The 72,089-nt window shown below is 44.5% G+C and overlaps 3 protein-coding genes across 3 annotated transcripts; 2 read left to right on the top strand and 1 right to left on the bottom strand.

Moving 5' to 3' along the window:
- The first annotated feature begins 6,303 nt into the window (after window positions 1–6,303).
- Window positions 6,304–16,196, top strand: LOC136642105 (granzyme A-like). Its single transcript, XM_066618335.1, has 5 exons — window positions 6,304–6,384; window positions 7,768–7,912; window positions 8,899–9,040; window positions 12,255–12,530; window positions 16,038–16,196. The coding sequence occupies exons 1-5, from the start codon at window positions 6,324–6,326 to the stop codon at window positions 16,194–16,196; spliced, it is 783 nt and encodes a 260-aa protein (XP_066474432.1). The 5' UTR covers window positions 6,304–6,323.
- Window positions 16,197–22,540: 6,344 nt separating this feature from the next.
- Window positions 22,541–43,763, bottom strand: CDC20B (cell division cycle 20B). Its single transcript, XM_066618337.1, is given in 11 exon segments — window positions 22,541–22,557; window positions 26,899–27,005; window positions 27,007–27,103; window positions 29,500–29,617; window positions 31,555–31,680; window positions 32,638–32,866; window positions 34,724–34,818; window positions 36,461–36,657; window positions 38,664–38,783; window positions 42,982–43,066; window positions 43,701–43,763. Coding segments are annotated over 11 exon segments (1,254 nt in total).
- A 4,355-nt stretch (window positions 43,764–48,118) lies between these two features.
- GPX8 (glutathione peroxidase 8 (putative)) lies at window positions 48,119–53,292 on the top strand. Its single transcript, XM_066614836.1, has 3 exons — window positions 48,119–48,359; window positions 49,988–50,249; window positions 52,739–53,292. The coding sequence occupies exons 1-3, from the start codon at window positions 48,153–48,155 to the stop codon at window positions 52,900–52,902; spliced, it is 633 nt and encodes a 210-aa protein (XP_066470933.1). The 5' UTR covers window positions 48,119–48,152; the 3' UTR covers window positions 52,903–53,292.
- The last annotated feature ends 18,797 nt before the right edge of the window (window positions 53,293–72,089 follow it).

Here is a 72,089-nt window from a genome sequence, read left to right on the forward strand (position 1 = left end):
TGAGGTTGCCTTCCTATCCGCCCTTACCTGGGAGTAAGCCCCATTGACTATAATGGGACTTACTTCTGAGTAAAGGTGCCTAGGGTTGTCTCTGAGTGAAGCGTCGCTCGCAGAGGCTGCGGGAAGGAGGACTTGGAGCGGACAGGCGGGAGGAAGTCGTGCCTGACTGAGGCTGCAATCCACTCCACACTTTCCTGGGAGTGGATTTCCTCTCCCACTTTCCTCATAGGACACAATGGGGCTTACATCTGAGTAGACAAGCCTAGGCTTGGGCTCTGAGGCAGCAATGCAGTGGCGTCACTAGGATTCGCGTCACCCGATGCAGGAGGCCTGCGCATCACCCCATGCAGTGGGCAGGGCAACACCCCAGGTGGTGGGCATGGTGATGTTCCATCGCCCCACCCCCACTGGTTTTTACCTTTTGTTAGAACACAGATATTTCAATGTGGTTTGTTTCATTACATTCTGCAATGAAGCCTATGCATGTCTACTCAGAAGTAAGTCCCATAGTGTTCAATGGGGCTTACGCTGTAGTCTGCCTGCAATAACAACCCCCCAAAAAGAATCAGTGAGATTTCCAGCCCTCCCCAGTGCCCAATTCCACTTCAAGCATATCAGGATAAAGACCCACCTGGCTTTGCAAGTGCAAAATAGAAAACATTCCCCTTACCAGTTCAAGCCTCTCTTTTTTGGTCCATTTTAGTGAGTGGGGAGGCTGCCTTCTGGAGCATTTGTTGCACTCCAGCTCCATCGGATTGGGACCATTCTGGTGTCCTCAAATTCCCCTTTGCCTGGCCTGACCACCAGCCAAGGCACACCTACCTACTCGCGAGTAAATGCACCGTGAGGCTGCTTTGCTTTCCATAGGGCTCAATAGACTCGCAGCTGGAAGGGAGGGACCTCCTTCTCAGGTGTTTTTGTGGGCTGCATTCATTGGGTCAGGACCATTCTGGTGACGTTGGATTCCTCTCAGCCTGCCTTTTCCAACGGACTATGGCAAGTATGCCTACTCATGAGTAAACGCGTGATACGGCTCACTTTCTCTTTCCATAGGGATCCATTCATTTTTTTCTTTCTGGTTTTGTGGCCATACCTATTGAAGGAAAGGAGCTATTTCAATTTGGTTTGTTGCATTGCATTCCACTGGACATTCTGCATCCAACGGTGTATGGCATGATGGGGTAGCTCCTAATGCCGCGATGTTAGCACGTCATCCCCCCAGTATGCGTCACCCCCCGACGCGTCACCCAGTGTGGCCCGCACCCCTCGCATCCCCCTAGCAATGCCACTGGGTAGCAATGCTCTCCACACTTTCCTGGGAGTAAGCCCCATTGACTATAATGGGGCTTACTTCTGAGTAGATGTGCCTAGGATTGGCTGTGAGTGAAAAGAAAGTTTGCTCGCTCGAAGCGGCTGGGGCAGGACTTGGAGGATGTCGTGCCTGACTGAGGCTGCAATCCACTCCACCCTTTCCTGGGAGTAAGCCCCATTGACTACCATAGGGCTCACTTCTGAGTAGACAGGCATAGGTTTGGCTCTGAGTGAGTGAAAGAAAGGCTTGCTTGCTCAGAGAGGCTGGGGGAAGGAAGACTTGGAGCGGACAGGCGGGAGGAAGTCATGCCTGACTGAAGCTCCCATCCTCTCCACACTTTTCTGGGAGTAAGCCCCATTGGACACAATGGGACTTACTTCTGAGTAGACATCCATAGGATTGTGCTCTGAGGCTGCGTGGGATGTGGCGGTGGCGACGCATCTCCTCTTCCTTCCCTCCAGCTGCTACCTCTGATGGGAAGCGGAGGTGCTTGGTAATCCCACCGGGGAAGCTCCCTTGCCCCAGCGCCCACAGGTGGCCATTAGTTCTCAGCAGGGGGGCTTCCCCGCACCAAAGCGCCCCCCCAAGAAAGTCTCCCACAGTCTCCCCCAGGTCTCAGGCGCAATGGAGCAGAGCTGCGTCTGCTGTCCCCGCCTCAACCCCCTTCCGGGCTTCGCCAAGGACAGGCTGCACATCCCCTCCTCTCCTTCTCATGTGCTCACAAGGCAACGGGCTGCACTGCAGTCGGGAGGGAGCAGGAAAGCCCTGCCTGAGCCGCCTTTGCTCGCAAGCACGCGACTGACATTCGGCTGCTGGCCATTGTGCCTGGTGGGGCTGCAGCAGCCCAAGGTAATTCGCCTGTGCCCTGATGTTGACCCTCAGCCCCTGATGTTGCCCTTCCAGCAGCCGTAAGCGAGTGCATTTGCTACCCCCTGCACCCCCTTGGCTACACCACTGCAGAAGCTCTTTATCTGGTCCCCATGATAGTCGGGTTCTCCAAGCGGTGCTTTAGTCTGATAATTGTGTCTGACTGTACATTTACAAGAGCAATGGTGTCAAAACTAAAGACTGTGGGGTGGAAGCTCTTTATCTGGCCACGTGATGTGGACTCTCCTAGCACTAACTTTTCAACAGCGCTGCTTCTGCCAATGCACATGATTTGCACATTTTCTCTTCTGTCATTTGCAGCTAATGAGTTTCTACAGTGCTTAATACTGGTGAATGGCATCTCTTTCTGCTTATTGACATCGCTTCCAGGCCTCAGCAAGTGCCATATTGACATCCATGCTTGAGACTTTTGAACCCTTTTGAACCAACACCTCAGGGGCACAGCACTTTGAAGGGTATCTCAATGCACCATGCAAGCTGCTCTTCCCCCTTTGGCATTGGAACAATTCCCAGTGGTGAAAGAAAATCAGAGACACCTCCTCAAACCCCCTCTTTCCTAGCCCCTGATCCAGGCCATTTTCAGCCACGGTGCTGTGGCACACTGGTATGTCGCGAGTAGTCCACATGTGTGCCACAGGAATTTGGGGGAAAGTCATTTATTAATAGGGCCAATGGGAGATGTGAGCCCCCACTGGCAGCATGGTGTGCCTTGTCAATTGTCAAAAACCTGGTGGTGTGCCTTGACCATTTTAGTGCCTTGTCAGTGTGCCGTGAGATGATAAAGGTTGAAAATCACTGCAATCTCTCTGGGAATCCCGCCTAATCTCCCTCTGACAGTGTCAGGTCCATGACTGTCAGAAAGCATGAACGCCATATAGTGTGACCTGGGTTCTGTCTTGAGCAGCAAGCAGCCAAGTCCATGTGTCAGTGGATGACAAGGATGGGAACTTGAGTCAGGTGACTCTAGTGCTAATTTTGACTTTTAAAGCCCTATACAGCTTGGGTCCAGGGTATCTGATGGACTGCCTCTTTCCATACAGTCCAACCCATCCTCTCAGGTCATCAGAGGGGGCCCTTCTCACTGTGCTGCCACCAGTGGAGGTTAGGGGATGGCAGCAAGAAAGAGGGCCTTCTCAGTGGTGGCTCCCTGTTGGTAGAATTCACTCTCCTGGAATTGAGAACAGCTCCCTCTTTAGCATCCTTTCACCAGGGTCTTAAGACCTTTTTATTCAGGGAAACCTTTTATACAGACAACAGAGGGCATGACACTTTCTAATGAACGTATTTTAATTGGGATCCTAGTTTTATATATATACAAAATAAGACATTTAAAAACAATAAAACACAATAAAACTAGAATCCTGATATATGTTTAGTATTGATATTTATGTTTTTAGTATTGTTTTATTTGTAAGCTGCCTTGAATGCCCTTTGTAGGATAGAAAGGCAGGATATAAATTCTATAAATAAATAAATAGCTGAGTCGAAAAAACGTGTTTTTTGCTGACTCATGCACACTCGAGTCACCTGCATCGATGACTCTGGCACTGCCTTGAGTCTGAGGCCACTGACTCAGCACTCGGTCCCTACACATGCAGACTCAAGTCTGTCTGGGTGTGCTTGCTTACTTTTTTCACAGCATGAAAGACCTCGTGAGCCCATCATTCAGACTGGATAAGCAGCAGGGAAGTTCCAGCCAGGAGGCAGGGAAGTGTTAATGTTTTGCTTTTGCATCAAGCATGGAGAGGCAAGAGTGGGCTTTCTTGTCCATCTCTGAAGGAAAAGATGATCACTGGACAAAGGATGGGCGGTCTTTGGATGAGGGAGGGCAGAAGGAGGAGCCCAAGGGGCTTCTTGCTAGAGAAGCCTAGGAAGGGGTAGAAAGGAAGTGGGGAAGTGGTTTGTAGTGATCATGTTTTCCAACCACATGGCTCCTTTGGGACCCACTGTTACTTGGGAGGAGAAACCATGACAGGCACAAATGGGAATACTTCTGGGTAGAGCTGCAAAAGATTGGGTCATCCTGGTGAACCTTCCAGCTGCTGTGCATGACTCTCCTCCCTCTTGCTGCTTCATTCCCCACTGTCTGGCAGTTTGTTCCACCCACTTCTCCCTTGTTTATAGATGGGATGGGACATGAGGGGAGTATTAAAGGAGAACTCTGAAACATGCACACACCCCTGAAGCAGGTTTTTTTTTTCCTGTGGAGCTGCGGCTGGTTGTTTAAAGGGAAAGTTTCATGATTCAAGTCTTTTTGAGTCACGAAAAAGCTTTGGGTGACTCAGAAAATCACCCATTTGGACTCATTTATGAGTCAAGTCATGGGGGTGGAGACTCTTGACATGAGTCAAGCCACACTGGACTCGCCCATCCCTTTGGACAGAGAAAGAGTCCTGGATCAACATGGGGGCAAATCGGGGAATGACCTGCCCCCAGTGGTTTGGGACGGAGGGAGTGATTTGATGATGCAAGGAGCAGGTATTCCCCATTGTGGTGTCATTGCCCATAACATGAAGACTGGCTGTTCACCCGGGCACTAGAAGAGGTACTAGCACATGCACAGCCTTGAGTCAGAAATGTCGTGACAAAAATGTGTGTAGAGATATATAGCCAGAGAATGTTCAGTCATATGGGTGACTTGGGCAATAGAGGAATTCTGACCACGGTTTAGGAATGCATTTGCTAGGTAGAACGTGGGAGTAGAAATCTAGAGATTTGATCAGGCAAATTCATTCAGCAATTCATTCTACTTAAGGCACACACTGCAAGTTGTTCCCCTCAAGGTTCCCATCATTTCCCCCTGAGCTGCATTCCATGCCACAGGTTCAAGTCCCTCACCCTCAGCAGCAGCTTTTCTGGGACCCAGGAACTTTGGTCAGGAGGAGAGAAAATAGCTTGCACTGGCGCGTAGAGAAAAGCATAACAGTATGTTACCCATGAATCAGTAAATAAATGTTATCTTAACTAGATGTGTGTGAAAGCACAAATTTTAGGATGTATGCTTCCAACCTCAAGTACCTCTTCTTTACAAAAACAAAAAACCTCATTCATACTTTATCTAGCTGCCAATACCACATGGTCAGGTGGACCAGGGCTCTGCATCAAGAAGCCTAGTAGACCTGAGCTCCAAAGAGTATTGTGGCCTCACCCTCCCTATTTTGACCACCTTGTTCTGCCTGCGCCCTTTGTCCCCCTTCCCCTTTGGGAAGGGGCCCAGAAGAAACTTTGTACCCCCTGACAGAAATCGTCTCATAGGCCCTGCTTGTGTTCCAGTAAAAATTGCACCCAGAAGCTGCATTCTGCCCCCCAAAGTGCTGTTTGCTGCAACAGCTTCAAAACAACTCTTATCTATTGGGTGTATGACTGATGATGGGCGATACTGATGGATGGCAGAACCTTTGAGTTCTCTGATGCTACACAAACACAGGAAACATTGACTGAACATGGCCCTTACTTGCTACAAGTGCAGGCACTAAATCAACCAAAACTGGAACAACCTGCTAAGTAAAATTCATACTTCAGGGTTTTCTTACTTTTCTTCCACTGGGGGCTGGTTCACACAAGCATATCTACTAACTAAATTCTCATAGACTAATAACTGTCCACAATGATGCACAACAGGCAGTGGTCAGAACTGTGGCTATTTTTCTTTCTCATTTCTCTGTCTGGTAGTAACTTCCTTTCCAGGGATCGATCTGTCTCTAACCCAAACCTTCTTCTGACAAAGCAGGAAATTATCACCCACCCAAAATGTTCCAGAGGTGTCAGTAGCTGCTCTAGTCATGCCTGGTTTTCAGAGCAACCTCAAACATACCAATACTAGAGGAAATGCCTGATGTAGACCACAGTAAATCTTCAATAAAGCCGTGTTGAGTCTAAGAATGAAAGGACAAAAGTTTTTCTCCTCCTATTTTTCCTGCAGATTAACCTGGCCAGATGTACAACAGGAACTCTCAAACGCCTGGATATGACTCCTCTTTCCACAGAGCCCAGAAACCTCTCTGTGCTGTTTCTTATTTCTCAGGATGTCGTAGAAGGTGCTAAACGAAACCAAAGCCCACTTCCTTTACACACTCAGTATATATTAGATACCCCATTGTGTGTCGAACACAAAGCAGCAGCAATGGGCCTGTTCTCTGTTTTGTACCTCTCTGCTTCCATTTTTCTCTTCACCCTTCCAAAAGGTAAGTGCTACTTTGTATCAGGATTCCCCCCCCCCCCTTTGCACCTTCTGCTTCCCAGATTTGAGTGTAATGAAAGACTAGTGCAACATAACTGTTCTTGGTGTCTCCTGTGTTGGAAATTTGAGAAACCTTAACCATCTGAGGGCCCAATCCGATCCAATTTTCCAGTGCCAGTGGGGTTCGCACTGCATCTTGTGGTGCATCTTGAGGCAATCTCAGAGGCCTCCTCAACATATGGGAACATTTGTTCCCTTACCTTGGGGCTGCATTGCGGCTGGAAAGTTGGATAGGTTTGAGCTCTTATTATTTCTTCCCTGGCTGATTTGAGAACTTTTCATTGAAGAGCATGACAACAAATGAATGTTAATAACAATAAAACTCAAACCAACCTTATGAGCTAGGTAGGCTACACAATGACTTTCATAGCTGATCAGAGATCTGAATTCAGTATACTATGCTGAGTCTCATATATAGGCAAACTCATTTGCTGGGGTGAATGGTCTCATATAAAGGAAATTCTCCCACTCCAAATTCTCCCACTTCCCCCAGAAATCACCCTAACTGTGTGGAAGGGAGGCTTATCTGAACTACTCCTTTACATGTCTACCAAACCTGATGTCAATGTAATACTTTTCTAGCCACCCACCCAAAAAAGAATTTTATTTTTTTTAAAGATAGTTGTTGGCATCCTTCAGTCTCAGAAGACTATGGTATCATGCTCTGAATGGTGGTTCTAGAAAAGAGTGTTCTCTCCAGTGCACAAAGCCTGGGTAAAGTAGATATGGAGGATAGTCTGTTTCCCATGCAGCAAATCCCCCCTCTCCACGTCGCTGAAATGGTCCAATGGAAAGGCAGAGGCCAATACGGTTGATTCCAGTGGTGTCGCAGGCGTTGCCAGAACGTGACTATGTTCAGCCATGAACTGCCTCAGGAACTCCAGCTCCAGATTTTGCCTCAAGGTTGACTCCTGAAGTCTTTTCCATAACTGGATGTAGCCACAAGGCAGTGGAGGTTTGGGATCAGAGTTTTCCTTCTCTCAGATGAGCTGCCTTCCCAGGCTGACGAGTCCCGTCTACCTGGTGGCTGTTTAGTCGCCTCTTACGACAAGTACAGCCAAACTGAGGGCCTATTCTTATCCCCAGCCCCCAGGGGAGTAATAACAAATAAAGTAAAGTAAAGATAATGACAAAGATTTATGGGAAAGTAGGGAGAGGGACCAGGATATGTGCAATCTGTGAGTACACGTTCCACTAAATGCATGGGATCAGCCAGATAGAGTAAGCATCATCCAAAGCAGACCTATATGACATTGTTTTCCCTTATTAACTCATGCGGCATAGTGAATATTATCCAACTTGATTAGAATGGCTTCTATTGCCACAGGTCAGTGTGCCCATATCATTGGAGGGAAAGAATCTGTTCCACACTCAAGACCTTACATGGCTGCCCTCACCGACGGAAAACGTTTTTCATGCGGAGGGACTTTGATCAAAGAAAACTGGGTGTTAACGGCAGCTCATTGTTTTCCGTAAGTTTTGAAATATATATTTCACTCCTTGGGCAAGATTTGGTTTCAATAACTTCAATGTCCTTTTTCAATGCATGTCCTCAAGGAAATTCATACATACTGCAGCAGTGTAAGTGATGTTACCCAATACTACCTCAGCAGTGGGCAGGGGGTGCCAAGGAGGGGGGAGGGGAGGTCAAATGCTGGGCTTTGTTCTAAGACTCTCAACAACCAGCACTTCAGCACAGTAAACATAGTCCAAATATCTTCACATCTCCAGTACTGATGCACGTTGCATGGGGCAGCTCTTGAAACAATTCAGAACATGGCAGCCAAATGATTCATTGGTGCTGGTCACTCAAAATGTACCTTGCCAGAAATAAATTCTTTGCTGACTCCCAGTTTGTTTCCAGGAATAATTCAAGCTGAAAGTTCTACTCTGCAGAGCCCTATAAGGCTTGAGGGTAGGGCACCTGAAGGACCACCTACCTGCTCTAGGTGCTGTCACTTGCAGAGATGAGATGGGTGGTGACAGGTAAAAGGACCCATTTAATCTATGACATTCTGGAATGCTTTTCCAGGGAGGCGAACTCTGTTGTCTTTGTTACCCCACGTGAAAATGTGTTTATTCTTTTAGGGTTTTCACAGATAATTCTATTCTTTTGTTTTATAACCTTATTCTTGGTCATCTTTGAAATTGATCCAAGGATGACCTAAACACTTTTTATTAAATGCAAATAAAACAGTTGTTTCCATGATATAGACAACATCTGGAAATTGGGGCTGCACTCTTTTCTCTGCAGTGGGCAATACCCTTAGCTTCTCAACCTACAAGAAAACAAAGGGGTATGCGACCCTGTGCAAGGTGTTCTATGGTAAGCTTGCCATTCAGAACATATGACCAGACACAAGATAATGCATATAAGCACAGCCTGAATAACAGCATCTGGTACAATGCAAAGTAAATGGCAATGCTGTAAATTTATTGGTGTGGTTTTTCTTTTCAGGAGCGAAAATACATACGTTGTTCTTGGAGCTCATTCACAGACTAAAAGAGAGAAAGAAAAGCAGTCTGTGAACATCACTAAAGTATTTGTTTACCCAGGCTTTAATTGGAAGTCATTTGAAAATGACATCATGGTTTTGCAGGTAAGCTCTTTAAGGGAAGGGGGAAGTTAACATGAAATCTGGCATTTATCTTTAAGAATGCCCTTCTTATCAAATGATCAGTTGTATTTTCCATTGGAAAAAAAGGTGTTTGCAACTGAACCAGCAGCACAAACCTAAAGGGCCAATCTGCTGGTGGAAGGAGCACTCCACCAGCAGAGATTGCCTTATGGCAGTCGAAAAAAGGACTCTGGCAGGGTGTGAAGCCACACACTGCCAGAGAACTGGTGCGGAGGCCAAGGTGGCCTTGCAAGTGGTGACAACTCAGGACCAGCCTGCAAACCCAGGTAAGTCAGAGGGGGAGGTAGAAGAGGGCAAGGGGAAGGTGAAACAGGGCAGGGGCAAAACAGAGCCACAATGAGGGCAGGAAGGAGGGCAGATTGGGTCCAGGAAGGGAACAGGTGCGGTGGCAGTGGTGGCAGCCTGATCCAAACCCCATTTCAGACCAGATCTCAAAGCCTAGATGCACATGAACCTGCACCAGCTACTTTGCTTATGCAGGTCTGAGCAGACCTCTCCTTGCTTCAGAAGCTTACCCAACCTTACAAATGTTCCCTTACCCAGACCTTTGGAACTGCCCCCTCCCCACAGGATGCTGCACAAACCATTTTGGTGTGGCTGCATCAATGTGGGGGGGGGGGGACAACACATAAGACTGAGCTGTACGTGTGTCCTGGAAACTCACCAGAGCCTGAGTTTGAACAACTCCTAAATGAAGCATAAGATTTTGTGACATGACAGGCTGAGGTTCATGGGATCAGCTCCGATGACAGGCTGTAGCCTGCCACTTGGCATGCCTGTATGACTTGTAAGTGACCCACAGTGCAATCCTATACATGTCTCTCAGAAGTCACATTTATTTATTTATTTGTTTGTTTGTTTGTTTGTTTCTACCCCGCCTTTCTCCCCAAAAAGACCCAAGGTGGGAAAGGGGCATGTAGATAGAAAAGCAAGGCCTGCAAAAGTAAATATAAGAACTGGACACCTCACCAAGAACTCACCAAGGCACCTTCTTATTTTGGTCCAAATGACTGCTTGCCTGTGCAGCCTCCTCCATTGAATTCAGCATTTGTAGATGTGTAGATGTTGATGGAAAGATTTCGGATTCTTGTCACTGAGTCAATGCCAAACAGACACAGACCTTTTAAAAGCATTTAGTAGGCTTTTATTCACAGCTATTTACAATTTAATTTGCAGTTTGGATACAGACATTTACTCCCTGCTTCTTCCTAGTTTCTCAGAGAACCACACCTAGAACTTCATATTAATAGGGTGTAACAAACAAAACAGGCCATGTGACCCTGAATGTCACTTCCATCTCCTTATTTGGCATATGAGTTTGGTGCCTGGTTCCAGCTCTAACAAGGAAGTCATTTTACCCTTCTAAGACAGAGTTTATGTCCCACAACTTTGGTTACACAAGACACTGGAATTTTCCTTTTGGAAAAAGCTATGTGCATGTTCTCTTGTGCAGGTCAACTTGACATACTGGCTTCTCCTATCCTATGTATTTTTAACAAAACACCAGTCCTTTTCCTGGCTCCTATTTTCAGTTATTTTCCTCATCTGAAGAGAAGTTAGGTTAACCCTCTAAAATCTCTATCAATGTTACACGCATATATCCAGTGTATGGAATGAGAAACTGTGAAATGATATGCCAACTACCTAGTCCAGTAGTTCCCAGACTGGGAGCTGAAGCTCCCTGGAGAGCTGTGAAACCCAGCCGGGGGAGCCACTTATCCTCACAAAAACTTGCTGCCCTATAAAATGTATAGGATTGTAGCCAGCATGGGGAGCTGTGGCCAATGGCCCAGTAGGTCAAGGGAGCCACCAGTCAAAAAAGTTTGGGAACCACTGGCCTGGAGTGATGTAATGGGTAAGCGACTTAGGTTGGAACTTACTTAATGACAGGCCAATCCTATCCATACTTTCCTGGGAGTAAGCCCCATTGACTCTAATACAGCCATTTTCAACCACCGTGCAGTGGCACACTGGTGTGCCCTGAGTGGTCCACAGGTGTGCCACAGGAAGTTGGGAGAAAGTCATTTATTAATAGGGCCAATGGGAGATATGAGCCCCCCTGGCATCATGGTGTGCCTTGTCAATTGTCAAAAACCTGGTGGTGTGCCTTGACCATTTTAGTGCCTTGTCAGTGTGCCGTGAGATGTGGTAAAGAGCAAATCTGTAGCCACATGCAAAAGGTTTTCCAACTACTAGTAATGTGATAAGTAGAATATAGAGATTGGCCATTGGTAGCTATTGCCTACTTATATAATAAGCAGGTACACACATATTCCTGATGACTTCATGAAACACAGCACTGATTATTTATGAATACAATGCAGAAAACTTGTTTGGCTGGCACTGATCCTCTGCTAGCCCAGGAGTGTTGTGAATGTGCTGTAAAGTGGAAGTCTTTGCCATGGCAGAAGTATGTTTGCATCGACCTGGGCAGGCCATTGTGTGGAGGAATGGGGTGGTGGGAGCATGGAACGGAGGCAGGGAGGGAGCATTTTTAGGCGGGGGGTGAACCAGGAGGTAGATCAGGCCCAGGATGGGGAAGGATCGGCTGCGGCAGTACAGGCCAAATCCTAACCCCCATCCCTGGCCCAGTCAGCCTTATATTGGCTGCTCGGATTTGCACTAGCAAAATTGCTGGAGCAGATCCAAGTGGCCCCATAGGGCTGGAAGGGACATTGCTTGAGGCAAGATGGAAAATATCCCCTTACCCCAAGTTGCCGTGCAGCCAGCACCTACCTTGCACTGGACACAGCACAGACCACTCAGTCTGGCTGTTCCAGTACAAGTTAGGACTGGGCTGTTATACCACAAATAGTAATGAAGAAAATCTGAACTTTTAAAGTTTTATTCCCCAGAACTTTAATTTGGAGATGGAAGATAAATGTTTCCTTCAAATGTCTGAGCATTGCCATTCTCCACTGGATATTCACCAAATTTCACATCAATTTAATGTTAGTCGATATGAATCAGGGAGATAATTATATGCTTTATTATCTAAGGAGATCTGGAAATGTTTGAAGCACGAATACTGGGTGGGTGGGGAGGGAAGCTGCGATCTTGCTTCCTGCAATGCCAGAAACTGAGACAGGCATAAAGAAAATCTAAAGTGGCCATAATCAAGATTGTCTACCCCTCATTTATACACACTGACAGTTTCTTTTTATTATTCTTTCAGCTGCAAACAAAAGCAAAGATTAATCAAGCTGTAAAAACCATTCAACTTGTCAAAAATTTCAGCGATATTAAGGCAGGAACACAGTGTCTGATCGCTGGATGGGGGAAGATAGATGATAAACCCAAGACAATGTCATCTGATACATTGCGTGAAGTTAATGTCACTGTCCTTGAGAGACAATTTTGCAATGGCAAGGAACACTATAACTCTCATCCTCCTGTGACAATTAATATGGTGTGTGCTGGTGATAAGAGAGGAGGGAAGGATGCATGCAAGGTAAGAGTGCTCATTTTACCAATTCTATGCACATGCACTTATTTTTAGGACTGCCCTGCCAACCCATGTTTAGTGGACAAATAATCTTCCTTTTAACTGAAAAGTTCATGAGTCAATTTAATTTAAATAAATTTGTACTTTGTACCAAACCTCCATAAGTATAGCCTTTTAAGTTAAGATATTGAAAGAAGAGACACAACAAAAGATGACTGTTTCTTAAAATGGTAAAGGGGATCTTTCTTTTTTTTCATGCCCTACTCTGTGGCACACCAGGGCCAAAAGAGCAATGAGGAGTAAACAACCTCACTTTGCAGTTACTGTTCTCTTTAAGCCGCGCAGCCGAAAGTCCATACGGCTTGGAGCTCAGTGTTTCCAGAAGTCCAGTGATATCATCACCATGTATCCAGAAACACCAGGAGAGGTTGTGCAGCAAGTAAAGGGGTTCATGCAGCGGACCCCTTCCAAGTCCCTCTACTCCTTAGAGGGAATATTGTTTACAGCCCCATCAATTACGATCTGCTATCACTGATTAGAACTAAAAAACACAAGTGTTCAGCATCTAAAAGTCTAGTTAATTGGTCTGCTAAAAAAAACAGTAAGATAAGTAGCCCTACTGAAAATGAGAAATGTAAATTTTTATGGCATTTTCAATTGAACTGAGAGTTCAAACTGTGACTATGGAGCTGGTCCAGGGTATTTGAGGGACCGCTTCCTTCCCTACAATCCTGCCCATGCTCTTAGATCATCTGGGGGGGCCCTTTTGACTGTGCCGCCACTAAGTGATGTGAGAGGGGTGGCGGCCAGGAAGAGGGCCTTCTTGGTGGTGGCCCCCGAACTGTGGAATACCCTCCCCTTAGAACTGAGAACTGTTGTTAACATTTCGGCATGGACTGAAGACCTTTTTATTTCAAAAAGCTTTTAATTGTTGACAGGCTGGCTGGCGTTCTTGCTTCTTATATGAAAATCCACAGGGTTTGTTTGTTTTTAGATTTTTTTAATTATTGTAAATTGTTTTTAATTGTTTTTCATTTTGTACTTTTAAATTGTAAGCCGCCTTGTGTGCCCGTTGGGCAAAAGGGCGGGCTATAAATTAATAAAATAATAATAATAATAATAAATAATTCAGCTCAAACCCATGGGCTCTCTTTCAATATGCTCACTTTAAAAGCCCAGCGATGGCACAAACATCATGCTGCTACTAGGCCATTTGGTGCCAGCCGTGCAAAGCGATGGCAGCTCCACACTCCCAGCATTGTGAACCCCAACCAGCGCTGACCCAGATTTGTCAGCAGAGGGGGTGTGTCATGGGTGGGAAGGACAGGACAAGTTTTAGTGCCAGAAGGGGGAGGAAAGGGATGGATCCTGGCTGCAACAACTTGCTCCAGGATCCCATCCTTCTTTCCCCTCTCCAGAATGCCCCTTGCTTCCCCTCAGATTTACAATAGCAAAATATCTAGGATAGGTCTAAGGAGACCCATAGGTGACCAAGCAGCTTACCAGGGAATAAGTAAAAAATATTTTTACTTACTTTTCACTGGCTGTCCAATCACACCCCACACCATTGCATGCCCCATTAGTGCAACTGCATGGTGGGAGGTAGAACTGGGCTGTTAGTCTGTGAAAGCTTTCTAAACCAGATTAGAAAGCAAAATCCTTCCTAGGCAAAATCCTGTAAGAGACAGGGGGTGGGCTAACACTGTTCCTTCTCCTTCTTGCCCACCTGGCCTACCTGCTATGCAGACAAGAAGGAGGAAATGGCAGAGCAGAGAGAGCGATACTTTTCCGAGCACTCTTGGAAACGAACATTCAGTAAAGGATTGCTCTGCTGCTTAGCAGCAACTGTTACCCTGCACATGCCAGATCTTGTCTGATCTTAGAAGCTAAGCAGGGTCAGGCCTGGTTAGTACTTGGATGGGAGACCGCCTGGGAATACTGGGTGCTGTAGGCTTATACCATAGTCTTTCGAGACTGAAGGTTGCCAACCGATGGCAAGTGCTCTCAGTGGCAGTCCTGGAAGAAGCCCTGCCACTTCCCAATCCTCATCCTGCTCATGCTCAGCAAATGAGCAAAATGTTTTGAATTGGATCAGTGAGTGGCAGGCCCAAGAGGGGCAGTGGTCAGTCACGGGGAGTAGTGTACCCTCATTGGTTTGCTGCTTCCCCCTAACTCACCGCTCAATGTGGCCAGTTCAGTCAGCCCCATGGCTAGGCCAGCCCTCCATTCACATAATAAAATATCATGCCAGGCAGAAGGGCTGACTTCTTGATTATGTTGATTTCTATAAACAGGCTCTGAGTTCACTTCAGGCAGTATTACACTGCAGTCTGCAACCCCACATAAGGTCTGTGTCATTGTACTCTGCAACAGTGTTTCTCAACCAGTGATACAGGTACCATCAGTCGTACCTGAGATGGTGTCTGGTGGTATGCATGGGACCCCCAGACACCTGCCACCCAGCAGCGAGATGTGACGCAACAAACAGTAATAAGAGGCTTGGCTCGGTGGGCAAAGCTCCAAAGTGTGCTTTTTGTTTACTAAAAACAGCTCTCCCATGCATTCTGAGCCACTTACTGGTGTTTGTCACATCACGTCTGGCCTCCCAACCTGGAAGTAACTGGTGATGACCAGTTACTACTTACTTCCAGTGGTACCAGTGGAGTCACTAAGGTTTGTGTCACTTGGTGTGGGAAGCCAGTGTGTCATCCCCATGATGGACTTCCTCCCATGCAGTGGGCAGGACAATACCCCAGGCAGTGGGTGTGGTGATGCACCATTGCCCTGCCTCACTGGATATTTGGCTATAACTTTGGCTAGAATAGAGATATTTCAACAGTTTGTTTCATTGCATTATGCATGAAAATACACATCAAATGATATATAACATGATGGTGTTATTCAAAAATACCAAGATATTTAAAATTTGGGACAGTAATTTGGTGTGGGAGGCCAGTGGTGTCACCCCCTCCTGTCCGCATAACCCGATGCGGCTCGCGCCCTCCACGCCCCCTAGTGATGCCAGTGGGTAAACCAGGCAAAGTGGTACAGCAGGGGATAAATGTTGAGAAATGCTGCTCTGCATGTTTGTAGAAGAACAGGCCAATGAAATTCTCTTTTACATGGAAGGTTAATTCTAGAACTAGCAAAATCTTTTAGCTGACCCTAATAGGCAGGTTTAGCATGAGCAAGAGTGTAGTTTTGTTCATGGTTTGTTTTTTTTTACATGATTTGTTACACTTGATTCTATTTAGTGATTTACCTGACTTCTAACACTTTTGTAAAGTTTCATCACTTGGTTATTTCTAAAATCCTGAGTGCTGAATGCATCAATACCTATACTATCATGATTGCTCTGTGTATTCTATGTTGTTTTAATTAACATATATGCTAAAATCAAAGCAAGAGCTAAATTCTTTCAAAAATTTCCCATCCTGCTGAAACAGGAGGAGAAAAATAGGGCTTTTTCAGTTTCTAGAAACGGTAACATCAAGTCTCTTCTTTTTTCTCCAGGGTGACTCTGGTGGTCCTTTGATATGCAACAAGGAACAAAAAGGCATTGTCTCCTTTGGTAGAAGTTGTGGTTCTAGCAAATTCCCTGGAATCTATACTCGTCTTACAAAGACCTATGTGTCCTGGATAAAGAAAATCACAGGGGGTGACAGAGACTGATCACTTGGTTTTATTACTCTCTTCCCTGATTCTCTTCAATCTACATGTGATACTTTAGGACTTAACTTTCCTTTAATGAACAGGATCAGGGCTCTTCTCCCCCCCCCCCCACACACACACATTGGGGCTGTGATGAAGGAGAAGGGGGGTTTTCTCAAACTTCTATATACCCAAAAAAAAACCTCCCAAATGTACCATTTTGATTAACCACCTTTAGCTTATGCTTGTCTCTGTAACTGTAGTGCCATATAAGTAAGCTGCAATTCTATAACATGTTCATGGGAGTAAGTCCCATTGAATTCAACAGCATTTACTTCTAAGTAGAATGCAAAGGCAGTGCTGCAACTATTATAACTTCCATATTCACAGATGGAGAGGGAGAATGCCTCACCTATGCCTAATTATGGCTCCTAAATAACTTCTGTACTCCAGAGTATACAGGAAATTCGGACTAGAGACTTGAGTAGACTCCACCTCTAGTCCTTCCTTAGCATTCCTTGCAACACTGGTTGCAAGAGTTCATTCAGCACAAAGATTTTTTTTTTCTAACCAATTTCACTAGAAGTGAATGTGTACACAGTATGCCAGATGCCTCACTGAACAAGATGCCAGTTGTCCATTTGGTGTCATTCACAAATTCAGGCTTATATTTTGCAGACACAGAAGGAGGAAGGGAGCTTCCAAAACTCCTGAGTGGAGTTTTCCTTTATCTTCCATTGAATCTCAGCCAAAGGGTGTAACAGCAACTCCTGAACAGAGTAATGTCATAATCCTAAACTAGCTAGCTACCACCAGCGGGACAAGCACACACACTGTCTCAAACATACTGTAAGGAACACAGAAGATTGTGGCCCCAGAGGAAAGGACTGTGCTGGCCTGCCAGCATCAGTTGAACGCTTGTGCACACCAGAGCACATAAGAACATAAGAACAGCCCCACTGGATCAGGCCATTGGCCCATCTAGTCCAGCTTCCTGTATCTCACAGGGGCCCACCAAATGCCCCAAGGAGCACACCTGATTAGACCTGCATCCTGGTGCCCTCCCTTGCATTGGTATTCTGACATAGCCCATTTCTAAAATCAGGAGGTTGCACATACACATCATGGCTTGTAACCCATAATGGATTTTTTCCTCCAGATCCCCTTTTAAAGGCATCCAGGCCAGATGCCATCACCACATCCTGCAGCAAGGAGTTCCACAGACCGACCGAGAGCACATAGGCTCTCCACAGGCCAGTGGAGGGACAGGGTAGAACAGAGCCAGGGAAGGGTGCAACCGGGGAAGGGCGGGGAGGGGCAGATCAGGCCCTGAAGTGGTAGGAATGGTGGCAGCAGCTACCATCATATCCCTTTACCCCTCCCAGACCTGATCTCCCAACATGGGGCTGCTAGGACTTGCACCAGCAATTTTACTGGTGCAAGCTCAAATAGTTTTATAGTGCCTGCTGGGGCTTACCCACGGGATGAACACCCCCTTCCCTCAGAGAGACCTCCAGCAGCCTCCATGTCCGCACTGGAAACAGCAGGCACTGTTTCAGCACTGCTGCATCACAGCGTGGAAAGTTAGTTAGGATAGGGCTGTTAAGTGGACCCAAGCCCATGGATTTCTGAAGATTTCTTGTAGATTTCTTCCATCTTTCATCTCTGGTAAATTGATTATAGATTTTGTGGTGCCTGTACTGCAAGAAAAGTGAGGGACAAGAAATATGAGGGTATAGCACAGAAAACAAAATCTTTCTCGTTTCTCAACATCTTTCTCAAATCTCAAACCTCAAAATGTTTCTTAAACAAAACATTTCTCAAACCTCTTTCATCCATCTTAAAACAGTTTCCTGTCTCTACCCATAAAGACAGTAAAGCATTCATCTTTGATACAACTTCAGTTGTCGACAATGAATAAGCTTTTAAGTATCACAGTGCTGTCTCATAGCCACTAACCTACACTAGTGCTTTCAACAGTTTTGTGTCACCAGATTTCTCTATCTGAAAACTAGTCACATAAGGAATACAACTTGCTAACTTTGCTGTATATCTCCCATGCTACATTTGCCTCCCATGTACATTTGCCTGGGTGATAGATACAACTTCCAATACCCTAAGGGTGATTCACCTTAAATCTTAGTCCTTCATTGAATTGGCTTATTTTGCTTGAATTTGCTTAATGTTTTGCTTGAAACAACAATAAAGTTTACAACTTAAAGTCATCTTGGAAAGTGCATGTTTTTACACTAAAGAAGGACTCGTTACATTGCCTTTGATTGCACAAAAACAATGTTTTAGCCAAGCCTAATAATGACTTCTGTTTTGTTACCCAAAAATCTGACGGGAAAATTTTGTGTTTGCCCTAGACGTACATAAAATAAATATAAACACAGGTGTGTGTGTGTTTGTCTGTGTATGTGTGAATGTGTGTGTCTAGGAAGGGAAGGGATAGGTGGGAGGCAGAATGTGGGTGGGTGGCAGGGAAGGGAAGTTTACCCCGTTCCTTCTTCCTTTCCCTCTGCTTTACTCTCCTTGAGGAGACCTTCCCTCTCCCCAATGCAATATATGCTCTGTTAGTGCAGCTCAGGGGTGGATCTAGTATGAAACTAATGAATTTTAAGTTTTAGGGACCATAATTCAGGAGGGGCCCCAGACACAACTTTAGTCCACATTGTTTAAAAACTTTGGGTCTATGTGTGAGAAAGGGTTCTTAAAATAATAATAATATAGTATAATAGATACACAACTGAAATTAATTTTTTGTTGTATACAGGTTGAGTCTCGTTATTTGTGAGAGTTCCGTTCCCAGAACTCAGGTGGATGACAAAAAACACACTAAAGCAGATCAATTTAAAAAACAAAGTCCCTTTAAAACTGTAAAAACAGCCTTGCCGACCTTTGTGATGTAAGGAAGAGTCATTAAGCAGACAATTCTTCAAACAGTCTCTCTCTCTTTTTTTCTCTTTTTTAAATATATTTTATTTATTCATTACAGATACAGGAAAGGAAATAGGTTTAACTTTGGGTAGGGTACAACACAGGTTACACATAAGGTTTGGCCCCAGATTCCAACATACGAGTATATCATTCAGTTAATACAGAAAAAACACAATAATCATCAATACAAAGGTTCGCATATTTATCAATATAAAAAATTGATTTTTATGAAACACTCAATCAAACAGTCTCTCTCAAAGTGCTTAGAAAGGCTTCACTCTGACCCTTCCCTTCACTAATGTGAAGACATGAAAGTGTCTTTCTTTCGTGCTCAGGGGGAAGGGAGGGATCTTGAAGTGAAGCTGAAGCTGCCTGCAGAGAGAATTAAGTGATGAATTGTCAGCTGGCTGCCCTCTCTCTGTTTTAATTTAATTTAAGACCTTTCTCATTGCATTGAGAGAGAAAAATCTGTGGGTAATTAGGTTATACCTTTAAGAACTTGCATGACTATCTCTCTCTCTACAACAGTAAGAAAAGCAGTTTTTTTTAAAGAGATGCATTTTCCCCTTCTCCAGGGATCAGCACAATCCTTCTCATTTGTAGTGGCCATACTACAGTAGTCAGTAAGAGTCAGTAGCAGTGACATGTGGGGCAGTCCCATGCTGGAAAGGCTCTGCACAGGCTCCTTGTTCTTGTTTCTCAACATTTAATTTAACATTTCTCCCTTTAATTTATTTTAATTTACACATAATAGGATGCACATTATTTTCTCATCGACATACAATGATTGAAGTAGCCTTTGCAAGTCAGACAAAAGCTGATGTTTCCTTGGGTGGCAGATCACTCCTCTATCAGGAGAGCAGAGCCACCCTTCATGGAACTATGTGGAGCCCTGGAGCTTTCAAAAGAAGCCCCGTGAGGGTTGGAGAGGTCACTGTGCATCCAGCCAGTGGAGGGAAACTAATTTCAAGGAAAAATGCTGAAGAAAACAAAAGAGAGCATATTACAGTAGGAGAGGAGGGCAGGATAAGTTGCAGTCATATTTTTAGAAGAAAAGGGAATGTAGGGTATATTGCACCAGGGGGTCTTCAGCAAGAGCATATTATAAAGGCCAGTTGCTATGATTGTTGCAAGAAGTCTTCCTTCTGCTAATCAATATACAAATCCATTATTTTTAAAATTTATTAAAGCTGCAGCACTTCAGCCCATGGATCTTCGACAACAAGAAGCAAGCAAGCAAGTCAGTCTCTCTCAGTGTCATCCAGCACCAACAGATCCACTCCGAAAACTACCAGCTGGCAGTCTTGTTCTCTCAAGAACTGAAAGAGCTCACCTCTTATTCCCTCAACCAGAGCTAGGAAGAAGGAGGATTAGCTACATGCCCCCTCCCTGTGGCAGCTCAATAGCTGCCTTCCCTGGTGCACTATGTCGTTGAGTAGCAAGCTTGCTTTCCTTATGTGTATGGATGGAACGACCTGAGGCAGCTCTACCTGCTGCCTCTTCAGCAATTACAAATACAGGCACCTTGCCTGTTGTTGATTGGAAGTCAGCCACCTGCCTGTTTTTCATTGGAAGTCTGTTTTTGATTAAATAACACTCTTGCTTGCAATCTAACTCACTAAGGGCGCAATCCTAACTCTTTATGTCAGTGCTTTCCAGCACTGACTTAAGGGCAATGCAGCTCTGGGGTAAGGGAACGAACATTCCCTTACCTTGAGGAGGCCTGCGCAAGTGACACCCAACTGCAGGATGCAGCACACGTCCCATTGGCACCACTATGCCAGTGCTGGAACGCACTGACATAAGGGGTTAGGGTTGCACCCTAAGGCAACTCTGCCTGCTGCCTCTCCAATGATTGCTAACACAGGCACCCTGCCATTTTTTTTTAATTGAAAGCCAGAAGTGTGCATGCGTGTGCTGTTTTCCTCAATTACTATGCTGGAGTGAAAAGGAGTTGTGCTGAAAAGCAAGGTTTTTTTTTTTTTAACATGTTGGGTCCTTGTGCTTTTTTTTTTTTTTTTTTAACTTGCTTACAGCGATCCTCTGACTCCCCAGACTGCACATCACTGGTCAGCAGCGCAGATGTTGTAAAGGTGGAGTATTGCAGTAAGTTGGCAGTTCGGTTGCGGGTGAACATAAGCTTCCACTTGAAAATATCCGTGATCAGTCCTCCGATAATGCATCTAATGTGAGCGGCTTGAAGAAAGGACTGCAGGCACGTTTTATAACAGTGCATCTCAAACTATGGGTTGTGACCCACTCAGTGGGTTGCGAGTCAATTTCATGTGGGTCCCCATTCATTCAGATATTTTATTTTTAATAGATTAGACGATGCTACCATGGTATTTGACTGTATTTGGGGAAATGTTACAGACCTGTACTGTTAACAGGCTACTATGTATATGCTTTTATGTCACTGGGGCTTACTCATGTATATGTGTGGGTAGGATTGCAGCCTAGGATTGTTAAAAAAAACAATTCTTGCTTGAGGATGTCACTTCCGGTGGGTCCTGACAGATTCTCATTCTAAAAAGTGGATTCTGGTACTAAAATTTGGGAATCACTGCTTTAAAAACATTAACAGCACCCAGACTATGTACCGTGTGCAGTCCATTCACTTAACCTTGTTGGAGAAAAGGCCATGTCTACTGTACCTGAAGTTGTTGAGTATCTGGACATTTTGCAGGAGCTGTATGTTTTCTGCATCTCCACAAAGATGGGGGGTTTTAAACACAAAGGGCAACCAACATTTTCTTCTAATGAGCTGAAGTATAACTAAATGGTCTGCATACTATGAAGCAGTCCAGGCAGTTAAAAATGAATATATGGGAAACCCTCAAACATATTTTTGAAGACTCTGAAGGCAAACCTGAATGTAAAAAAGATGCAAAGAATTTATATCACAAATTGGTAAAGCTGGAATAGGCTATATTAACAGTAGTTTGGGAAGACGTGCTGGAAATTTTCAATAAAACAAGTGAGAAATTCCAGACCCCTGGTTTTGATGTATTTGAAGGTGATCTTCTGTGATCATCTTTACTTTTGTTTGTTAAAGAACTCAGAGAAAATTCAGCTGATAGGATTGCACACTATAAACCAGAAGGAAAAGGTTTGTGTGCAGATATCACCTCAAGTTATGATGCTTCCAAACACATTCTTACAAGGAAATTGTCAGATGGAACAAGTGGTATTGCATCTTTGAGAGGAGTTGACAAATTTAGGGCACAATCTAAACCTGCACTGGAGCAGGCAAGCCAGGAGGCTTTCACTGCATCCAATGCAGGTTCGTTGGCTGCAGCGGCTCAGCCAGAGGCAAGGGGAAGCTCTTCCCCTTACCCCTGGGTAAGGGCTGCTCGTCCCAATGGGATTCCTCAGACCTGCATCACCTCTGGAGGTGGCACAAGTCCAAGGAGAGCGGAGCGGCTTCAAGCCGCTCCGTTCTCTGTGGGGACAGGGGTTGGAATCCGACATAACCGCTGGGTCCCAGCCCCGCCCCAGCTCCCTGCACGCACGCCCTCGGGGCCGCCCATCGCCCGCCTTCCTCCCGCCCAGAAACACCCCCATCCCACCTCCTCCCGCCCAGAAACACCCCCATCCCACCTCCTCCCCGCCTCCCCACACCTACTGTTGCCTCTTGTGTCGGCACGGGTATGCTGACAAAAGCAGAGGCGAGGAAGCCGCCATGGAGGCTTCTGCTGGCCTCCACGTGTCAGTGCAACTACATGTGTCGACGCGGCTTCCTCCCACGGAGGCGCAAACATGCTTTATGGCACATTTGCAGCCCTCCTGGCTTGCCTGTTCCAGCGCAGGTTTGGATTGCACCCTAAATTTGTGTGGAACAAGAAAATAGGGTAGTATTATATATGAAAACTATTGCTTGGCAAAGGCAATTTTGTATTTTATTTTGTTATTCATTTGCCACAGTTGCATCACACACACCCCCTTCAAGAAGTTTAAGGTGCCAAGTTTGACATTATCTCAGTTTGTCCACACAACAACCATGTGAGGGTGATGTGGCCAAGTGATGGTGGCTTTCTGAAGGGAACTCAATCACCTCTACAGTCACTAATTTTAATGCTCCGTCTACTGGTTTCAACTGTCATTAGCCTCCACGACAAAACTTCAGACTGCATGTTACCCAGCCCGATTGATGTACAGTACTGTAGTTTATTCCCACAGGTCAAGGTGCACATATCGTTGGAGGGAAAGAATCAATTCCTCAATCAAGGCCTTACATAGCTGCCCTTACCACTGCAACATATTTCAGATGTGGAGAGACTTTGATTGAAAAAAACTGGGTGTTAACAGCCGCTCATAGTTTTCTGTAAGTTCAGAGAAATATGTTTGTTTTGTGCTAAGTTGGTGGCAAAGCCATTTGGAAACAGCAATTTTCAGTCAAGTCATGGGATCTGTTCCTAGTATGAGCTATTAGTAACATTTGCCCATTGTATGACCCAAGGAGCTTCTAAGGAAACACAGTTTTTTTTAATGGTGACCAAATAGAATGAGACCCCTCAACTGTGGGTAGGAAACATGTATTACAGTCAGCTCAGTAAGTGGATAAAAACAGGTTATTTGTTTGAACATTTTTTGTGTGTGAAGATTTATATCCCAAATTCAAAGTTTCAAAATGGTTCTCCTCTAAGGGCGCAGTCCTAACCCCTTATGTCAGTGCTTTCCAGCAAGGCCAATGCAGCTCTGAGGTAAGGGAACAAACATTCCCTTACTTTGAGGAGGGTTCCATGACTAACACCCAACTGCAGGGTGCAGCACATGTCCCACTGGCACCACTATGCCAGTGCTGGAAAGTACTGACATACGGGGGTTAGGATTGCGCCCTAAGATGCTTACTACCTAAATGGGGCAGAGGAACATTGCCAAATTATATAATTGAATTGAATATTTCTCAGGACACAAGGGAAAAATGATGGATTTGTTCATGCATCAGTTTATGTCATCTGACTAATCAGTATGTGGGGACAGCTCATCACTTCTTTAAACAGGAATGTACAGTGGGCCCTCCTTATCCATGGGCTCAACATACATGGATTTGAATATCTGCAGATGCCAAGCCAGTGGCAGCAGGGCCTAAGGGGACCTCCCAGGCATGACTGGAAAGCTCGTCCTGTTTGCTGGAGCAGGGCTCCAGATGGCATGTTGGATTTTGTGACAGCTGTAAAGGACGCTGCCCTGCCGTAATGCTAGTTCCGGTAATGCAAGGCCCTCATAGGATTGGGCCGTAATGAAAGACTTTAGGAGATCAAAATGATAACCACCATGTCACTGCCCTTCTAAGTTGTCAATCCCGATTGAATTGCTTTAATCACATGACTGCAACATCAAGTGATGACATGAATATGTGAAAGAGAATCACACGTGTAAGGTAATGCTTTTTCAGTGGTGGACAATGAAGCTGAGAATCAATAAATACTGCATATAATCAAGTGGGCCCTTGGTATATGCAGGACATTTGTTCCAGGACGCCCTGTGGATTTCTGCAGATAATGAAATGCAGGCCCAATCCTATGAGGGCCTTGCATTACCGGAACTAGCATTTCGGCAGGGCAGCGTCCTTTACAGCTGTCACAAAATCCAACATGCCATCTGGCATGTTTGCGTTCACTCCACAGGGAGTGAATGGATGCATACCATCATCCTTGGCAGGAGTTCCAGCACTAGTAAGTTAGTGCAAGGATGGGATGGAGGCAGGAAATGGGTGGAAGGGGGGAGGGAGAGGGTGGTAGTGAAACTAGCTAGGCGTAGCTAGGTCATTTGACACCTGGGGCCCATAAATTTTTGTCACCCCATATGACATAAGTAATTGATTGATTGATTGATTAATTGATTGATTGATTGATTATATTATTAATTTATTTATTTGTTATTCATTCATTCATTCACATTTTTATACCACTCTTACTCTAAGCAGCACAGGGTGGTGTACATGGTTCCTTCCCATTATTTTGTCCTCACAACAACCCTGTGAGGTAGGTGAGACTGAGAGATAGTAATAGTCATGACATGAAATGAGTAATAACAATGGCCAGAAAATAAATGCAGTGAATATTTCCCCACAAGCAATGGATGAAATTCTGCATCAAATGGTATATAACATGATGGTATTATTCCTAAAAGCCATGATTTCCAGAATTTTTGTCACTATGGTGTCACCCCCCCCCCCCGATGCCTCATTAGCCTGTTTTAACTGTTCTCAAACTTTTAACACTGGGACCCACTTTTTAGAATGGCAATCTGTCCAGGACCCACCAGAAGTGATGTCATGACTGGAAGTGACATCATCAAGCAAAATAAAATAATTATAAATAATTAAATTAAAGAAAAACAGATAAATAAGGGGAGGCCAACCCTGTTACACCAAGTGAATTTTCTCTGTAGCCTGCCTGCAAGAACACCCCCCCCTCACAAAAAATCAGTGAGATTTTCAGCGCTCCCCAGTGCCCACCGTACTAGCTCAAGCCTCTGTTTTACTCTTGGGGGGGGTGCTGCCTTCTGGAGCAATTGTTGAGCTCCACTTTCATCAGATTGGGACCATGCAACCAGCCTTGAATTCCCCTTTGCCTGACTTGACCAGCAGACACGGTACATTTGCTTAATCATGACCGTGTGGCTTACTTTCGCTTTCCATAGGGCTCAATACATTCGCCTGCTTGGAGGGAGGGACTTCCTTCAGATAAGAACCATTCTGGTGTTGTTGGATTCCTCTCAGCCTGCCCTTTCCGATGAACTAAGGCACACTCGCCTACTCACAAGTAAACACATGATACGGCTCGGTTTCACTTTCTATAGGGCTCTATGCATTTTTTGGTTTATGGTTTTTTGGCTATAAGCTTTGAGGGAAATGAGATAATTTCCTTTGGTTTTTTTGCATTGCATTCAGCTGAAAATTCTGCATCCAAAGGTATATAGCATGATAGGGTTACTCGTAATCTCCACAATGTTAGCAATGTTGGGTTATTTGTGGTGTCACCCCCCCAAGGCTGGTACCTGGGGCGGACCGCCCCCCCGCCCCTCGCTAGTTACACCACTGGTTATATGCTATATGTAAAGCCTCTGGCTTAACATGCCAGGCACCTTAAAGAAGGATTTGATTAATAGTACTACTGGTATGTTGTTTACAGTGCACTTACACTGATAATGTTTACAAAAAGATCATGAAGACCAGAATTTAAAAAGTAAATGAATAAAAAAGTATCCTATGATCTTTTACTATATTTTTAATAAATTAGAGACTGTACAGATCTTAGGTAACTATTACTGATAGATTATTTTTCAGGATCTGGCCTCAGGTAAAATTAGATAAAATTATAGTCAAGCACCCCCTAAGATAACACACACAACCAACTTATGTGAGGGTGATAGAAGATTCCATAATTTCCTACCCTCACCTTATCTGTGAGATCGACTTATATTCAAGTATCGGCGGTAACATTCTTAAATTCACAATGCAGACATTTGCTTTGCCTGTCCTGGATTTTTGACTCAGCCCCTGTTCTAGAACTGTATTTGCATCATCATGTTGGCAACCTTCAGTTTTGAAAGACTATGGTATCAGAGCGCGATATTTGTATACAGCATCTTATATTGGACCATGTACTTCATTCTCACTATAGAAAAGAGAAAGGGTTTGTGATTGCCATGGGTGGTGGTGGTGGTTGTGTTTTGTTTTTAAACAATCTCCTGGGTTCGGATCAGTATAGATTGTCTTGCCACCTTCTTCTATGAAGGTTCACACAAACACAGATATTTCCCATAATTTGATTACTTTGAATGACACACAGTTGAAGAGCTGATCCAGCTCTTAAGTGATGTGGAATGGTAGAAAGTTCTGTCTGTAGAAGTTCCTCCTGAAGCTCTATTCATTTATATTCTTCTATATTTCCACACGTAGGCTGTATCATCAGCTGCGGCAGAAAAGATTCTGTTTCCTTCTGGGTTCAGTGCCATATGCAAAACTCTTCCTTTATGACCTGTGTTTTTTCAAAATATTAGAGAAGGTATATGTATCAGAGAAGTGGTAAAATGGAAAAAAAAATATTAAGATGAATTGTGGAACTCCTCTTACACCTCCCAAAGGATCCTCCAACCATAATTCCCCCAAAGCAGTTCTGCACTTCCACCACCAGAGGGCCTACTCAGAATCCATCTCTGCCAGTTGGGCAAAGCCCTCACTAGAAGACTTCTAAAAATTGTCTAGGGCAGTGGTTCTCAAACATTTAGCACCTGGACCCACTTTTTAGAATGAGAATCTGTTAGGACCTACCAATAGTGATGTCATGACATCATCAAGCAGGAAAATTTTTAACAATCCTAGCCTGCAGTCCTACCCACGCTTACACCCAGGAGTAAGTCCCATTTACTGTCATTGTTAAAAGCATTTACACAGTAGCCTGTTAAAAGTACAGATCTGTAACACTTTCTCAAATGCAGTCACACACCAGGGTAGCATCAAGTCTAATATATTAAAAATAAAATATTTGAAATGAATGGGGACCCACCTGAAATTACCTCGTGTCCCACCTAGTTTGAGAAACACTGGTCTAAGGCAGTGGTTCTCAAACTTTTAGCACTGGGACCCACTTTTTAGAATGATAATCTGTCCAGGACCCACCAGAAGAGATGCCATGGCCGGAAGTAACATCATCAAGCAAATTAAAATAAATTAATTAAATTAAAGTAAAACAATTAAATGAGCAGAAGCCAGCCCTGTTCCACCAGGTGAATTTTGTCTGTAGCCTGCCTGCAATAACAATCCCACACACACACACACAAAGTGGGTAAGATTTTCTGCCCTACCCAGTGCCCAGTTCTATTTAAGTACTTATATTTAAACCATATCACTACCAGGACCCATCCAGCTTTACAAGTCTAAAAAAGAAAAAAGAAAAACTTCACCTTACCAGATCAAGTGTTTTATTCTTGAGGGGGAGGGGCTGGGGGACTGACTTCTGGAGCATTTGTTGAGGTCCACTTTCATCGGATTGGGACCATTCTGGAAGGGGCAGACATACCCCTTCCCGCTCCCAGGGCAAAGGTCTGCGATGCCACTCCCCTGCGGTATGCTGCCCCCGCCCACCGCATGCAAAGCCACTCCCTACCTTTCCAGTGCGACGGAGCCTTGTGTGACCTTAGAACCTACTGGGGAAGCCTTCTGAGGCTTCCTACAGTCTTAATTTGTACTTCTGGAAAACTGGAAGTTAAGTTTCTGACCGCATCAGGAACCTCAGTGAGGCTTCCTGTGCGAACCGACAGTCGCATGGACTCAGTGTCCAGGGCATTTGTCCCATTCGCCCAGCGCTGGGTCTGCTGCTTCGTTCTGGTGGCCTTGGCTGACCTGATCACAAGCCAAGGCACATTCGCATACTCATGAGTAAACATGAATGTATTGGGGGGGCTGCGTTCATCGGATCAGGACCATTCCAGTGTTGTTGAATTTCTCTCAGCCTGCCCTTTCCAATGGACTAAGGCAAGTTTGCTTACTCATGAATAAATGTGCGATATGGTTTGGTTTCACGTTCCATAGGGCTCCATGCATTTGCCTTCTCAGCTACTAGCTAAAGCTTTGTCACTCACCAACAATCACGATCCAACAAGTGGGTCATGACCCACAGTTTGAGAAACCCTGTGTCTAGGGAGTAAATCTCTCATTCATTAGTTATTAACTTACCTCCATGTCAAGGAGACTGGACATTGTTCTCCTGTGGATATATTCCTGTATCCAGAGTTAAGAAGTTTATTCCTGTGCAGTTGCTCAACCAACAAAGTGGCTTGCATTCCAGAAGCACATGTCTAGAATGGCATATCCCATAATTTCACTGAACCTGTGTTACTGTGCAAGCCTCTGATTGAGTACTTATTCCTTTACCTCTGTGTCAAGGGGACTGGGCATTGTCCTTATTTAATTGAACCAGGGTATTCCCCATCACTAGTTAATTAATCTCTCAAATTTGGATCTTCCACAGTACAAATGGTATTTGATTTTTTTCCCCAACCACTTTGGCTCTAGTGCTGTGTTGCAATAGCAAGCGTTCTATATTCTAAAGTCCCAACTTTATAGCCAGAAAAATAATTAAAATGGTGTTTTCAGACTTAAGCAATGCCCTTTGTGCAAGAGCCTTTAACGCAGCATCTGATTGAGAAGAGGAGCAAAAACCTCTTGTGGTTCATGTATCTTTGCCATGGTCAAGAAAGTATTAGGCATCTCACTGCTGTGGTTAACACCAAAAGCTACTTTTTACAAATATGTACCTGCTAAAAGAAAATTTCCCCGGATTGCCCAATGCAAAACTGAAAACATGTTCACAGCACAGATGATGACAGTGATGCCTAGTACCAGCATAATTAGTAAGGTTAACAAGATGCCTACCGCACAACTCCGCTGAACTTGAAAGCAAGGGATACGTCCAGATGTTCATCTTATTCCCAGGATAGCCTTGCCCAGTCACCAATTCCTTGGTGTGTGGTAACCAGAGCAGGGAGCACACCTGGAAGCATTTTTCAAACACTCATTTCACGTTTGTAGAATGATGTACATAAATGTCAATTAACTAAAGCCAGTGTAGCTATTCCTCTATGCCTTCTAGTATGAGTGCCCAAAATTTAAATAGAGATTTTATTTCAGTCTGATAATCTCCATTTAAGTTCTGGTCACTGAGAATGGAATACAAGGCAGAACAGCTACAATGCCTTTTATATCATACATGTTGATATACCGGGGGGGGGTCACCCATATCCACAGATCCCATATCCACAAATTCATTTATCCGTGGATCAGGTCCACGGGATCCTCCCATGCGCATCCCCTGCAGAGGCTCTACTCCCCTCATTTCTGGAGGGTCTTCTGAGCCTGGCAGAGGCAACACACATCCATCCATGGCCTCTGCCAGGCTCAGACTGACTCTTACAGTCAAAAACACATGACTTCTGGTTTTTCAAAAACACTGGAAGTGAACTTTTCAATGCCTTATAAGGTATTGGGAGGCACAGCAAAGCCCCTGAGAGGCTCAGAAGACCCCGGAGGTGAGGGAATCAGAGCTCCCCTTGGCTTCAGAGGGAGGGCGTTCACCCGCAATCATGATTTCACTTAACTGTGGGGGTGGGGTGTTCTAGAACTGAACCCCTGCAGATATGGGGACACGCCTGTAGTTCAGGAGTGCCTGAAAGGCCAACCTCACATTGCATGCAAATGCATGTTAACAGAGGTCTCTGAGCTCTTTTTCAAACTGTGCAAGTGTTGGTTTGAGCAAAAAAGAGGCAGGATGAGAACAACTCTTTCCACACACCGGGTTGGTTAGGGAAATCATCCCTGAAGTTGGTTTTTCACCTTTTTTTTCAAAGATTCAGTTTACATATTCATGCATGATGTGAGGTCAGCTCCTAATGTACATTATAAGAGGCTTTAGTTAACACGAAGAAAGAAAATTAAACCTACAGTTAATAACTAAATGGTTGCTGGTATTTTGCCATTGTCAGCACACAGCACCCTTCAGGGCCGGCAGCTGTTGGAATAAGAAAGGATCTTAACATGCTACAAAGCCAGAGTGGATGGACAAGAAAGAGGTTATCTGACCATGGCTGCAAAAGAGTTGGAGAGAATGTACCATTTGGAAAATCCATGTCATGGGACTAGAGATGTATAAGAGCCCGATCCTGAGCCTGGCGCACCTGCTTACCACCAGTGTGCACTGTCGCAAATGTGCATAAGGCACGTTTGTGAGCCTTATCACATGCCCAGCGCCAGAGCTAGTTCAGTGCAAGCCTACGCTGGGCCAGCTCCAATGCTGGGCCCATGTTGCTCGCCTGGACCGCTGGGCAGTGGAGAAGTGAACGGGGGCGGGAGGGAGGTGGGGAGGAGGCGTTCCAGGGTGGTTGGAAGGCAAGGGAATGCATGGTGTGGGAGGGAGCAGGAGTGGGGGGACCAGCAGAGCTCAGCTCCACCAGATCTGGAACCAGATCGTGCAGCCTGACATGGGACTCCTTGATTCTTCACTAGCTAAAGAGCCGCCCTACCCCTGAGGAGCCACCAGTGGTTGCCCAGAGTGCTCAGGGTGTCATGACAGCTATTTTGGCACCACGGCAGCCCCGCACACCAGGCAGCTCAAGACTGAGCTGCCCATCTGGCAATCTGTTTTGACATGTTCATCTCCCAAAACTGAGCTTTCCAGGTGTGTTATGATGGGTGTGAGATTGACCCATTCACAAGCATAGGTTCCATTTCATGGTATCTGCTCACACAAGGCAGTACAAGGTATCTGATCCAAACAAGGGAGTACAAGACTGTCCCATATCTCATTTATTTCAGTTGGAACATGAAATTATCAGCAGTGCCGATACAGAATTACCATTAAAGTGAATGGAAATACATCTTTAGGCAGAGGGTACACTGGACAAATCTGAAACATGAAGCACATCAAGGTCTCACCTGGGATTTTGTACATGCAGCTTTGAGGTGTTTCGCACCGTTAACATTCCAGGTGTGTAAAAATTTATCTTTCATTCCACCTCCTGTAGCAATTACTCCAGATTGCCATGGACACCACATCATTGCCTAATGAAGCAGCAGGTTTTATTTTTTAAACGATCATTCTCTGGTGCTGGACAACTGTCAAATGTGTTTAACCATTACAGAAAAGTTCCAGAGAAAATGGGTAAATCATCTGTATATTTTCTGTTTAATACATTCAGATCAGGGGTGTCAAACCTGTTTTATACAGTAGGCCAAAAACCACTCATTGTGCCTGCTGAGGGCTAGAAGTGATATATCATTAAGCAGGAACTGACTATAGTGCTGGGAGAGTCCAATTATCATGGGAAGGGGGGATAAAGAGCTTTTGCAGTCCACATGTTTGACACCCCTGACATAGTTTTCCAATTGCCCACAGTATTGGAATCACAGAAGATCTGGCGAGGAGGTAGGATGTGGTGTAAGCAGTGTCCACTTTAAGGGTAAGGCCTAGGCATTCAGCAGAGAGTGTGCTGCACAGCTGCAGCCACTTGAAGGCAATAGGGTCCTCAGGCATAAAAGCAACTGATGAAGGGAGAGTTGGGTGGGGTAGCAGAAGGAGGAAAGTCTGAGGAACTGATGGTGGACTGGTGTGTGAATGGACTTTGGAGACACTGAGATCAGTGTTTGGCTGCCATGCCCAAGACCTGCAGAGGACCAACGGAGGACCAACCTTGGAGACCTGTAGCAGTGGGAGGAGCTGCTGGCAGGGCAGGGCAGGGCAGGGCAGGGGAGGGGAGACCTCTGCAGATTGTACAGGTGAGCTACCCAGGTGGTGGGGTCCAGCAGTACTGCAGGGTAGAACTAGGATCATTGTTGGGTAAAAAAGGGGAGCTAATTAGCTGAAAGTGGTCATAGGTTCTCCAGGCAGAGCTTGGATTAGGAATCTGGCAAAACACCCACCAGAATACAATGGTGGTAAAAATTCTACCTTAAAGGCTCAGACTGAATGACACGTGCCATGCACGTAAATTAAAAGAAAAGACCTTTTCTTCATCCTACCTTCATTGCTGAAGAATGGGGTATAGAGATCAATGGCCTACACTGTATTGTCACACCCGGATCATTAGGCCAGATATTCAACAGACCATCACTAGAACCGCAAGCCAACAGTTTTCTATCTGGGGACCACTGCAGGCTACAAACACTCTGCTTGCTTTGGTGTGCCACTCCAACATGATGCTGAGCTGATCGAACATCGTGGTGATAAACATATCCTAGCCTTGAACCACTATGGACAAGAGGAGATAGCACTTTAAGTGAATCATGAATTTCACATCAGAATTTTAATATACCCTGTATAAGTGCATAATATATCCTGCTAATTGGGCAAGGAGGCACTTTTATATTTATCGGGGGAAGGGTAACAATCCCTCTTCACCCCAGCACAGTGTCTTTTCTAGTGGTTGTTGCTGGAGCCTCTTCTGCATCTTTTCAGACTGAATCCTTTTGGGACAGGAAGCCATTTAATTATTTGATTTTTTCTGTTAACTGCTTTATGAGCTTTTTATTGAAAAGCAGTATATAAATATTGACGATGATGATGTGGGATTATATGAAATTCTAGGGATGTGGAATTCCGTAATCAAGGGCCCCACCACCAAAAACACTCCATCCTGCGTTACTTTCAACTGCAGTACCAGTATCTGCATTATTACCAATTGCAGTACCAACTGCAGTACCAGCAGCACTGGTTAGTGGTAAATTTCAAAGTCTGGTCATGACAAAGACCCCCATTGTCTCCTCCCATTAATACTATAAACAACAATGAACTTTAAATTCCTTCATTAGTGTTTTTCTTCCACTGCCACTATTCCTACTTTGTAACTTGTTATACATGATCTAAAGATCTAGTTCATTGTCTCCCAAACTCTGAGAGTGGGAAAGGAGGACTTGCACTGAATGACATTCCATTCCTAGCCTCACTACATACCCCCTTTGCCTCTTCAGATCTGTGCCAGCTAAAGAGCTGGTACAGGTCTAAGGATACCCAATATTTTCCTCCCAACCTGCCCCACCACCACCACCACAGCATACAGTGCAGCCCATTTTGGCCCAGCTGCATGCTATGGCAGGGGAAAGGACAAAATTGGGCTGTAAGAGTCCTCGTTATGACCAAATGGTAGGTCAACTCAAATGAAGCCAAATGAAAAATGAAAGTTATTCTAATGTTGTTTGCAGCTTATTCTGTGATTACAGCAGCACTTTTTCCAAGAACCATAGTAAAGGAAATTGCATTGCCATGGAATTGTCCTATTCTCATATTATGCCTCTCTAAATTCATATGTCACCTGTGAATTTCTCGTGCGGCAGAAAAATTGTGCTGCGTAAAGGAAATCTGACTTTCAAGAGACATTACATGATATCAAATCCTGCACATTTTGTATCACATCTATCTTATCAGAGTCTGCATTGCTTTATCTAAATACTTGAAAAAGTCAAGGAACTCTAAAAACGAGCAGCTGTAAGCACTTTGAAGAGGCTGGAGCCAGGGAACAGAAGGTGAGCCTGTGTTTCAAAGCAGAGCAGATGGAGGTTTATCTTTTAAGTATCCCTCCATTTGCCCTGCTTTGAAATGCAGGTTCACCTTGGGTTCCCTGGCTCCAACTTCTCCAAAGTACTTACAGCTCGCTCATAGTTAGAGCTCCTTGACTTTATCTCACATTTATCTCTTTTGCCCTTATTCGCCCTGAATCCCACTGAATTTGTCTGCCCATTCCCTGTCTGTCACTCCTTAACTTTTCCCTTAAATAACATCCACTCACTGGTTTTCCCCAAACCATAATTTTGGATAATATGCCAGAGTTATTCCCCCCATGTGTGGCTTCTTCTGTGATGCCAGTACTGTGATGACAAGGAGCCACACATGAGATGAGGAGACACCTAGTAACATTCTCACTTCTCTGTCACCTTAAATGACCAGGAGTCCTCACAGGTTCTGGGCCTGGCAAATTTATGGACAGGAAAACCATGTTGTTCACAAACTTCCTCAGGGGTAGGATAATCTATTAATACATTGAGGGTGCACCCTGAATAAAGACTATTAGGCTATAACATATGCCACACTGGAATATATTTCACTACTCACCTGCTAAGTATATATCCATTCCAACTCATGGCTCCAACTACAGACATGTGACCAAACATATTTTTCAGCCTCTTTTGGGTTTCAATGTCCCACAACTAAGGAAAAAACTCAAAGAATATTATACGCCATTTCTCACCAATGCATCTTTCTTTAAATCAATAATTCTAATTTTTCTAAAGACAGGGAGGGAGTTTTGGGATTGGTGCAGGGCAGGCATGATGTGGAATTTCAGCTGATGCCACCTCTGCGCTGCAAAAATTAAACCATCAAAATACTTACAATACCATGAAACCCAGAAACATGGGACTTCCAGTTTAATTTACAGGGACAGTGCAAAGTCTCTTGATGTCCCTGTAAATGAAGTCAAAAGTTCTCCATTTCCAGGGTTTACAGCAGCACACAAGGGCTTCTGGCTCAAGCAGGTGGGAAGCCGATTGTTGTGGCTTGTGCTGATGGCAGGTTGGAAGGTGCGGATTCAGGGTGAAAGACACCCTGGATCCACCGCATCCTGGGACACCTCACAATCTGCCACAGATGCAACCTGCATCAGGTGGCCCCATGGATGGGCCATCAGGGGTTGGTGTAGTATTGCTTCCACATACAACCTCCCTGCTAGATACGGAAAGGTATCAACGTCTATCCAGGGACAAGACACCCATGACAATTCCCGCTCACACTGCAAACTACCAGTCATTGCGGCAATCTACACATGTCATTGGTCTTGTCATTGCCCCTGGCTTTTTTGTGTGTAGGTAGCACATGTGGGGGCCTAATATGGAGCAGGACTACTAGGCTCCCACATGCTGTTTTCATAGGAAAGACATTTCCATTGTTCATTGGTTTCTATTTCCAGACAAATAATGCACCTGGGGGAAGCAGATCCCAATAGGGACTGCTGTTGAAGTCTCTGTATACCTCTGCACTCCTGTGGTAGTCCCCATCCCATCTGTCTATGCCCCCTTGGGGTAGGTTCAACATCAAAATGAGATGTTAGGGATTCTGCCTGGCACCAGCATATGCTGCAGGAAGGGTTTTATTGGTCCATATAATTTATATTCATCAGCACTTTTCACTTCCAGTTACTACTGTCTGAAGATCCCCATCTCTTCAAACCCCCCCCAGTCTTCCTTAAGCTTCTCCTTTATCCTTTCACCTTCCCTTCTTCCCCTCCAACTTGCTTCTTATTCTCAATTCTTTCGCTGTGTCCCCCTGCAGCCATTCCCTCTCTCTCCAGCTCTTCCACTTCCCTTTCCCACCCATCCTCAATGCTGCCATTTTTGAGGCTTCTTGCCTCTGCCAGCTCCATCCCCTCTGTCCTCGCCAGCTGTCCTCACTCCCAACTAAGTCCTCAAGCACCAGGCAAAAGTGTCATCACCAGAAACCTCAGAGTTGGCCAAACTGCTGGAACAGACTCCCACAGGCTGCACGGTTCCATGGGTGAGACGGAACAACACAGCTCCCTACCCAGCTCAGCCTGTATATGTACCATCTACATATCCAAAAACCCCAGCACACCAGGACCAACAATGTAACCAACCTTACAACTAGTTTGACCTTTTATCAGAAAAAAACAAATGCTCTTCCCATCCAAACTTTTTGGCATTCGTTATACACATCAGCATGTTTTCAGCATCTATCATTGGGTCAAGGCCAAAAGCGTGCAATTAGTACAGGATGAGATGTCAGGTGCACTCTATTTTATCTGAACTTGATGCAGTGAAAATAGATATTCTCTACCTGCACTTCTCCATCACTGGTGCCAAATGCAAGGTAACCATTTTCTTGCATCCATGCAACAGAGGCAATATATTTGGAATGGGAACAGAGGTCAATGCTTTCAACATCTTGGTGTGTTTCTCCATTCCAAATGTGTACACTGGACCCAAGAGCAAAAGCTATGAGATTCCCAGGACTCCAATCCAATATGTTCAGATCTGAAAAGAGAATTATCTAAAATTAGTACTGAACAACTGTATTCCACATTCTGAATGATCACTGTTTCATGTGCCTAATCATGATGTAACCCTTACAACAATCCTGTAAGGTAACTATTATTATTGACCAGGGGTGCTCACACTTTTTTGGCTCGAGAGCTACTTTGAAACCCAGCAAGGCCCGGAGATCTACCAGGGGGGAAGGAAGCGTCTGACAGACACCCCCTTTGATGTATGGAGCCCCTGCTGGACCAGGTCAGAGGAGGCCCACCAAGTCCAGCTTCCTGTGCCCCACAGTGGCCCACCAGATGCTTCAGGAAGCACACGGGAGGCCTCTCCTCTCTCCCCACCCCACATACTGGGGGCAGCCACAGGTCCCCCCAAGAGGCACATGCCCAGCCTTGCTGCACTACGGGGCTAAAGAGCTATGGAGCCTGAAGAGCAGCTAAAGTGTCAGTTTCAGTGTCAGTTTAGTGTCAGCTAAATATGTCAGTTTCGTCTAGTCACTAGACGAAACTGACATATTAACAGTTTGGAGAGACAGGGCTCCGCGAGCTACTCATTTTGCCTCTCGATCTACCGGTAGATCGCGATCTACCTATTGAGCACCCCTGTTATTGACATTGCAGCTGAGGCTGGGTGGGAGTGGCTTGTCAAAGGCTTGTCTGAGTTCATAGCAGAGGTGGGATTCAAACCAGGGATGTCTTCACCACTCTGTCTCTTATGCTGCTACCCTACGCATACTTTCCTTGGAGTAAGCCCATTGAACACAGTGGGACTTGCCTCCAAGTAAGCATGCCTGAGGTTATGCCATTAGTCACTACATCAGACCAGCTCTCTAAAGATTTGCAATAAACTTTGCTTGCACTAGGGATGCAGGAAAGCGTTTTAATGAAGCAATGTCTTTAGATTGTTGTTAATGGATTGAAATACAATAGGCAAGCACACCACACCCCAGGTACACCTGGTAGAGGTTCTGTCCCACATATGACATCTCCCATCCTAAACTGCACTCCGTGTAAGAGCAGTCTGTAATGGTCCATCTGTCCATACATGAAGCAAGAGTCCTTTTTCAGTAACTTCCCTTCCATCATCCAAAAGACAACAGGGAAAGCACTGCTGGTGGACGGCCATAATATTGCCCTTGGGCTGTAGCGTAGACGCTTACTCCATGCAAACCTCAGGAAGAGTTTTGCTCCCTTGTGGCCCCTACCCCACTCTCAGCCTGGAGCTCTTTCTTGGGACCCTCTGTAGCTTCAGCGGCCAAAATGTTCTCAGACATCAAAGTGGCTACTTTCAAGGATGTCATTTGTTTCTGCAGTACCCAACTTCTTGGGAAATCACTTGGTAGACCTGTTCCAACACAACCTTATCTAAGAAATGGTTTCACCCTCCATGCTTTGCTTCAATCACTGAATGGCTGTTTCCCATATCTCTGTTACAAGAGCACGATCTTTCTCCCCCCACCCCGTGCCTTATCACCTGAAACTTAAGGTGGAAGGAGTCCTTCATCACCCTATAACGGTCAAAGATCGTTTCCATTATCCCATCATAGCTGATGATTCCTTGGGCTGGTAAGGTCTGCAATATGGCCTCCACCAGCCCAAACAAGTAAGGTCCCACAACATAGGCTCACTGAGACCAGGGCCAGTTGGACATCTCAGCAATCCTCTAAAACAGTGATTTTCAACCAGTGTGCATTGGTGTGCCACGAACAGTCTGCAGGTGTGCCACAAGAGTTTGGGGCAGGGTCATTTATTGTAGGGCCTTTGGGGGATGCAAGCCTTCACCAGTAGTGCTGTGTCCCTTGTCAATTTTCAAAAAACTGATGGAGTGCCTTGACAATTTCAGTGGCTTGTCAATGTCAGAGATGGGGGGGGGGAATGAAAATTGCTGCTCTAAAATATAACAAGGAATGCCTTGATTTGGGGATTTCTTTCAGTGCAGTACCTTACTTTCACTTTCAAATGTGTTACTTGCAATCAGCAACTTAAACCCAAACTTACAGTAGTCATTGCGCAAACCAGTGATGTGAAGTTTAATTTCTGGTTCCAGGAGAGAAAAGCTCTCACTGTGGGATGAAATTCTAAGATCTTCACATTCAGTCTTGCTTCCTCTCATGCATCCTGTAGATATCAATTCAGAGTATCACCATTCACATGTTAAACTTGAATAACAGACTTTATTACAGCACAACTGTATGCTGTAAGAAAGTCCTGTTGTGTTTCTCTCGTGAGTGAGCGATATAACTTAACACTGATATTTACACATCAGCTTGCTAAGGAAATCCCAAGGAAAGCCCCTTCTCAAAATAGCAGTAGCCTAGTTCATAGCAAAATCTGAGATATAAGAAGTACAAAGACAGTGGCATAGCTAGAGGGGGTGCAAAGCATTAAGTTTTCCAGGGAGCCTCACCACAGCATGCTGGAGCCATTCCAGGTGGTAGGAGGTATATGCCTCCAATTTGCTCCCACCACCTGGAATGGCTCTGAAGGGGAGGGGCCCTTTGCATGTTGCAGTGAGGCTCTCTGCAAAACTTAGTGCTTTACACCCCCCTATAGTCTTTCGAGACTGAAGGTTGCCAATACAGCTATACCACTGACAGTAACCCTGATCTTTGTCCTTCAATTTGTAATTGAGCGCTTGAGCTTATAGCTGCCCCTATTAGCTGGAGAGCACTTTATGACTGCTTTGCAACAGCCAGCAAAACCCATGTTCTGCCGGTGGGACAGTCCACTTGTTAGTCCACATCTAACTCATCATGGCCTGCAGACACCATTTCAAAATCCCCACTGCCTCTCTGTGATCAGCTGAGATCAAGTTGAGTGTCACCTACATTTGATGATACCTCCACCCAAAACTCCATACACCCTCGCCAATAGTTTTATATAGATGCTAAACAAACAGAACTGATCCCAGCAGAACTCCAAAAGCATGCAATGGCCACTGAGCCAAGCAGTACTCCCTCAATAACACCTTTGAGACCATATCTTCTCCAGGTAAGGCTGTAACCAGTCCCTAATCAACAGCCCAATCCTAACCTACACTGGTACAGCCAGGCTGCATGGCCTGCACTACATCCAGTGCAGGTTGGGAGGCAGCTGGAGGTCTCTTTGGGGCAAGAGGGTATATTTTCCCTTACCTGAGTAATACCCCAACATGCCCTATGGGGCTTCATGGATCTGCACCAACAACATAGCTGGCAAAAATCCAGGATGTCCCATGTAATGCTAGGAGGGGGGGTTAGGATCTGGTGGAGAAGGTCTTCACTGATCCTGCCTCCTCCTGAGCCCAATCCGCCCCCAATCCACCCTCCTTCTTCACACCTCTGCACCGCCCCGCACAAGCACACCTACTTTCCAGCACGTCTCCTGAATGCAGCACCAGCTGGCCAGCACAGGCCTTTGTACCAGTGCTGCCAGTAGTCACAAACATGGCTTCTGGCATGCTTGCAACACTCTAACTCTTCTAATCTTATCTAAACTAGTTATCATCACATCTGGGTCAAATGAGCTTCTCTCATCGATTTCTCTACATCTTCATTTTTAATCCATAATCAAAACTCTAGTTTTGAAATATCACATTTTGAATTTCAGTACATTTTCATTGAAAAGTAATATATAAATACTGTTATTTTTATTATTATTATTATTATTATTATTATTAATAATAATAATAATAATAATAATAATAATAATAATAATAATAATAATATATTTTCAGCTCTCCAATCCTCCCCTTGCTCAGCCAATATCATGCAGTGTCATAGGGCATAATGTTTTTGTATACGTGCTTCTTATTTCAAATGCTTTCGATATTTGTCAAACTACCTTTTATTCTCTACGCATTTAAGACATCTCTGTAACCTCAAAACCCCAACTGTAGCCATATACGTCTTTGCTGGAAGGATGCTGCTATCAGTTTAAGTTCCCATCAAAGAGACCCCCAAAATGCAAAACCTCAGGAAATGGCTTCCCACATCACAGTCATCTGCCCCATCTTTGATCTACGTGACTTGAGTATGTGACGAAAATGACCACTAACTGAAAAAAGTGCTAACTTAAAAAAAACACCCAACAGCCAAGCAGGAGCATGCAGAATAGTTACCCTTGTGGCCAGGGCCTGTAAGACCTCCTCGCCTGTGGCCAGAGCCCAAGACCTCCACAGACAGTGTGCCAATTGCTGCTCCTTCCCTTACCAGGTGATGCACCAGCCTCTGCTCAAACAAGGCAAACAAGGGAGACATAGGTGGGACCCCTTATCAGTCTGCTGCCTGAGATGACTGGTTCAGTTGGCCTCATGGATAGGCCAGCCCTGCTTGTGGTTGACACTTACTTGGCATTTTGCTGCTAGAGTACTATGACTAAACTTCCATCATTTATGTAGCAAAGTGTCAGATTATTTTCACTAGGAATATATGAGGGCTGTTCAGAAAGTAACTTTCATTTGGCTTTTTAAAAAACAATTTAATACTGCTCAAAAGTTACATATTTATTAATTATTATTATTATTATTAACAACAGTATTTATATACTGCTTTTCAACAAGAGTTCACAAAGTGGTATACAGAGAAAATCAAACAAACTAATGGCTCCCTGTCCCAAAAGGACTCACAATCTAAAAAGATGCAACAGCAGCAGACAGGCACTAAAAAAGACACTGCTGGGGTGAGGAGGGCCAGTTATTAATTATTATTATTATTATTATACTTTATTTTTACCCCGCCTTTCTCCCCGAAGGGACTCAAGGCGGCTTACAAAACAAAGTTAAAACAAGTTAAAAACATAATTTAAAAGCAGATAAAAACATAACATATCATAAAAACAGTAGTCAGATAAAAACTAATCAGGTAAGAGCATAGGGCAGCAAATTAGAAAAGGATCAGGCCTGTGAGCAGATGTTAAAAAATGTTAAGAGATGTTAAAAAGATGTTTAAAAGGCCAGGAACTCAGAAGGCTTGCCTAAACAGGAGGGTCTTCAGGCCTCGCTGGAAAGTTACAAGAGAGGGAGCCGTTCTTAAGTCAAGGGGAAGGGAATTCCATAGCGTTGGTGAGAAGGCCCTATTTCTTGCCGCCACCCCACATACCTCCCTAGGCAGCTGCACTTGTAAAAAGGCCTTCTCTGATGACCTAAGAGGTCAGTTACTCTCCCCCTGCAGTTACTCTCCCCCTGCTAAGTAAAAGAGGAGCACCCACTTGAAAATGCGCCTCTTACCCAATTAGCAAGGGTTGACATATCATGGCAACACTACTTTTCCACCAAATCTCCACCTGAATTGAGGCAATTGTATCCTGGGACAAGTTTTTTGTCTCCCTTCCTTTAGAAAGTTGCACCCAGGGAGCTCAACCAGCTTTCATTTGTGTAAATAAAAGCTGTGATTCTTTTCCATGATAATGCACATGCTCACACAGCTGCAACATTCTTGATGAGGAAAGTATGTTGCAGGTAGATGAAGGAAGGTTCATAGCTCAATGCTCAAACATATTCTGTGCACACAAGAGACCCAACATTCCATTGATCGGCATCCCTCCCAAAGGATCTTGGTGATAGGGAAACCTTCTGCCTAGGACCCTGCCCAACCCCAATCAAACAAGCCCTATTAATTTCAATGGGGCTTGAACGCTGGAATTTCCATGGGGATTTCCTCATTTCACCCTAGAAGATGAATGGAAAGTAAGGGAGAATTTCTTGAGTTATCCAAGCTGCAGATTAGGTGCCTGAAGGACCACAGAGAGATAAGAGGAGGCGAAAAAGGGCTTTGGCTGAGAGCAGCAGGCACACAAGAAACTCTGAGAATGATTATGTTGGAACCACAGTAGAGGAACTAAATATTTGTACCCTGCCCTTCAATTCAGGGACCACCCAGAGCAGATTGCCAAAACAAGCAAGCAAACAAAACAGAATCCTAACAAATTTCAGACTGAAAGCAACTATAACTTAGAAAAACAGACAAAAATATTAATTCTTATATAAAGTCAAACGACTGTTGAAACCAATACATTTTGGTCACTTGCCAGAAAACAAGGGGTGAAGGAGCCATACAGGCATTAGTTTAGGTGCTACGACTGAGAAGGCCCTGCCCCCAGAGTTCCCTTGCCATACTGCTGCTGTTAAGGGGGGCACAGAGCATTCTCCAATGCTGATCCAAGAGCACACAGGTAGGTTCATACACCTGGAGGCAGCTCTTGCAAGACCTGAGTTAACTGTGACACTGGAAATAGTCATCTCATTATAGAATTGAGAGGGTATAACAGTGAACCCCCCCCCCAGCGGCTGTGAAGTACCAAATGTATGCATCTCAATGGCATGAACTGAATTGTATACCTTTCCAAAGGCACTTGTGTTTTTCACAGCTCCTCATCCTTCCTTTTTCTGACATGCCATCTCTGTTCTCTTCAGTGGTAAACACCTGAGGGAGATAAGTATGAAGGAAAAAAGAAAAACCGACTGGGCGTGAAATCACAGTGGGGGAAAAGAAGAATGGAAAGCAGCAGCCACCTCTTCCATATATCTTGGGTCAGTTCCAGGCATCAGATTTGAATTATGACAGGTAAATGGTATGCTGAGAGGCAAAAACTAGGTGCAATTCAGGCAGTTCCTGATTAGGATTTCCTGTAGGGCAGTGGTACTCAAACTTTGAGGGAGCTTTACTCCCTCAGTAAGTCTTTGTGGGGGAGGGGCTAGGGCAGCAACGCGATCCCCAGGATTGCGCTGCTAGGGGGGGCGAAGGGGGGTGCTTATGACTTACTTTCAGAAGGCAGGGCTGCAGCAGGCTGCAGGAGGTGTGGGGAGCCCTGCGCAGTGCTCCCCGAGGCTTGGACCTTTCACTGAAAGCAGGCGCAAAACACCTCCTACAAAACGGAAGTGCTTTGCACCCGCTTTCAGGGAAAGTTCCAAGCCTCAGGGAGCGCTGTGCAGGGCTCCCCGCACCTCCTGCAGCCTGCTGCAGCCCTGCCTTCTAAAAGTAAGTCACAAATGTGGGGCTAGCAAATAGTTTGAGAGATCCTAATCACAGATATCATATTATCATAGTTTGGCCCTACGAAGGAATTACACATGGAGAGACGTCTCCATTCCAACTGCATGTGGACGAGCAGGCTTGGCATCGTGGAAGGGGGAGGGGTCATCCTTGTATCCTCAACAGCAGTGATACTTCCTGGAGCAAGTAGTACTAATATATATTTATTTTTCACGTTTTTTTTATAAATCCCCTTCCTTCAAGGAACTCAGAGCAGTGCACATGTTCTTCCTTTCCTCCTCTTGTCCTCACAACAACACAGTCAGGTAGATAAGGATGAGAGATTGTGACTGGACCAAGTTCATCCAGGAAGCTTCATAGCTGAGCGAGAATGTGAACCTGGATCTTATTTATTTATTTATCTGCCTTTCTTTGGTCGTCAGATTTCTCCTCAGACTTTAATCCAAGGTGGTTTACATAGGCAGGCTGTTCTAAACCCCCGTAGAGATTTTTACAGTTGAATAGTTCTAGTCTTTCATAGAACTCCTCCTTCCAGCTGGATTCCTTCCCGGTCTGGCCTCTCTCTGGCCCTTCACCTCCCACGCTCCACTTGACAGCAACTCCTCTCTGCCACTGAGGGTCAGCTCATCAGTATATCAGCATGTTGTCAGTTCTTGGGTACTTCCGTTTGTTTTGAACCGACAGCCTCAGATCTTCAGGCATACAAGGCGGCAGCTCTACCAACTGAGCCAGACCTCCTGCCCTTCCAGGAATAAGCCCAACTTCTGAACCACTGCACCATCCTGACTCTGTTTTCTATTTCAAGGGATGTCTTTCTGTTGTGCCTCATAGTAGCAACATCTGGAACCTCCCTTATTGATCTACCAATTCAAGTGCTACTTGAGGAAGTGCTTGAGAACTGATGCTTATAGTAAGGATCATGGAGAAACTAGAAGCCTGTTGAAACAGGCTGAATTGTACTATCAACAAATGTATTCTCACATACCCAGGGCTTTTTTTGTAATGGAACGCACCGGAATGGCGTTCCGGCACCTTTTTTTCCCCCTCCTCTCTGCCCCCACCTTGAGGGGTTGAGGCTGCAAAACTCCTCAAAGTTCAGTCCCAGGCAGGCTCTTTTTTGACCTTTTTTTTTTTTTTAAGTTCCAGTTAGGACTTAACCCACAGTTAAGCTCCTGGAGTGAGCCCCCTGCTGGAGGCTGTGGGTTAAGTCCTACCTGGGACTTTAAAAAAAAAAAGGTCAAAAAAGAGCCTGCCTGGGACTGAACTTTGAGGAGTTTTGCAGCCTCAACTGGCCCCCCTTTTGGCAACTAGCAACCAACCTTTATATTTTGCAGCCATGGAGCACCTTCCCACCTAAAAAAAAATATATATATATTATTCCTCAGTGGGATTTGAACCCCAAACCTCTGGCTTCACAGATCTACAGTTTAACCACTGAGCCACCAGAGCTCTTAGGCGCAAAGTGTTTAGAACTATCACTTGAGGCACTGATGGCCACCAGTTGGGCTCAAGACCTTATATATTTGTTCTGAACACTTTAACTACTGTATAGGCTTTCCTATAGCCCAATGGAGAGAGTTTCCTATAGCCCAATGGAGCACCTCCCCACCTAAAAAAAAATGGGGTGTTTCACTCCAGCTGTGGCAGGAGTGCTTTTGCTATCAGGGAGCTCACACGGGATGGACGTGTGTGTGTGTGTGTGTGTGTGTGTGTGTGTGTGTGTGTGTGTGTGTGTGTGTGTGTGTGTGTGTGCGCGCGTGTATAAAAATGGTTTAAAAATAAATAAATTAATAAAAAGTTGTGAGTTCCTGCACCTATTTTTTTTTTTACAAAAAAAGCACTGCACATACCTGTTTCTTTGTTTTACTCCTTTCATGCAAACAAGTGGTATTGGTGTCTATAATGGTTTCACCAACCATGACTTTACAAAGCACATTAGAAGACCCTGAAAGACACGTGTATATATAATCATTGTTTAATCAATATTTATTCATTCTATAAATTCATGTTTTATCTTCAAACACCCCAAATTTGAACAAGAGAGAAAGACTGACCGAAAATCACTGTCACGAACAAGTGAAGATTTGGATTTGAATGAATTTGGTCCCCTTCCAGCACTTTAATACCATGAATTAAACCAATCAAAAGCAAGTTGGTCAATTCCCTTGCAAAAACAAATATGCTTTACTTAATGCTTGAAAACTCAATCCCTATCATAATTCTAAATGCTCACAACCAACTTTGGTTGCATTCAGTTCAGCTGAGAAAACTTATCATTTAATATTCTCAGACCTCATTGAAGTGTAAGGTGGAATAGAGTTTTGTTGTGTAGTTGCACTGATTAATTTAGAGCAAGTAGGTAATGATGCCCAGAACACATTCCCTGTGGGAGCGTCACCATCCCTGTTCACTGACCTGGAATAGTTGTGATCTCCTCAATTGATTCAGACAGATCAGACCCATCATCAGAAGTGGAGAGTTCAGGAGGGTTGCATTCTGTGAAACTTTGCTCAGGTTGGTTTCTCGTGCACGCCTCCTGCCATCTTGTGGCAATTGGGCTACTAGCAACCGGAGTTTGGAATGCCAGCTTCTTCACAATGCAATTTTTGAACTGGGAATAGCAGGTTTTACTTGGAGTCTGTTTAAAAATAATAGTAATTAAAGGCCTTTTGTGGATATTTAAGAGTTTAAGGGTCAAATCCTATCCAAGTCTCCAGTGCTGGTACAGCCATGTCCAGAGGGCATATGCTATACAGACTGTGGTAAGGGGGCAGTCATAAGAACAGCCCCACTGGATCAGGCCATAGGGCCATCTAGTCCAGCTTCCTGTATCTCACAGCGGCCCACCAAATGCCCCAGGGAGCACACCAGATAACAAGAGACCTGCATCCTGGTGCCCTCCCTTGCATCTGGCATTCTGACATAGCCCATTTCTAAAATCAGGAGGTTGCACATACACATCATGGCTTGTAACCCATAATGGATTTTTCCTCCAGAAACTTGTCCAATCCCCTTTTGAAGGCATCCAGGCCAGATGCCGTCACCACATCCTGTGGCAAGGAGTTCCACAGACCGACCACACACTGAGTAAAGAAATATTTTCTTTTGTCTGTCCTAACCCTCCCAACACTCAATTTGAGTGGATGTCCCCTGGTTCTGGTGTTATGTGAGAGTGTAAAGAGCATCTCCCTATCCACTCTGTCCATCCCCTGCATAATTTTATATGTCTCAATCATGTCCCCCCTCAGGCGTCTCTTTTCTAGGCCAAAGAGGCCCAAACGCCTTAGCCTTTCCTCATAAGGAAGGTGCCCCAGCCCAGTAATCATCTTAGTCGCTTGCTTTTGCACCTTTTCCATTACCTCTATGTCCTTTTTGATATGTGGGGACCAGAACTGGACACAATACTCCAGGTGTGGCCTTACCATCGATTTGTACAACGGCATTATAATATTAGCCATGGAGGCCTCCTCCAGGTAAGGGAAGATTTGTTCCCTTTTCTCAGGACTGCATTGAGGCTGCACTGACTCTGGAAAATTGGATAGGATTGGGCCCTAAGTCTTATATTTCTGAAAACATATTCCATATTATTGTGTGAAGTTATTACTGGGAATTAACAGAAGAAGGTAAGTGAAAGCAACAAAAAGCTCAGAAAGAATATGCAATTACTGTATTTTACTACAGGGACTTAGTACAGTATAGGTAGGAACTGCCCTCTGATGATCCTTGGTGAGATCATGCAACCCAACCCCTGGCTCACATTCACACCAGCTCCTATCCCCACCCAACCCGGCTCCATCCTGCTCATCTTGCTTCCCCAGCCTTCCCTCCCATCCTCCCCACTCTGAATTTCTGCCCAGTGGAAATCCCAGGTAGTTTTAGGTTGGTTTTAAAGAAAATTAGATAAGTGATTATCATGAAGATGCTTCAAGATATGAAAGGCAGCAAGGGAGAAGGAGCAGAGTCATATGAGAAAACACAACACCATCAGAAGGTTGAGGATGGTGGAAATGGAAGAGTGATGCTCACAGGTGTTAGGATAGAAAAACAGACACACAAAGGTGGGGAGAGGCTGGAAGGGAATTAAAAGGAAAGAAGTTTGTGCATTGACATTTAACACCCACCTCTGATGTCCTCTAACACTCACCCCCTCTTGGTTCAAGAGTCTCAATCATAATAAATGGTTTGTAAGCCTTATTTTGTTAGTACAGAATGAGGAGAGGGAGGAGTTTGTTATGAAACCAATTCAGATCCAAAATTCTTGCGTAGCAACAGATAGATCTGCATTAATAAGCCAATTTCTGAGAATCATATGATTGCTGATCAGTGTGTTGGTGACATGAAGAGAGATTGCAGCAACAGCTTTCTGTCCCTAGCACTTTTGGCAAAGTCTAGACAGAAAGAAAAGAAACAGCAGCCAGTGTTTCCGCCTCCCCCCCCCCCAAGTTGCCGTGAGTTTCGAATTTCAGCTCCTCCTCACATTGGAGGCCTGCTGAGACTTCCCCTAAAATTCTCCAAAATGGAGCTGCCGCTACCTCTTACAACATATTCTTGTAAAAGCTCAATGCTAAAAACCAGGATTTTAATTGTTTTATTCTCTATGGTTTTCTTCACAACCTTGCTGGGCTTCCTGCAGATTAAATTCTTAAAGCCCAAAGACTTTTATTCTTTTGAAGTGAAAGATTCCAAAGGGAGGACTGTTTCCTTGGAGAAGTACAGAGGCAAAGTAAGATGCATCTTTTGTTTTTGAAATCCTTTCACTTTAGACAGCATCTACCAACTGGATGATCAGAGGCATTTATATCTATTCTGGAGAGTGTTGGAACTGTTAAATGCTTATACTACAGGAATGCATTTTACTGTTGGGGGGGGGGATGAAGGGAATTCTAAGCTGCAGAGTAAAAGATTACTTGGGCTGCAATCTTATGCACTCTTATCAGGGAGTGATGATGATTGGCAACCTTCAGTCTCGAAAGACTATGGTATAAGCCTACAGCACCCGGTATTCCACGGCGGTCTCCCACCCAAGTACTAACCAGGCCTGACCCTGCTTAGCTTCCAAGATCAGACAAGATCAGGCATGTGCAGGGTAACAGTTGCTGCTACCCCATTGAACTCAGTGGGGCTTGCTTCTGAACAGACATGTATAGGATTGCATTGCAAATACTGTAGTACAGTGTTAGCTGATTAAGTTGTAACGTTTCAAAAAAAAAAAATACTTGCAGATTCTAATTGCTGCAAGAAAAACAAAAGAAGGCTTTAGGCAACAGAATACAGGACTACGTGGCTGGCCCTTTGGTCTGATCTGAGCCAGCAGGCCAGATCTTCCAAAACTGATCAATGTTATTCTGTGTTTAAATTAGAGAAGCTGTGAATGTCAGCTAGAGCCTTCAGACATCCATTATGAAATGTGCACATGTGGATGAATTGGATTCTGTGGGCTTAATCTTTCTTTCTTCCTTTCTTTCTTTGTATAATGGCCCAATGCTATCCAACTTTCCAGCACCAAAGCATTCATGCCAACAGGGCATGTGCTGCATGGAGGAGGGGGGGAGCAGAGTAAGGGAATGTTTGTTCCCTTACCATAGGGAACTTTCCAGCAGCTATGTCAGTGCTGGAAAGTGGGACAGGATTGGGCCCTAAATTACTGTGGATATTTGAAATTGGAGGCTAGCTTTTAGTGCCACTTTTAGTGCCACTGACTCCAAGCGTGTTCTTAACTTTCCCACTGAGACCAGTGTGCTTCACTTGGGCTGGATTATATCCAGTGGCGTAGCTAGAGGGGGTGCAAAGCACTAAGTTTTGCAGGGGGCCTCACCACAGTGTGCAAGCAGTCTCTCCCCATCCCCTTTGCAGCCATTCCAGGCAGGGGGAATCCAGAATTCCCCCATCCAGAATGGTTCCAAAGGGGAGAGGGAGGAACTGCTTGCACAGCACATTCAGGCGCCTGCAAAATGTAGCACTTTAAACCCTTCTAGCTATGCCACTATCAATTGTTTCCAAGTGATTTTGATTATCACAAGCCGAGGAAAAATTGACTGGTGAACAGTCGACAGTCTCCAACTTCTGACCTGCACTATAACATATGCATTTAAATGCTATGATATCCTCTGAAGGGAGATCTGCAAAATAGCAGATGACTGTTGGTACTAATATTTTCCTTCCTGTAAGTGCAGAAACTTCGTATTTTCTAAACAAAACTGAATAGATATTGATTCCTTGAACTGAAAATGGAATTGGACTAATATACTTATCTACACTTAAAATGCTGAGATGAGGAGGGTGGGACATGACCGGATGTTGTTATTATCACTCCAAGTAGCAATTCCTACTAATTCTCCCATCTGTCTAAAGGCAGCTCTGGTTGTAAACGTGGCAAGCCACTGTGAGCACACGGAGAAAAGTTACATCATGCTGCAGGAACTCCACAGGGAGCTTGGATCATCTCACTTCACAGTGTTGGCCTTCCCCTGCAGTCAGTATGGAGAAACAGAGCGAGGCACAAGCCAGGAGATCGAATATTTTGCAAAATCAAATTATGGAGTAACTTTTCCCATTTTCAGCAAAATTAAAATTATGGGATCTGAAGCATCACCTGTGTATAAATTTCTGATTGGTAAGCATGTGTCTCTTCTACATTACTTATTTGCTGGGTATATAATGTTACTTTTAGGTAACAAAGGGACAGGAAAAACAGAGAAAGTGGTATTGGGAACAGAATCAATCTTCCTGATAATCCCAACTTTCAATTTAAAAGCCTGGGGCTGCATACGGTATACATACAGTATACTTCTTATTGTTAAGACTGCAAAGATATCCATGAAAGTGCATAACCAATCCTGCCAAAATCTCAGAAGCTAGAGATGTCATTTCCAGCATTGTGCATGGAGCTTTAGCATTCCATATAACTCCTTGTTTTCCCCAAGCCCAATATAAATTATGCACAATCATGAATATTTCAAGAATTATGGGGGAAAAGACAAATTCTGTTCACAGGTGGTTTGATCTGCATAATTTATTCAGGTTGCAGAATTCAGAGGCCTTGGTGCAAAGCTTTGATTTCTAGGATGCAGAATTTTTATTTTTACTCTTCAAATTTGAATAGATACAGCTCTAGAGATGGACTGTGGTGCATCCCATGGGGCTTCCTTGAAATCTGAATTGTAGCTTTCATTTTTAAGGCACCAAAATGTTTATTGATGTAAATGCAGAGATATTCACATGTGTAGCTATAAATTCAAAGTAAGAGGGACCCTCTCCCCATACATCCTGATCCTGGCCAGAATCACTCCCCCATTCATGGGTGAATATTTAATAAATAATAGACACTGCCAGTAGGAAATATCATTCATATGCACATTTAGTTTGGTCTTGCAGATGTAAGAATAAGTAAATTAATGGCCCTCTGGCAGCCACTGACCCAGTCCAGCCATTTTCAACCACTGTACCATGGCACACTGGTGTGCTATGCGTGGTCTGCAGGTGTGCCGCAGGTGTTTGGGGGAGGATCGTTTGTTAGTAGGGCCACTGGGGGATGCGAGCCCCTGCAGTCATTGTGGTGTGCCTTGTCAATTGTCAAAAAACTGATGGTGTGCCTTTAGTGCTTTTTCAGTGTGCCGTGAGATGAAAAAGGTTGAAAATCACTGATCTAATCTCTCAAGTTCAAGAGAGGGATGGGGCAGACAAAAGTGCATAGATAACCACAGCCTAGGAAAGGAGAAGGCAGCAAGACAAGAGAAGTAGGAAAGGGCCAAAAAAAAAAAACAGTGGAAAAACAGGCTGATCAAAAAAGAAAAGGCTCAAGGGAAAACGGGCAGAAAATAGGATCAGAATTTAGAAAGGCAAAAATTCACTTACAGTGCAATCCTAAACCTTTCTGAGCCAGCGCTTGCACCAGGTCTTGAGTATGACAAACATGCTGTAAAGCACATTTGTGTCTACACACATGCATACTCAGGAGCAGGCTAGGCCAGCACACAGACATGTGCTGATCTAGGCACATCTGCTCCAGGAGAGGGTAGGTTTTTGCCAGTCCAGGCAGGTTGGCACAGGGAGCTGGAGAGGGTGGCAAGAGTGCATGTTGGCAGCAAGGAGGGAATGTTTTGAGGGGAAGTGACCCAGGAGGTAGATCAGACCTGGAAGGGTGATGGGACTGGTGGTGACAGCACAGGCTGGATCCTAACTCCCAGCCACAACACAACCAGATTTGCGCCCACAAAATTGCAGGTGCGAATTCAAGTAGCCCTGTAGGGCTGGCTGGCATGCAACACAGGGTAAGGGGAATAAAATTCCATTATTCCGAGTTGTGCCCAAGCCCGCACCTACCTTGTGCTGGATTGAGCACTGGCCATTGGGCCTGCCTGTTCCAGCACAAGTTAGAATTATGCCCTTCTTGATCTAAAATAATCTTTAGGTTCTACTCTCTAGCAATACATGTGGGCTCCAATATCCATGAATCCAGTATCTGCAATTATCCACCGATCTATAGATGCAGGGCCCCCTGCGTACCCATTAATGTTCTTTAAAGTCTTACTGGTAAGTATTTCTTGCTTTAGACATGGCATATACACATTCAAACAAGGCGAAGAGGCTGCCCGCAGCCTGAATAGCTGAGAAAATTAGAACTAACACTAAACACAAAGTAGTTAATTTCTGCTTCCTGTTTAGCGTTGTTTAGTTTCATCAGTTATTCAGGCTGCCAGCAGCCTGCTCCAGTTATACAATGAGCTTGAATGCTTATAGTGCCCTGTTTAAAGCAAGAAACTCTGGTAAGGCTTTAAAGAACATTAATTGGGATGCACGCAGGGGCCACTATTAATACAGGCAGCCCTATATCTGGGATTTCTGTATCTGTATCCTAGACCAGATTCCCTGCAGATATGGGTGCAAGCCTGTAAATTAAACTAAAAATAAAAGGAGTTTGACTATTGTACAATCCAAAGAATCGTGCACTTCATTTCAGTGATTGAAATGTGATTGATTTCAGTGGGAGTTGGATGCATGGGATAAATTAAGTACGAGGAGTTGGATGCATACATCTTTTTTTTCTGAAGGATGCCACCCTTTCTGCTTGTGATCTAAATATATCTTGTGCTGTTCTTGCAGAATCCACCAAGAAAGAGCCTAAGTGGAATTTCTGGAAATACCTAATCAGCCCTGAAGGTCAAGTTGTGAATGTCTGGAGAACTGAAGAGCCTATTGAAAACATCAAGCCAGATATAGCAGCCCAGATTAGGCAGATCATTATGAAAAAGAAAGAGGACCTTTGAGAAAGCTACACTGTCTTGAAAATTTTATATTGCAACTACACAGCCTTAGCACATTCCTGCTCAACAATGGTAGAAGCTGGACAGTGAGTTGGGTGTTTTTTTTCTGGTTCATTTCATTGCCACCTTTGACAGAAAACTCTTCTTGTTTAAGATAAGTTTTTGCTGACTGCAAGTGAAGCAAACAGAAGAATTAATGCAATCAGTTTTGCAGAACTGAGCCCTGGATGTGGCATGTTTCCTATAAAACTGTAAAGTGATTCAGGAAGCATTTCAAAAGAAGAATTATAATGAACGTAATACTGAATGAGTATAGTCATGGATGTTTCTCAAAAGCAGTGGCTGTGGTGTTTGTATACAAAATAAATACCGATCACCTACTTTAGAGGCAAAGGGAACATCCAGAAATCTGATCTGTTTCATGGGTCAAAATTATCCAGGCAGCAAATTAAGAACTCTTCCCACATTGCATTCCTGTACCGTTCCTCAATTGTAGTATTTTGACTTGCCTTGAATATTTCTGTGTCAATCACAACCACTGTGAATAGCACATAGTAATGCTGTGGAGCTCTGTGCAAACTGGTCCATTGCATTTATCAATGTTAGGACATTGCCCAACATTTTGGTCTAGGCAATAAAGGATGCATCTGAAAATCCCCTAGAATGCATGGAGGTGGGGCTGTAGTCCAATTATTTGCATGCAGAAAGCCTCAGGTTTCATTTCCAACATCTCTAGCTGTGGCTGGGAAAGATAGCTGTTGCTGGATAACACAGGCCAATACACATTTTGCTTCCTTAAATGTTACACCAATTCCTGAATATATTTGGGGTGCTGATTCCAAAATTTGTGGTGCTGATTCCAAAAATGGCATCTGTTTTGCCCTATCACGTCTAGTTTTGGAAGCTGCTTGAACCTTTCACTAAAGAGGCTATACTATATCTCCAAAACTAGATGTGATAGGGCAAAACAGATGCCATTTTTGGAATCAGCACCACAAATTCATATCAAACCACCATAAAGTTTGGGAAAAACTTTTCTGATCCTCAATTTCGTAGGCCTGTGAAACAGAGAAAAATCAGTTATCTAGTTACTTTAAAACCCTATTTGCCAAACATGAATGTTCTGTGAAGTTTTCAAGCCGTTGAATCAGGTTTCAGAATTGTGTACTACTGAAATATGCTAACCTTGTATTCAGAGTAGCAGAAAAGAGATGCATTGTGAAAAAGTCTCCAAAAAAAGTGTAAATAATTCTATGATGATGTTTTTTTTTTAAAAAGAAAGTCTGTTTTGCATGTGTTTCAAACATTGGCTTACTATGTGTCACTGCATACACTGAGGCTAGTACAGAAGTAAAGAGGGAAACACACAAGTTTTATATCAGTTTCCAACATTTCATCTTACTGCAGTGTGACCAAGAAACAGAGCCCAGGTAGAGCTATGTAAATGGAAACTGGTTTGATTTGCAATGGCTGGGGTCAATCAGATCAGATTGGGGCAAAGGACAGATTTAGCTCCCAAGTCTCACCTCAGTAATGTCCAAAAGTACATGCCTTTACTTTATCCCACACAAGTAATAGGATGCCATTCAGTTCAATTACGTACTGAACTTAAGGACACAGTTGCAAGGAAATCAAAACCTTCTGGCCATCCCAGACAATGACCTGCACTGGTAGATCGTAATGCTAGATGCAAGGAAAGGCACCAGGACACAGGCTGTGTCTTGCTGTCTTATGTGCTCCCTGAAGCATTTAGTGGACCACTGTGAGATACAGGAAGCTGGACTAGATGGGCCTTTGGCCTGATCCAGTGGGGCTCTTCTTATGTCCCACAGACCCCTCTCCATCCTCATACTGCCCAACATAATGGCAGTCCTTTATATAATTTTTTAAGTGAGGATAAACTAAGCACATTTATTACTAGTTTTCTCTTCTGCTCTTCAAACTCCCCCCCCCCATAAGAATGTTATCATTTCTTTCATTTCATTTTGTCCAGAAAATGAACACTGTTAATACAGGTGCACCTAGTACAAAAGAATCTGCTTTACCTGCATCTCAGTTACATGATTTTGCAATTCCGACGTGTGACTACCATACAGTTCCGTATCAGCCTTGTCCTATATAAATAGATTTATTGGACTTTTAGTTGATTCAATGCTTTCAATATTCCCTTCACCTCAGATAGTTTGAACAGAAAACATTATCAAGATTTGTGTCATAATAAGGCTGGGATAAAGGATAAAAAAACTAGTTGCTGAACTACATTCCTGACCAGTGGCATAGCTAGAGGGGTGCAAAGCAGTGAGTTTCGCAGGGAACCTCACCACAGCGTGTAAGCAGCCCCTCCCCTTCAGAGCCATTCCAGTTGGTGGGAGCAAAATGGAGGTGAATGCCCTTTGGGAACAGGGAACCATTTATTTTACTATGTAAACCGCTTTGTGAATTACTCTTGTTGAAAAGCAGTATATAAATATTCTTAATAATGATCAGAATACGGTATCACAGAACAGCCTACTCAGCCGCCAGGGCCCAATACTGTGTTACAGTTGTTGGCTGAGGACACCCAAAACCCTCACTGAAGATATTGCTAATGCTCTCTTATCTTCCACCAACTAGCAAGAAATGCACTTCAGCAAATAAACTAGTTTGAAGGAGAAAAGCCATGCAAGTGAACAAAGCTGGAGAACATAGCATGTGGGCCAGCCACTGGTTTGAACAGAAATAAAATTACTACCTGGACTAGAGCAAATTTTCACAACACTGTGGACATTGATGGATTTGCGAATGGAAGGGTGCTGAAAGCATTGGTCTGAACTACGATGTACAGTCATATGATAATATGGAAGTGTATTTAGTTGCTGGAATATAAGCACCAGCTAACTAACAGTACACTGCCAAACCATCACACACATACAACACTGTTACTAATACAGAATCCAGTTGGAAAGCCTCTTTTTCTACATACATGAAGATGGATTTACTTTTAACATCAATATTGATATTAGCCAACTTGAACTCATTCAAAGTTAAAAGCATAATCAGATTCTAGTCCATCACGTTTGTTCTCAGAACACTGCAAGGAACCATGCCCAGACATACAAAAGATTACTTTATTCCTTGATTTTATGTTGCTGTTCCCTAAGCCTGAAGAAGAACCACCTTGTGAGGTTCAGAAGTCTGCAACATAGTAGCACTGGAAAAAGGCTAAACAATGTCAAGCATTCTTTAACAATGGTCAAACGTTTCTGAAGGTCTCTATGCTGGTCTGATGACCAAAATACGTGCAGTAGGCTGGCAGCTGAATGTCAGCTGGTGTCATTCAGATATTCATCCAGCTAACAGTACACTGCCATTCCACCACACACACACAGGTCTTCACAGCATTGTCTTTGGCAACGTACCACCCCTGCAGCAGGTAACAGTGCAGTAGTGACTGCTAGAGCCATATAGAGCAGCCAGCTAATTCTGCACTGCCTACCAGACGCAGGAAGCAAACACCCAAAAGATTGGCTCCATCAGTCATAATAACAAAGCAGCCTCAAGACCTCTGCCCTGCCATGAAAATTAGAACTTACCCTGTATTTGCAGAAAACTATATGAACACATGATCCATTTTGTCCAGTGCTACCTACTCAGATTGATAGTAGCAGCTTTCTACAATGGTAGAAACTATATTACTACAATAATTCAGCAGTTCCGCTACTGAAATACACAGATCACTAAATGCATCACTATATAGTTAGGGGCTTTGGGCCCAGGGTGACCAGATCCACTGGAAGATAGGGCACCTATACCTTTAACCATTGTATAAAAAGAGGGAATTTGGGCAGGTTCAGCTCAACATGGAAAGGTTTAAAGAGCTGCACCTGCCCTAATTCCTTCTTCTATACCAGTGGTTTTCAACCTTTTACATCTCACAGCACACTGACAAGGTATTAAAATGGTCAAGGCACACCACCAGGTTTTTGACAATTGACAAGACACACCATGCTTCCAGTGGGGGCTCACATCTCCCATTGGCCCTATTAATAAATGACCTTCCCCCAAATTCCTGTGGCACGCCTGTGGACCACTCATGGCACACCAGTGTGCCATGGCACAGTGGTTGAAAATGGCTGTTCTATACAATGGTTATAGGTACAGGCACTCTGTCCTCCATTGGATCTGTTCTCCCTGTTTGGGTTCCAGTCCTATGCATACTCACCTGGAAGACCCACCAAACACAATGGGACTTATTTCTGAGTAAACATAGGATGGAATTATGCTATAGATTTACTTAGGAGTAGCAGCCACACAGGCTCATGGTTCAGACAGTCAATTACTATAGTGTGGACATAAAAGAAATTTAACTACTTCATACCTCTGAAGTGTCTGTTTAATCCTAAAATTTCCATTACAACAAACAGCTCTTCAAAGGTAATATTTGAAGCCTTTAAGTATAAAGCCTTTAAGCCTTAAGTAACCTATAAAGTTACACAATTATAATTTCATGTGCAATTTAATGTAATTTAACTCAGGCCCAAATCCAAACCAACTTACTAGCCCTAACATAGCTGTGCTAGTGGGGCATGGGCTGCATCCTGCAGTTAGGTGGCAGGCATGGAAGCCTCCTCTGTGAATAAACATTCCCTTACCACTGAGCTGCATTGCCCTTGTTGGAAAGTTGGTTAGGATTGCGCCCTTAATGTATTAATAGTCACTTCTTTCAATCCATTAGCCACTAAGTCACAGTGATATGATAATTTAAAGGCTTGTAGATTGATGGTTGTGGGGATTCTGAGCACAGAGAGCAAGGATTAATCTGAAATTTTCAGCGTCCGAGTCATTAGGTTGATATCCTAGTATGGTTCACAAGGGGGCGCACTTCCATTACTTTTGCAGTGCACTATGCAACTGCACAATGCATATACCCAAACAGACCAGTTGGACTGCCCTGCCAAGGTGACCCATTCCTGTGTTAACTTGCATTATCTGCTCTTAGTGATTCACAATATAAATGATGACGTTGACATTGTTGGAAGTGAATATGCTTTTCTGAGTTTTCACTGAGAAAGTAAACTTTCGAGAAACACCTGTAAAAAAAAGCATTGTTAGCACCACTCCAATAATATCATGCCTTTAAAGCACCCACCTTTTCTTCAGGCTCCCCTCACTGATGGTTTTTTCCATTCAACTCAATTTTTTTTTAGTACTTTGGTTAATATAGAACAGATGCCTTCAAAAATGTGTTAGGACCCACAAGGCTGGATGAGATAACTTCTACCCGAGGGTTGGGAGGAGTTGCTTTAACCAAGATTAAACCACCCCACCACTCATCCACCTGCCTTGCCTTACCTTGCTTTCTCTCCCTCTGACTTTCAAAACTGAGTGTACACTGCCACTATGCCATTCTCTGTCCCACCTCTTCTTCCTGTTGACCTGGAAGAAAAGGAGGAGCAGAGAAACACCATAGCAGTGAAAATTTCTGGACAGGAACACAGCCACTCACTTCTCCACACCAACCTCCTCCCCCAGCAATAGGAATCCCAGGGAGGCTTACAATATTCATTAAAATATAGTAACAAGTAAAAAAGCAATGGCCAGCATACAAAATACAGAAAATGTGGCAGCAACAATAGTAATCAAAGCATCTAAAAACAGCAACACTATCGCCTCCCAAAATTAACAAAAATAGAGTCAGCCCCCCCCCCCTAACAAAGAGCCAAACCAAAATGGAAGACCAGGCAGTATCAAAACCAAAACTAAGATGGGGCAAACCAACTGAAAAAGATGTCTTTTTATCTCCTGCTGGGGCTGAAAATTTATCAACATGTGGCAAGGGAAAGCTCATCCACACCCTCACCCAGTTAAAGAAAGTGTCCTGAACTTTCCTAGAAAGGAGGGCAAGCACAAGGATGAGCATGTTCTTTATTACCTAGAATCAGTTGAGCACCAAGACTATTGTCCAGACCAGGCCCAGGTCATTATGAAACAGGCACATCACTGTGAGCTTGCACATTCTTTATTGCACGGGGCCAATCAGGCATGAAGAGTATCATCCAGACAAGCCACAAAATTTTGCAGGCAAGGTAAAGCTTGCAGAATTTCACACTTACCTTAGTGAGCCTGCAAATACTTTGTTTTCTGATCCGCCCAAGGTCTGTCCCAAGTGCTCTCATGATGTTCTCCTTTAAATGAAAAGATAGAGATATACAGTGAAGCCATTCAGCTTTTAGATATTAGTTCTGAGCATCACAAATCTCCATCTACATTCTGAATCACTTGTCCCAACAAATCATTTGTCCAAATCTAGTGATGGCCCCCACACCACATTTTCCCAGCAAAATATACTCACTCACTCTCTCACACACACCTTTAAGCAAGACTTTTGCACTCTTTTATACAAATTAATTTCCCAGTCAACCAACATGGAGTTATGCCTAGATTAGGAAAGAGAGAGAGAGAGAACTCCATATGGTAATGTCATATGCCATAAGGTTAACAGTACCTCTAATCTGATGGGATGTGTGACACATTAACATCTCTACACTGTTCATAGACTCATGGATCATATTACTGCTTTCATTTATACTTCCCTTACTCCAAAAAGCTCCAGAGTAACATATGTAGGATCAGAGCCTTCTAACCTCACAACAACTCCCAAAAAAGGTGAGAGAGAGAGAGAGACCAGTCAGAAAGCTTCCTGACAGCCCAATCCTATCCACGCTTTCCTACGATCAAGCCCCATCAACACTAATGGGACTTACTTCTGCGTAGACATGCATAGGATTGGGCTGAGAGGGGATTTGAACCCAAGCCTCCTTGACCCTAGCCCAAAACTTTAACCAATAGCTCCCATCAAAATTAAATTACTCTAAAAGTTATTGGCGTTCTCCTGCATTTTCTGGCTCTCTCCAAGAACAGCAGCATAATCCAGTGCAGGTTTACTCAAAAGTAAGCCCCATTGGAGCTTTCTTCCAGGTAAGGGTGGAGAGGATGGCAGCCTGAATGATTGACTTTTTTTTAAATTCTAGTCATCCTCCCAGGCGGATCATTTTCCTGGGCGACCTTCTATCAAGACAGTGGCGTAGCCAGACGGGGTGCAAAGCGCTAAGTCTCGCAGGGAGCCTCGGCGCAGCGTGCAAGCGGCCCCTGCAAAACGTAGCGCTTTGCACACACCCCTCTAGCTACGCCACTGTGTCAAGGGCAGCAGAGCTGACTCGAAAGGACTGAAAGGGGTCCATGATTTACCCACAACACATCTTCATCCGCCTTGACCTTCCGGGGGGCTGTTCTTTCTAACTTCCACTCCATCCCTGGAGTGGGGCGCTTAGCTTGTTAGCTGTGCCAGCCTTGAACCCTCCCTTCTCTCGCCTGATCGCCCCCCCCTCCCTTTCTCCCGCAGCGAGAGCCTCTGGGGTGCACTTGTCTCCCTGCTGCCCCTTTCCTCTGCCTTCTGTTCCTTCCCCGGATCCCCCCTGCCATGCCCTCTCCCCGCAGCCTTCTAGAACCCCCAGGGGATTCCCCCTGAGCCACCCACTATTCCCCAGCCCCACTGAGGTCGCTCCCGGGTGGAACCGTTTAAAGAGACTGAACCAGCGGCAAACGAAGCGGGAATCCCTCGCTCTGAAACCTGATTGGCTGCCTGGCCGCCTGACGTCAGGAGGTTCCCTTCCATGGAACGTTGAGGCGCTCGCAGGCGGCGGGGTTGTTCCCACCCCTCTTTTCTTGGCCGCTGGAGATCCCGGGCAAAGCCCCGCTCCTGCAGGACACCGTGGAGACTCCTCCATTGTCTGGCGCGGGGCAGCGCGGCTAGAGCCGTTGGGAGCAGCGGCAAAGAGCGCAAGGGCGGGCAAAGAAGCGGGGAAGGGGCTGGCTCACTTCTCTCCCCCCCCCCCCACATACAAGGCATCTCCTGGTGTCCCCGGGGGTGTCGAGTTAGGTTTTGGGTAGGGTGAGAGGGGATGGCCCGCAAAGCCTGCTGGTGGGTGCGTTCAAAGCAGTGGCATAGCTAGAGGGGGGTGCAAAGCACTAACAGCCCAATCCTCAGAGGGTCTATTCAAAAGTAAGTCCCATTACATTCAATGGGGCTTGCTCCCAGGAAAGTGTGCATAGGTGTGCAGCCTCAGTCTTGCAGGGACCTTCACCGCAGGGTGCAAGGGGTCCCTTCCCCTCTTTTTCAGAGTCATTCCAGGCAGGGGAGAGCCACACGGAGGCATATGCTCCCCCCACCTGGAATTGTTCCAAAGGGGATGGGAAGGGGCCCCTTGCACACTGCGGTGAGGCTCCCTGCAAAACTTTGTTCTTTGCTCCCCCTCTAGCTACGCCACTGGTTCAAAGTTAAAACAGTTGTGTAAATTTAATCAGTCCTTATGATCTTTTTTCATATCTCTAATTATATGCAGGCCATCCGGACAAACAGGCAGACTTGTTGATGGATCAAAGCAACCAGTTTGGTACTTTGCAGTGCATCTTGCAGGGACAGCTCTTCCCCTTTGGTAAAGTGAGACAGGCCACTTCAAGGAACAGACCTGGGGAAGCGCCATAACATGACCGAAAATATTCAGCTAGGTCAGTGTTTTTTGACCAGTGGTTTGGATACCACCAGTGGTACTTGAGATGGTGTCTGGTGGTATCCGCAGGACCCCTGGACCCCACTGCCCGGTAGTGAGACCAGGAATGTGATACAACAAACAGTGGTAGGAGGCTTCAGACAGAGCTCCAAAGCATGCTTTTCTGCCCTCCCATCCACCCTGAGCCTCTTACAGGTGTTTGTTGCTTCACATTTGTTCTCCCAACACAGAAGTAACTGGCAATGATGTCATCACCGGTTACTTCCAGTGGTACTTTGAATAGGTGGACCATGTGAAGTGGTATGGCAGAGAACAAACCTTGAGAAACACTGAACTTGGTCATTACATTTTGGAAGGGCTTTTTGATTTTTTTGTCTCAGGCCAGTGGCAAAGATAGAAGAGGCACAGGGGTGGCAATTGCAGGCTGCCTGGGAGCAACAGTCTGCCCCCCCCACCCAGCCTGTGCAGTTGCACACGCACACCCCCATGATTGCCACTCACACCTCTTGCAAAAAAGTGTCATTAAAAACACCACTCTTTGCAAGAAGGGAAGCAGCGATGGCAGTTTTCGGCTGCTTGCTTCCCTTGCTCCAGGGGCTTGGGGGGCAACCTGGTGGCTTGGGGGCAAGCAGGAGGGGACTGGGATGGAGAAGGTGAACGGAAGGTGAAGGGATGGAGAACAGATTTTTTTGTTTTTCAATTTTTTTTCAAAAACCACATGTGAGATGTCACACCCACAAGTGATATCACTTCCAGGTGTGACCTGGAGGCATTTTTAATTTTGCCCCAAGCTTCAGAGTGACTAGCTACACCACTGCCTCAGGCATTGAAGCAGAATGTCCTAGGTTTGATTCTCACAACAGCCCCTATTTTCGCATAGTCATATTGCTTTTGAATGGATTTTGTGTATATCCACCTACAAGTTGTTCCCAAGGACCTAGGATAGGCAGCTATTTTTGGTTTTTATGTTGTTGCATTGCAAATATTTCCGTAGTATTTGCGCTGTTCCTAGTAAGGCAGCCTATTATAATTGACTGATGGCGCTTGTACTCATCCTGATAGTGTTCAAATGCTTTTCCAGGTGTTTCAGGGTAGCACCCAAGGCCCCAATTGGTATTCTTCTGGATTTCTTATGCCACAGTCTTTCAATTTCAATTTGCAAGTCTGTATACTTGGTGATTTTCTCCAGTTTTTTATCTTCTGTTCTACTGTTACCAGATATGGCAGTGTTTACTATTCAGACTTTCTTATCCATCTTGTCAATGATGGTTATAATTTAGCAAAATGCCTCCCTTTTTTCTCAAGTGGCTGATAATGGCTCCAAAAAGGAGGGGGAGGGACCGTTTGCATGGTGCGATGAGGCTCCCTGCAAAACTTAATGCTTTGCACCCCCTCTTGCTACGCCACTGAACATTGGCACACTCCACTACAGTTTCTGCAAGTAGCCACTAGGGGACAAAGTGTCAGCTCCTAGAGGAGCAACTTTTGGTGAGAAAATGGCACAGGAAAAGTGTGTTATTTATGCTCATATCACCTCATGGCTGGTTATCAATGAAGGGACACTTCTGGTCAACAAGCCATCTGCTAATGCACAGTTTAGTCTCCATGCCCCTGGGAAAAGTATGCCCTAGTGTACATATCTACAACAGCAATATTTTACTTTTTACTTTTTTTGCTGTTAGGAACGGATAATTCTGTTACTAAAGTCCAATGCTATCCTTTCCCTCCCTCACTGCTGCAGCTGTGCCAAAAATGGGCATGCTGTATCCAGTGGGAAGGTCAGATCAGGAAGTTTCAGCAAGGAAGGGGGTTTAAATCCCCTTACTCCTGTGTAAAACTCCTTCCCTGTAGCCTGCCTGCAATAACACCCCCACACGCGCACACACAAGCAAAACATCAGTGAGATTTTCAGACCTACCCAGAGCCCAGTTCAATTTAAGTTTTATATTTCAAGCATAGCACTATTAAGACCCACCAAGCTTTACAAGTCTAAAATAGAAAACATTACCAACTGAAGCTTCTGTTTTATTCTTTTGGGGGGGCTGCCATCTGGAACATTTTTTGAGCACCAGTTCCATCAGATTGGGACCATTTTGGTGGCTTTATATTCCCCTTTGCCTGACCTGACCATAAGCCAAGGCATGTTTGCTTACTCATGAGTAAAGGTTTAGCTTTCCATAGGGTTCAATACATTCGCCAGCTTAGAGGCAGGGACCTCCTTCTCTGGTGTTTTTATGGAGCTACGTTCATTGAATCAGGACCATTCTGGCGTCCTTGGATTCCAAAGGACTAAGGCAAGATTGCCTATTCACGAGTAAATGCGCAGTATGGTTCAGTTTCACTTTCCACAGAGCTCCATGCATTTTTTTGTTTTCTGGTTTTTTGGCCATAACATTTGGTAGAAAGGAGATATTTCATTCCAGTTTTTTCATTGCATTCTGCTGTAAATTCCACATCCAATGGCATATAGCATGATGCTATTATTCCTAACCACCGGGATGTTAGCGATTTTGGTAACTTGTAATGTCACCCCCCCCCCCAAGGTTGGTGCCTAGGGTAGACCACCACCCTGCCCCTCACTAGCCAAGCCACTGCTCTCACCCCCTCCTGCCTCTCCTACTGGTTTACCTGCTACCACTAGCATTCTGGTAGCACACTACTCAGTACATTGTTGGAAAGCGCTTTATGGCACTTTTGCAGCAGTTGCTGCCAACAGAATCACATTCTGCTGGCAACGAGGTGAAATCCTGGACTGTAATGTTATTATTTCCTACTTCTGTATGGGGCTTCCAGCAGTTTCTCACCGAAGAGATTGATCAGTTCTACAACTGCTTAGCTTCAGTAGTGCTGCCTTCTCAGATGTTTCTTGATCATTCACCAAATCCCAAGTGAATAAATGTTGAATTAAATTTTGAAATAAAATGGAAGCTTGTCTGCTTGGTCTGCAGATGTGAGGGGTGCACAAGGCCCCTATCACCTAAGAACTAGTCAGCACAACAGAGGAGCCTTTGTTCAATCAAGAAGCTGCAACTTCTTGTTCCTAAGCAAGACTCCAGAACAATGCAAGTATCAGGATGCAGGTCTCTTGTTGTCTTATGTGGTCCCTGAGGCATCTGGTGGGCCACTGTGACTTGCAGGAAGCTGGACGAGATGGATCTGTGGCCTGATTCAGGGGGGCTCATCTTATATTCTTAAGTGCAGTCCAAAGCAGAATCAATTTTCATTTTCCCAAAGAATGATTTTAACAGTGTTTAGAGCTACTTTACAGGTATGTTTGTAAGATGATGATGATGATGAGAGAGAGACAGAACGAACAAAATCCGACCTAGGAATATGGCTAGTTACAAGGTTGCATAATGCAAGAAATTTCAAAAAGCCATATCAGAAGAGCCTTGGTGGGTCTCACAATGATTAACCTCATGCCTCCTCAAAGTCCACAATCAGAAGATGAAGGCAAGAGCCTTCATCTCACTATTCCACTCTCACCATCCCTTCCACACCTTCAATGGGTCCTCAGGTGATCTTGACATGCTAACAATTTTAATGTACAAGATTCCCTTGATCACATTAGGAGCCATTAATGCTCCACAAATTAGTCCAGAAGGAGTGACTCACCGCTGTTGCCAAATAATGATATCAGGTCAAGACTGAAGACGTTGAGTCTCTTGCACTGTGATGAAATATGCATTTCTTTGTCCTTAAAAGAATGGAGATTGTTTATTATGTGGGTCATGTACAGTTTATTTTGCCCTTCGGCTCTCATTTCCGCATTTTAAGTACTGTTCTTGGCTTTTTGTAAATTATTTAATACCTTACAGCCTTGTCACTTAGGAACCTTAACCAGTTTGGGGAACAAAGTAGTGACAGTTTGAGGCTTGGGGAGTAGGAGAGTGTGGTTAAACAACGCCTATTAAGAAGCTGTACACAATAGAACTGCACACACCCCTGGCTCTTACTAACAGAGGGCACAGAATGATGGGGCAGCTGTTCTTTTCTACATAGACTTTCCAGTAGGTGGTTCATGCATGTGAAGGCCCCAGGGCAGCGGGTGGCACCTGCTCCTTTTCTGCCTTCAAACTCCTTTGACTATTACAGGTGAGTCACAGTAATTCTACCAGGCACAAAGTCCTGGTTGGACAATAACTATTAGTCAAAGTTTTTCCTCTCTCACACACTGAAATCATGGGAGTTTAATCTCATGGCATTTATTTGGGATCTCTGATGCAGTCATATGGAGACTTTCACCTCCACTGGCCCCTTGTCATTCCCATCAAGTCACACGGAGAGCCAGCCCTCCCCCCACCCAGGATGGCTTCCCTTTTGCCTCCCCCCCGCCTACCTTTGCTCCTTGTGTTGGCCCAGTTGGACCAAGGCAAACTGCGCAGAGGAAGCTGGCGCGGAGGCTTGCACCAGCCCAGGTAAAGGGCTGGCTTGCGCCTTTACTCTTTTAAACTGCAACCCCGCAGCTGCTTTCTGGGTTCCAGATGCATGTTTACAATGTGCATCTAGAACCCCACTGCTTCTCTGTTCCAAATTGCCTCCACCAGCTGCTTTTCATTATTTCAAAAAAAAAAACTTCAAAAAATACAGACATTGGCATAAGTTGAGTCATTGGGCTCTGAGTCTCTAAAGCAGGGGTCTCCAAACATTTTGGCCAGAGCACCACATCAAATATCTGGCATGGTGTTGAGGGCCGGAAAATTTTTTTAATATAAAATTTATATAAATAAATAAGAGGTGGAGCTTATATGAGTGAATAAATGAATGAATGGGCTCATTCCTTCAAACTCTCTGGACCTTAGAACACCCTCCAGATGCAACCAGAGCACAGTTCCAGTCATGTTTGGCCAAGTGGGCCAGAGGCTTTCAGGGGACAAGAGGCTGTCCGCGGGCTGGATAGAGGCTTGCCACAGGCCGCATCTGACTCCCAGGCCGGGGCTTGGAGACCCATGCTCTAAAGTAAAACAATGTTTGTCTTTTTGCTGCAGTCGCAATTGTGAATGTGCCTCTGCTGGCACCAGGTGGTGCTGATTCTTTCTATTTGTTGTGACCTAGAATGCAAGAAGTAAAGGAAACATCTTCAAGAGAACTGATGTAACAGATTACACTCTAGTATAATGCTTATTGACATCCCTGAAAAATAATGACAAATGTACAGCAAATTTGTTGAAATGGCATAGTATTGAATGTTGCCATCACTGCAATCAGGACAATTATTCTTTTCTATAACCAAATATTTATAATTCTGAAGTGCCATCCAGCAACTATTACTTAAATCTAGGAGTAGCAGGATTTTTAAGTACGATGGAGCTTTTTCTAATTACTAATTAGAATTTCTAATTCTAGTAATTTCTAATTACTAATTATTTCTAATAATTTCTAATTATAATTTTCTGTATAAAAATGTTTCTGAAGTTGAGGCAGATAAACTGTCTTCCCTTATTGATTCCATTTCCTGCAGTACATGACCAGAAAGCAATAGTTATCCCTGCCACATTCCCAAATCTCTAGGACAATAGATAAAATAAATAAAATGTTGTTGTTATTCCAACAGCAGGATTATGAAAACACAACAGTTCCACTCATCAGACCCTGTAACCTCTGCCCATTCAGTCTCTCTATGTTCTGTTTTCTAACCAATTGTGCATTGCCTCAGGCAACCACATTGATTTTTCTGAGTCATTGTTCCCAACATTTCTGTTCCCAACATTTCTAGAACATGAACTCTCAAATTCTGCTACTGTAGGCCTGCTTTTCAGGGCTCTCAACCAGCTAACCAATATTTACTGGTCTAGCCATGTTGTCAGGTAGTAAGTATTATGGGCTGAAAATCCTGACAACTGCTGTTCTGCCAGACTCATCCAGGCTGTGGCATAGCAACATGGGGCAAGGGGGCAGCCATAAGAGGGTGTTGAGGGGGCACCCACACCAGCTGCACCAGCAGGCTCAGACATGTCATAGCCCAGCCAGCAGGAGGCTCAGTTGTCAATGAAGAGCAGTAGGCAAGAGAGCCAGTGGCACTCACCATGGCCGGAGCCAACACACACCCACATGTGCACCTGCACTCAGTGTGCCACAGCTGGTTTTTTCCCCCTCTCTCAGCAAAAGCTTGTCAACCCAGAACTGACATATGATAATGTCATCACTTCACCACCAAACATCTGAGTTGCCAAGCTCCATACTGGGTGACACCACCCAGTGTTGATGCTGCCTCCAATCACCACCACATTCTTCCAAGCCATATCTGTAATCTGTTAGGTTCTGCCTTCACTAAATTTTTTTACCAGCCAGGCTCAACTCATCCTGGACCTAATATCTCACCACATGTGAACTGTGGTCACTACTTTTCTAAAAGTCAAAAATGGTAACCCTGTGGTTTCTTCAAGTTGGCATGCAAGGTAATTGACCATATATTATTTGACCAGCTGGATATTGTCAAATAGTCCATGAAGCCAGGAATGTTGCAGTATGTACGCAGCTTACACAAGACCCTGCTGAGAGCAAAATGTCAAATTATAGAGATTCAGGGAAATGCAACATCTTTTGAGTTGTTCTAATGCTTTGAGGTTGCAATCCTAAACACACTTACTTCAGAGTAAGCCCCATGGCCCTGAATGGGCCCTGCTTCTGAGTAGATGTGCACTGGATTGCGCTGTCAAAATACTTGACACTTATTTTACAATATTTGACCAGTCAACAGTAGCATAGCTAGAGGGGGTGCAAAGCACTAAGTTTTTCAGGCACCTGAACACACTGTAAAAGCGTACCCTCCCCTTTGGAGCCATTCTGGGTGGTGAGTGGTGCTCCCACTGCCAGACTGGCTCCAAACAGGAGAGGGAGGGGCCACTTGCATGGTACATTCAGACACTTGCAAAACTTAGTGCTTTGCTCCCCCTCCAGCTATGCCACTGCCAGTCAATTGACCAAATTTTTGAAGTGGCTCATCCTGTATGAGCTCAACCCATAAGCTACCCAAGTGCTTTCACCTGAGCTGATACAGGCTGTTAAACTAAGATGATAAATTTGCTGCAGTTGTTTGTGCATAGTTCACTTAGCACAGGACCTCCATATTTCCCATGGAAGCAACTGACCTAAGTTGGCAGCCAAAATGGCTGGCAGCCAAGACATGGAAGCAGGGAGGCTGGAACTCTGTTCTGCACGTGCTCTATTGTGCTATTTTAGGAAACAGCTCTCTTAAATACACATGTTACATTAACTACATACAGACACGTGAAGATGCAACTTCACCCTTCAGATTTTTAGGCTTACGTCATTCTTTTAGAAAACACTCAAAAGTTCAGTTAAGAGACTTTTATTTTTTTTCTTCTTCATTGTTTATAACAATGATTAATGTGTTTGGTGAGTACGGTGGAAGTTTGACAGGCTACTTTGCCAGAGGATGTCTTTTACATCCACTGTTATTCTGTGCCTTATAAGTGGACTCTTATTTGTTCAAAAGAGCAATAAGAAGAAAAGTAAAACAATGAAATAAATCTTTAAAACAGATTTTCAGCATACACACCGCAAATGATAAGTACTTGGAAGAGGCATTGGAAATAAACAGTCCTATTTTTACAAATGCCGAGGTTTTCGCACATGGCAACATTTGCAGGTATTTTCAGTTACTGGGAAATGACCAAATGTGTTTTATGGTCCCATCAGTGTCCTGCTTTGCCTCCAGAGAAGTTTGAGCAGCATGGGCTTATCCCCTTTTAACCTCATAAGAACCCTGTGAGGTAGGCAAGGCTGAAAGATTGTGACTGGTTAAAGGCAAGTCAGTGAGCTTCCTGGTTGACAAAGGCTTGGAACTCAGGTGTCTACAGTTCATGCTGTGGTGTAGTGGTAAATTTTGAAGTGCAAGAACTCATCTTCATATCACATACACTGCTAAAACAATAAAACAACTTTAAATACCTTAACTGGTTAATACACAAATGAATAAACATCGAATTCCCAGCTACATATAGAAGTGCTAGCCAATGCACATATAGAAGTAAGTTCCACTGTGTTCAGTGGGACTGACAGTCAGGTTAATTTGCAAAGGATTGTAGCCTTAATGTAATATGCTGTCTCTCGGGTAGTCTTTGGGAAAGAAGACGGCCTCCAAAAGGAAAGGGGCATGAAGCCACAGCAGCGCCCTACCCTCCAGGGGAAACCTGGCCAGACGTGACTAGGCAGAGCCTGGGGCAGTCATGCGCGAGTGCCCTGCATAGTGCCCAGAGCATGTGTCCCTCAGGCTCCACCCAAGTTACAACTCCGCCCATTACAACTCAATTCATTTTGACTGAATGAAACAGGGGGAAACAAGCGGAGAAGAGGGGTTGGTTTGGGGGCTGGATCTTGGCAGTAGCAATTTGCACCAGGATCCTATCCCCAATTTTTCAGCCTGCCCCTTCCTCTCCTTGGACTTACACCAGCAACATAGCTGGCATAGGTCCATAGGGACTACCATAAGGTCTACTAAGGGATATGTTCTTTACGCCCCCTGCCCCACATAGTATGCAACACATGCTCTGTCAGCATGGCTGCATGCTATCACATGGCAGGGGATAAGATTGGGCTGCTAGAACAAGAAAAATGATTTGGAGAAAGCATACATGTGGCGTCCCATGTGAAGTGGATACTTAGTGGATAATTTGGGATGGAGAAATGAGGACAGAGTTAAGTGTCCCCTCACTTACCTCCCACTGAGCTAAATCCCTTCTTCTGAAATAGATTTGCTTTTTAAAAGGAGGGGGCAGTTTGGAGGCCACAGCTGCCCTTGTATCAGCTTGTAATTATAACATGCATTTGGCTCCTTTGCATATCACCTACAATGGTTTGCTCCAGTTTTACCAAGGGATCTTAGGCCCAAAGCAGTTTGATCAGCACTGAGATAGTTCAGACAATATTCACCTGTCTGACCATCCCCATATGGCAAAAGACATATGTACACATGGAGCATGCTCGTCTTTGCTCCTGTGCAGGGCAATTAGGCCATAAATGGACAGAGGATGGACCAAGGGGAGGATCAGGCCTGGGTGGGAGCTGGGATGGCAGCAGACTCTGCCACTGAATCCTGAATCCCCACCCAAGCCTGAAAGGCTGACATGGGTCTCCTTGGTTCTGCGCCCACTAAATAGCGGACACAATTCCAAGGAGACCCATTGCTGCCGGCAGAGCTCGACGTGGGATAGGGGAACAACTGTTCCCTTACCCCAAGGAAACTTCAGCAGCTGCCCCAGCCCTATAGGATACAACAGCCATTTCAGCACCTCTGTTCCACACAGCAATGAGGCAGCTTAGGATTGTGCTGTAATAGGTGCAGTTGCTTTTTCCACTTGCCCTCATATATTTACACATTGCCTCACAAATGGGCAACATAGGAAAGTAAATTGCAATTACAATTATCACACAAAAATGAGCACAAGTGAATAGAGATGGTTTAGATATGAAAGACTTCTATATTCAATTAAAAGCCAATTATATTTTTCCATTATTTGTTCTGCAATAAATGTGCATTGTTCCCCAAGGAAGCTTTTTAGTGTTATTGCCGGAATAGTTAAATTGCTGAATATCCAACTTTCTGTTCTTTATACTTGAATTCCCCTTGTCTCATGCCAGTGGGAGTGTGCTGTTCTTCACCAAGTCTGTCAATATGCAAACAGAAACTCATACTGCAGTTAACAAATTTTGTGCTTTTATGACAAGCTTACCTCACATTTCTTTTTATAGCGTTCCAAGTTTCGACTTCTTATGGATTTGCTTTTTTTCCGCATTGCGTTGATGGTTCGCCTTACTGTGGCTGTTTTGACTTTGTTCTGCTATACTAGATGTCACAGTCCAGGGTCTCATGGACTAATCCTACGCACGCCCAGTTCACTAGCCAAGCACCCCAATGAGTCAGAAATGCATGTTGCCAATTTTCTGTTGTGTATTCTACTATCTCAAGGGTCTTACTACTCCAGGAGAGAGCAGGGCAAACTTCCCAGGCCAATAAGCCAAATGTTGAGTACAAGTTCTTGTGCACGTTCACCTGACTGACCAAGGACACCACACAGGTGGTCGTATGAAAGGACAAACTACCCTCTAGCAGGTGCCACCACCCCTTCTAAACAGCCAGACTTTATTTAATGGGAAACTGAAGTCCTGCAGGCTAACCACCCAGCTCTTGCAAGCATACAAAACCAGACTTCATTTCCAGACTGCCCATCTCCATACTATCTCGACTATTTGGAAAACTCATATTTGATTGATTTGGATGAAAAAAAAATATTGTTCAAACTGAAGACAAGAAAACCAGCATTTTAGCATTAGTTGAATTAAATTTGAAAACCTGTACAGTATATTGGTTAACAATGCTGAAATTCAGGAATCCAAATCCCCACTCACCCATGAAGCTCACTGGGTGGTCTTTAGACTCACTACCTTGCACCCTAAAAGCACAAGTTAACACAGGGTTCTTGTGAGTATAAAATGGGTTCCATGTACACACCATGTATTTCTTGGAGAAATATAGAATACAGATTTCTTATACATAAAGAGATTGAAATAAAGATTACTTAAATAAACTAATCACCCTGTTTCAAGAGAGATCCACCTCAGCTTTGATTTGTTGGCTTCTTGCTTACTCTGACCCTGATGTTACTTATAACGTGGCTA

Source organism: Tiliqua scincoides, chromosome 2 (genome assembly GCF_035046505.1).
Source record: "Tiliqua scincoides isolate rTilSci1 chromosome 2, rTilSci1.hap2, whole genome shotgun sequence".
NCBI classification, from domain to species: Eukaryota; Metazoa; Chordata; class Lepidosauria; order Squamata; family Scincidae; genus Tiliqua; species Tiliqua scincoides.

Bases quoted from the DNA above. Each gene is read 5' to 3' on its own strand.
- GPX8 (XM_066614836.1), top strand. From the start codon at position 48,153: ATGGAGCTGCCGCTACCTCTTACAACATATTCTTGTAAAAGCTCAATG. The intron at 48,360-49,987 runs GTAAGATGCATC...ATCTGTCTAAAG, and splicing joins TGGAGAAGTACAGAGGCAAA to GCAGCTCTGGTTGTAAACGT. The intron at 50,250-52,738 runs GTAAGCATGTGT...CTGTTCTTGCAG, and splicing joins TGTGTATAAATTTCTGATTG to AATCCACCAAGAAAGAGCCT.
- LOC136642105 (XM_066618335.1), top strand. From the start codon at position 6,324: ATGGGCCTGTTCTCTGTTTTGTACCTCTCTGCTTCCATTTTTCTCTTC. The intron at 6,385-7,767 runs GTAAGTGCTACT...CTATTGCCACAG, and splicing joins TCTCTTCACCCTTCCAAAAG to GTCAGTGTGCCCATATCATT. The intron at 12,531-16,037 runs GTAAGAGTGCTC...TTTTTTCTCCAG, and splicing joins GAGGGAAGGATGCATGCAAG to GGTGACTCTGGTGGTCCTTT.